At 45.6% G+C, this 71,375-nt stretch overlaps 3 protein-coding genes and 2 long non-coding RNA genes across 6 annotated transcripts; all 5 read right to left on the bottom strand.

The window, feature by feature from the left end:
- Window positions 1-27,036: 27,036 nt before the first annotated feature.
- LOC109787320 (zinc finger CCCH domain-containing protein 19) lies at window positions 27,037-30,749 on the bottom strand. The gene is made up of 3 exons (XM_020345886.4): window positions 30,414-30,749; window positions 29,381-29,491; window positions 27,037-29,118 (listed from the first exon to the last, which is right to left on the bottom strand). The coding sequence occupies exons 1-3, from the start codon at window positions 30,528-30,530 to the stop codon at window positions 27,379-27,381; spliced, it is 1,968 nt and encodes a 655-aa protein (XP_020201475.1). The 5' UTR covers window positions 30,531-30,749; the 3' UTR covers window positions 27,037-27,378.
- Window positions 30,750-31,943: 1,194 nt separating this feature from the next.
- LOC141026336 (uncharacterized) lies at window positions 31,944-33,013 on the bottom strand. Its single transcript, XR_012188299.1, has 2 exons — window positions 32,879-33,013; window positions 31,944-32,567 (listed from the first exon to the last, which is right to left on the bottom strand). It is a non-coding gene; the product is annotated as an uncharacterized lncRNA (long non-coding RNA).
- Window positions 33,014-36,870: 3,857 nt separating this feature from the next.
- LOC109787321 (uncharacterized) lies at window positions 36,871-37,782 on the bottom strand. Its single transcript, XR_002238506.3, has 2 exons — window positions 37,662-37,782; window positions 36,871-37,570 (listed from the first exon to the last, which is right to left on the bottom strand). It is a non-coding gene; the product is annotated as an uncharacterized lncRNA (long non-coding RNA).
- A 2,100-nt stretch (window positions 37,783-39,882) lies between these two features.
- On the bottom strand, window positions 39,883-54,746 carry LOC109787275 (uncharacterized). Of its 2 annotated transcripts, none has more exons than XM_045230233.2 (17): window positions 54,458-54,746; window positions 51,627-51,745; window positions 51,418-51,463; window positions 51,110-51,182; window positions 50,962-51,019; window positions 50,406-50,501; window positions 50,198-50,315; window positions 49,562-49,828; window positions 48,702-48,803; window positions 48,176-48,533; window positions 47,973-48,086; window positions 47,162-47,793; window positions 46,741-46,934; window positions 45,465-45,684; window positions 45,111-45,230; window positions 43,934-44,701; window positions 39,883-43,414 (listed from the first exon to the last, which is right to left on the bottom strand). In XM_045230233.2, the coding sequence occupies exons 1-17, from the start codon at window positions 54,650-54,652 to the stop codon at window positions 40,310-40,312; spliced, it is 6,585 nt and encodes a 2,194-aa protein (XP_045086168.1). In that variant the 5' UTR covers window positions 54,653-54,746; the 3' UTR covers window positions 39,883-40,309. The 2 variants fall into 2 exon arrangements, with proteins under 2 accessions (XP_045086168.1, XP_020201420.2); XM_020345831.4 differs by lacking the exon at window positions 54,458-54,746 and adding an exon at window positions 52,601-52,941.
- A 13,749-nt stretch (window positions 54,747-68,495) lies between these two features.
- Window positions 68,496-70,844, bottom strand: LOC109787318 (uncharacterized). Its single transcript, XM_020345885.4, has 2 exons — window positions 70,662-70,844; window positions 68,496-69,901 (listed from the first exon to the last, which is right to left on the bottom strand). Exon 2 carries the CDS (start codon window positions 69,877-69,879, stop codon window positions 68,725-68,727), a length of 1,155 nt encoding a protein of 384 aa, XP_020201474.1. The 5' UTR covers window positions 69,880-69,901; window positions 70,662-70,844; the 3' UTR covers window positions 68,496-68,724.
- Window positions 70,845-71,375: the final 531 nt, after the last annotated feature.

Raw genomic sequence — 71,375 nt, 5'->3', positions numbered from 1 at the left:
CGTATCCGGTCTGTGACTTCGAGTCATCCAGATCTGTGTCGAAGCTAGCGTCGACGTAACCCTTTACGACGAGCTCTTCGTCACCTCCATAAACGAGAAACATATCCTTAGTCCTCTTCAGGTACTTCAGGATATTCTTGACCGTTGTCCAGTGTTCCATGCCGGGATTACTTTGGTACCTTCCTACCAAACTTACGGCAAGGTTTACATCAGGTCTGGTACACAGCATGGCATACATAATAGACCCTATGGCTGAGGCATAGGGGATGACACTCATCTTTTCTATATCTTCTGCCGTGGTCGGACATTGAGCCGTGCTCAATTGCACACCTTGCAATACAGGCAAGAACCCCTTCTTGGACTGATCCATATTGAACTTCTTCAATATCTTGTCAAGGTATGTACTCTGTGAAAGACCAATGAGGCGTCTTGATCTATTTCTATAGATCTTGATGCCTAATATATAAGCAGCTTCTCCAAGGTCATTCATTGAAAAACACTTATTCAAATAGGCCTTTATACTTTCCAAGAATTCTATATCATTTCCCATCAATAATATGTCATCCACATATAATAAGAGAAATGCTACAGAGCTCCCACTCACTTTCTTGTAAACACAGGCTTCTCCATAAGTCTGTGTAAACCCAAACGCTTTGATCATCTCATCAAAGCGAATGTTCCAACTCCGAGATGCTTGCACCAGCCCATAGATTGAGCGCTGGAGCTTGCATACTTTGTTAGCATTCTTAGGATCGACAAAACCTTCCGGCTGCATCATATACAACTCTTCCTTAAGGAAGCCGTTAAGGAATGCCGTTTTGACATCCATCTGCCATATCTCATAATCATAGTATGCGGCAATTGCTAACATTATTCGGACGGACTTCAGCTTCGCTATGGGTGAGAAAGTCTCATCGTAGTCAACCCCTTGAACTTGTCGATAACCCTTAGCGACAAGTCGAGCTTTGTAGATGGTCACATTACCATCCGCGTCTGTCTTCTTCTTAAAGATCCATTTGTTTTCTATGGCTCGCCGATCATCGGGCAAGTCAGTCAAAGTCCATACTTCGTTTTCATACATGGATCCTATCTCGGATTTCATGGCTTCTAGCCATTTGTCGGAATCCGGGCCCGCCATCGCTTCTTCATAGTTCGAAGGTTCACCGTTGTCTAACAACATGATTTCCAGGATAGGGTTGCCGTACCACTCTGGTGCGGAACGTGTCCTTGTGGACCTACGAAGTTCAGTAACTTGATCCGAAGCTTCATGATCATCATCATTAACTTCCTCCCCAGTCGGTGTAGGCACCACAGGAACATTTTCCCGCGCTGCGCTACTTTCCGGTTCGGAAGGGGTGACTATCACCTCATCAAGTTCCACTTTCCTCCCACTCAATTCTTTCGAGAGAAACTCCTTCTCCAGAAAGGACCCGTTCTTGGCAACGAAGATCTTGCCTTCGGATCTGAGGTAGAAAGTATACCCAATAGTTTCCTTAGGGTATCCTATGAAGACGCATTTTTCCGACTTGGGTTCGAGCTTTTCAGGTTGAAGTTTCTTGACATAAGCATCGCATCCCCAAACTTTTAGAAACGACAGCTTAGGTTTCTTCCCAAACCATAATTCATACGGTGTCGTCTCAACGGATTTCGACGGAGCCCTATTTAAAGTGAATGCGGCAGTCTCTAAAGCATAGCCCCAAAATGAGAGCGGTAAATCGGTAAGAGACATCCTAGATCGCACCATATCCAATAGAGTGCGATTACGACGTTCGGACACACCATTTCTCTGAGGTGTTCCAGGCGGCGTGAGTTGTGAAACTATTCCACATTTCCTTAAGTGTGTACCAAATTCGTGACTTAAATATTCTCCACCACGATCTGATCGTAAGAATTTTATTTTCCTGTCACGTTGATTCTCAACTTCACTCTGAAATTCCTTGAACTTTTCAAAGGTTTCAGACTTGTGTTTCATTAGGTAGACATACCCATATCTACTTAAATCATCAGTGAGAGTGAGAACATAACGATATCCTCCGCGAGCCTCAACACTCATTGGACCACACACATCGGTATGTATGATTTCCAATAAGTTGGTTGCTCGCTCCATTGTTCCGGAGAACGGAGTCTTGGTCATCTTACCCATGAGGCATGGTTCGCACGTGTCAAATGATTCGTAATCAAGAGACTCCAAAAGTCCATCTGCATGGAGCTTCTTCATGCGCTTGACACCAATGTGACCAAGGCGGCAGTGCCACAAGAATGTGGGACTATCGTTATCAACTTTACATCGTTTGGTATTCACACTATGAACATGTGTAACATCACGTTCGAGATTCATCAAAAATAAACCATTGACCAGCGGGGCATGACCATAAAACATATCTCTCAAATAAATAGAACAACCATTATTCTCGGATTTAAATGAGTAGCCATCTCGAATTAAACGAGATCCAGATACAATGTTCATGCTCAAAGCTGGCACTAAATAACAATTATTGAGGTTTAAAACTAATCCCGTGGGTAGATGCAGAGGTAGCGTGCCGACGGCGATCACATCGACCTTGGAACCATTCCCGACGCGCATCGTCACCTCGTCCTTTGCCAGTCTCCGTTTATTCCGTAGTTCCTGTTTTGAGTTACAAATATGAGCAACCGCACCGGTATCAAATACCCAGGAGCTACTACGAGTACTGGTAAGGTACACATCAATTACATGTATATCACATATACCTTTGGTGTTGCCGGCCTTCTTCTTGTCCGCTAAGTATTTGGGGCAGTTCCGCTTCCAGTGACCATTTCCCTTGCAATAAAAGCACTCAGTTTCAGGCTTGGGTCCATTCTTCGACTTCTTCCCAGTAACTGGTTTACCGGGCGCGGCAACTCCCTTGCCGTCCTTCTTAAGTTCTTCTTACCCTTGCCCTTCTTGACTTAGTGGTTTTATTCACCATCAACACTTGATGTTCTTTTCTGATCTCTACCTCAGCTGATTTCAGCATTGAATATACCCCAGGAATGGTCTTTTCCATCCCCTGCATATTGAAGTTCATCACAAAGCTCTTGTAGCTTGGTGGAAGCGACTGGAGGATTCTGTCAATGACCGCGTCATCCGGGAGATTAACTCCCAGCTGAGACAAGCGGTTGTGCAACCCAGACATTCTGAGTATGTGCTCACTAACAGAACTATTCTCCTCCATTTTACAGCTGAAGAACTTGTCGGAGACATCATATCTCTCGACCCGGGCATGAGCTTGGAAAACCAATTTCAGCTCCTCGAACATCTCATATGCTCCATGTTTCTCAAAACGCTTTTGGAGACCCGGTTCTAGGCTGTAAAGCATGCCGCACTGAACGAGGGAGTAATCATCAGCATGCTGCTGCGAAGCGTTCATAACGTCTTGGTTTTGTGGGATTGGTGCTTCACCTAGCGGTGCTTCTAGGACATAATCTTTCTTGGCTACTATGAGGATGATCCTCAGGTTCCGGACCCAGTCCGTATAGTTGCTGCCATCATCTTTCAGCTTGGTTTTCTCTAGGAACGCGTTGAAATTGAGGACAACGTTGGCCATTTGATCTACAAGACATAGTGTAAAGATTTTAGACTAAGTTCATGATAATTAAGTTCATCTAATCAAATTATTTAATGAACTCCCACTCAGATAGACATCCCTCTAGTCATCTAAGTGAAACATGATCCGAGCTCAACTAGGCCGTGTCCGATCATCACGTGAGACGGACTAGTCAAGATCGGTGAACATCTCCATGTTGATCGCATCTTCTATACGACTCATGCTCGACCTTTCGGTCCTCCGTGTTCCGAGGTCATGTCTGTACATGCTAGGCTCGTCAAGTCAACCTAAGTGTATTGCGTGTGTTCCGAGGCCATGTCTGTACATGCTAGGCTCGTCAACACCCGTTGTATTCGAACGTTAGAATCTATCACACCCGATCATCACGTGGTGCTTCGAAACAACGAACCTTCGCAACGGTGCACAGTTAGGGTGAACACTTTCTTGAAATTATTATAAGGGATCATCTTACTTACTACCGTCGTTCTAAGCAAATAAGATGCAAAAACATGATAAACATCACATGCAATCAAATAGTGACATGATATGGCCAATATCATTATGCTCCTTTGATCTCCATCTTCGGGGCACCATGATCATCTTCGTCACCGGCATGACACCATGATCTCCATCATTGTGTCTTCATGAAGTCGTCACGCCAACGATTACTTCTACTTCTATGGCTAACGCGTTTAGCAACAAAGTAAAGTAATTTACATGGCGTTATTCAATGACACGCAGGTCATACAAAATAATAAAGACAACTCCTATGGCTCCTGCCGGTTGTCATACTCATCGACATGCAAGTCGTGATTCCTATTACAAGAATATGATCAATCTCATACATCACATATATCATTCATCACATCTTCTGGCCATATCACATCACATAGCACTTGCTGCAAAAACAAGTTAGACGTCCTCTAATTGTTGTTGCAAATTTTACATGGTTTGTAGGTTTCTAGCAAGAACGTTTTCTTACCTACGTATGACCACAACGCGATTTGCCAATTTCTATTTACCCTTCATACGGACCCTTTTCATCGAATCCGTTCCGACTAAAGTAGGAGAGACAGACACCCGCTAGCCACCTTATGCAACTAGTGCATGTCAATCGGTGGAACCTGTCTCACGTAAGCGTACGTGTAAGGTCGGTCCGGGCCGCTTCATCCTACAATGCCGCCGAAACAAGAAAAGACTAGTAGCGGCAAGAAGAATTGGCAAACTCAACGCCCACAACTGCTTTGTGTTCTACTCGTGCATAGTAACTACGCATAGGCCTAGCTCATGATGCCACTGTTGGGAATCGTAGCATAATTTTAAAATTTTCCTACGTTCACCAAGATGCATCTGTGGAGTATACCAGCAACGAGGGGAAAGGAGTGCATCTACATACCCTTGTAGATCGCGAGCGGAAGCGTTCCAATGAACGTGGATGACGGAGTCGTACTCGCCGTGATCCAAATCACCGATGACCGAGTGCCGAACGGACGGCACCTCCGCGTTCAACACACGTACGGTGCAGCGAAGTCTCCTCCTTCTTGATCCAGCAAGGGGAAAGGAGAGGTTGATGGAGATCCAGCAGCACGACGGCGTGGTGGTGGATGTAGCGGGTCTCGGCAGGGCTTCGCCGAGCTTCTGCGAGACGGAGAGGTGTAGCAGGGGAGGAGGGAGGCGCCCAAGGCTGTTGTACTTCTGCCCTCCCTCCCCCCCCCCTTTATATAGGCCCCCTGGGAGGGGGGCGCCGGCCAAGATCCCATCTAGGGTGGGGGCGGCGGCCAAGGGGGGTGACTTGCCCCCCAAGGCAAGCGGGAAGCCCCCCCACCCTAGGGTTCCCAACCCTAGGCGCATGGGGGGAGGCCCATGGGGGGCGCCCAGCCCACTAGGGGCTGGTTCCCTTCCCACTTCAGCCCACGGGGCCCTCCGGGATAGGTGGCCCCACCCGGTGGACCCCCGGGACCCTTCCGGTGGTCCCGGTACAATACCGGTAACCCCCGAAACTTTCCCGGTGGCCGAAACTTGACTTCCTATATATAATTCTTCACCTCCGGACCATTCCGGAACCTCTCGTGATGTCCGGGATCTCATCCGGGACTCCGAACAACTTTCGGGTTGCCGCATACACATATCTCTACAACCCTAGCGTCACCGAACCTTAAGTGTGTAGACCCTACGGGTTCGGGAGACATGCAGACATGACCGAGACGCCTCTCCGATCAATAACCAACAGCGGGATCTGGATACCCATGTTGGCTCCCACATGTTCCACGATGATCTCATCGGATGAACCACGGTGTCGAGGATTCAATCAATCCCGTATGCAATTCCCTTTGTCAATCGGTATGTTACTTGCCCGAGATTCGATCGTCGGTATCCCAATACCTTGTTCAATCTCGTTACCGGCAAGTCTCTTTACTCGTACCGCAATGCATGATCCCGTGACTAACGCCTTAGTCACATAGAGCTCATTATGATGATGCATTACCGAGTGGGCCCAGAGATACCTCTCCGTCACACGGAGTGACAAATCCCAGTCTCGATCCGTGCCAACCCAACAGACACTTTCGAAGATACCCGTAGTGCACCTTTATAGTCACCCAGTTACGTTGTGACGTTTGGCACACCCAAAGCACTCCTACGGTATCCGGGAGTTGCACGATCTCATGGTCTAAGGAAAAGATACTTGACATTGGAAAAGCTCTAGCAAACGAAACTACACGATCTTTTATGGTATGCTTACGATTGGGTCTTGTCCATCACATCATTCTCCTAATGATGTGATCCCGTTATCAATGACATCCAATGTCCATAGTCAGGAAACCATGACTATCTGTTGATCAACGAGCTAGTCAACTAGAGGCTTATTAGGGACACGTTGTGGTCTATGTATTCACACATGTATTACGATTTCCGGACAATACAATTATAGCATGAATAATAGACAATTACCATGAACAAAGAAATATAATAATAACCATTTATTATTGCCTCTAGGGCATATTTCCAAGAAAATCAATATCAAACGGAGTCCAAATGCAGCGAAACTTTTTGTGGATTTTTTTTAGACCAGAAGACATCCAGTGGGCCAAAGAAGTACCGAAGAGGGGGCCCGAGGTGAGCACAAGGCACCTGGGCGCGCCTGGAGGCCCAGGCGCGCCTTGGTGGGTTGTGCCCACCTTGGTGGCCTCCTGAACCGCCTCTTTGCTCTATAAATACCTCAACATTCCAGAAACCATAGGGCAGTCGACGAAAATCAATTCCAGCCGCCGCAAGTTCCAGAACCACTAGATCCAATCTAGACACCATCACGGAGGGGTTCATCATGTCCACTGGTGCCTCTCCAATGATGCGTGAGTAGTTCTTTGTAGACCTACGGGTCCGTAGTTAGTAGCTAGATGGCTTCCTCTCTCTCTCTCTTTTGATTCTCAATACAATGGTTTCTTGGAGATTCATATGATGTAACTCTTTTTGCGGTGTGTTTGTTGGGATCCGATGAACTTTGAGTTTATGACCAGATCTATCTTTTTATCCATGAAAGTTATTTGAGTCTTCTTTGATCTCTTATATGCATGATTGCTTATAGCCTCGTATTTCTTCTCCGATATTTGGGTTTTGTTTGGCCAACTTGATCTATTTATCTTGTAATGGGAAGAGGTGCTTTGTGATGGGTTCGATCTTACGGTGCTTGATCCCAGTGACAGAAGGGGAACCGACACGTATGTATCGTTGCCATTAAGGATAACAAGATGGGGTCTATTTCTACATAAATAGATTTTGTCTACATCATGTCATCGTTCTTATTGCATTACTCCGTTTCTCCATGAACTTAATACACTAGATGCATGCTGGATAGCGGTCGATGTGTGGAGTAATAGTAGTAGATGCAGGCAGGAGTCGGTCTACTAATGTTGGACGTGATGCCTATATAATGATCATTGCCTGGATATCGTCATGATTATTTGAAGTTCTATCAATTGCCCAACAGTAATTTGTTCACCCACCGTTTGCTATTTTTCTCGAGAGAAGCCACTAGTGAAATCTACGGCCCCCCGGTCTCTTCTTTATTATATATGCCTCTGCGATCTATTTTTATTTGCTTTTATTTTCAGATCTATTAAATGAAAAATACCTTGCTGCACATTATTTTATTTGGCGTTTGATCAATCAATTTATTACAACTTTCTCACGTCTGTTTGCCAATTTCTGGCGCCGTTACCCGAAATGGATTGACAACCCCTTTAATACGCCGAGTTGCAAGTATTTGTTATTTGTGTGCAGGTGTCGTTCACGTAGTGTTGTGTGGTTCTCCTACTGGTTCGATAACCTTGGTCTCATCACTGAGGGAAATACCTACTGTTGTTGTGCTGCATCATCCCTTCCTCTTTGGGGAAATACCAACGTAGTTCAAGCAAGCGTCACCCCTATATATTATAGACCAAGCAATACTTGCAAAAACATGATAATCAAGATAGCAGGCAAGAATAACATGTGAGCATATAGATAAGGGCATAACCCTGAGATACATCTCACAAGCAACGACAGATAATAACAAGAAGTACTTGACATAATAGATGGGGATAGGGTAGTTCATATGTCTCACACCATATGGTCTTGAACTCATAAGACAGACACAAACCAAAGCAAATGAAATAGTTCGAGCGAGGAAAGCAAAGGCAAATAAGAGGACACACACTCGACGCTTAGCACAGCAAATCCCTAAACTCTCTCACCCTTCGGCGTCGAGACACCAAAAGGGCAGAGAGCACACCTAAGAGCAAGACTAAGAACAAAGGTGACAACAGCATTCCATGACATTGGCACTCGTTCTCCTCCTCCTCCTCAGACTCCTCTATGGCAGGTGGTGGACCTCCAGTTCCCTCATCAGAATCAGTCCATGGGCAGTGCACCCTGACCCAAGACTCCTCCTCGGTAATTCTGTCCTCGAAGCCACTAGAAACATTGAGGCCAACCTGCCTCATAATGGCCTTGTCACGACTGCGGGCCTTCTTTGCAGCCACGTGAGCCTTGTACTGTCCCTTGGCCTGGAGGAAGAACAACTTTTTCATCTTCTGCTTGACCTTCTTAGCCCAAGAGGGCTCCTCTGACGGTGGCTTGTAGTTTGGCTCATCATCCTCATCATCAGACCTGACAGTGCCATGCTCTAGAGGAGCAGGAGCACACGTCTCCCACTTCTCCTTATGTCTCAGCTGAATAACATCATGACACACTAAGTCCCCAGTAACAAGTTCCTCATCCGGAAACGAGGAATCCCAAGTCTCCTCAATAAGCTGCATCAAATAGGGACCATAGATGATGCACTTACGCTCCAAGATTGCCGAGCAAAGTTTTGACCACATGACATGAGAAACATCCAACACCTCCTGAGAGCCCTGCTCCTTCTGGCAGAAGAGAAGAAGGTCCACCAGAAAGGAGTGCACCATATACTGGTTGCCGACGCGAGGGAACAGAGTGTTCCTAAAGATCCGATGCATGATTCCAGAATGGGCCAGAGCTCATAAGAGACGTGCCCAGTCTCAGACACCTTCCTGGTAGAGTAGGGCCAAAGCGCCTCCAGTAGCAGAAACCTCTCGATGAGGGCGAAACCCAATTGGGGTTTGGGCGCCCTTACCATCATAAGACTGACTCTCCATGAAGCTTTTCCAGCGAGCAAATAGACACCGACCATTGGTCATCCAAGTAAGAGTCCTTTCCTCATCATGTCCAAATGCACTGTGGCGTAGAACTGGGCCACAAGCTCTGCATCAAAGTCCTTGTTGAATGAGATGATCCTCTTGATATCAAATGTTTGTGGGGGGTGGGCGATGAGAGTAACCGAAACCATGGAATTTTGTACATAAAGGATAAACATGGTGCAACACTAGTTGAGGACTATTGCTGGGTAAATTTTGTGTTACCCCACCGGTTTTATGCACACACACACACACACGATACGTCTCCATCGTATCTATAATTTTTGATTGTTTCATGCCAATATTCCACAACTTTCATATACTTTTGGCAACTTTTTATATTATTTTTGGGACTAACATATTGATCCAGTGCCCAGTGTCAGTTCCTGTTTGTTGCATGTTTTTTGTTTCGCAGAAAATCCATATCAAACAAAGTCCAAACACGATAAAAACTTCCGAAGATATTTTTTGGGATATATGTGATTTTAGGGAAAAAAGAATCAACGTGAGATGATGCCTGTCGGTGTCAAAACCGGCGGATCTCGGGTAGGGGGTCCCGAACTGTGCGTCTAGGATCGATGGTACGTAACAGGAGACGGGGGCCACGATGTTTACCCAGGTTTTGGCCCTCTCTATGGAGGTAATACCCTACTTCCTGCTTGATTGATCTTGATGAATATGAGTATTACAAGAGTTCATCTACCACGAGATCGTAATGGCTAAACCCTAGAAGTCTAGCCTGTATGACTATGGTAATGTGTATATCTCCCTAGCCGGACTACTCTTTCTGGTTTATATAGACACCAGAGAGATCTAGGGTTACATGGAGTCGGTTACATCAGAGGGAATCTACATAGTCGGTTGCCAAGCTTGCCTTCCACGCCAAGTAGAGTCCAATCCGGACACGGGTACAATCTTCGGTCTTCATGTCTTCACTGCCCATCAGTCCGGCCCACGAATAACAGGCCGGACGCCCGAGGACCCCTTAGTCTAGGACTCCCTCAGTAGCCCCCGAACCAGGCTTCAACGATGAGGTGTTCGGCGCACAAATTGCCTTCGGTGTTGCAAGGCTGTTTCCTTTCCAAGTAATATATTCGGCCGATGATCCAATATCGCTCCCCTCGGCTTCTGTGCGCCAATAACTTCGCCCTCCACGTGTCGAGCGAATGCAGAGAGTCAGGGTATTTTTGTGAATAACACCCCGTCCACACAAGGCAGAGCGCCTATCTAAAGACACTGGATCTTAGATCCAGGCGACACTGCGCCGAGAAAATCCCCGGAGACTGCCAGGAGAAACCATTCCATCATGGCTAGCATTCCCAGCTCCTCCTCCCGCTCCAGCCCAAAGAGAAGCGAGTGGGAGAAGTGCTCCGTGACTCATAGTCAAGTAGCAAAGTTGCAAACGCAGGGATTCCTTCCTCCCGCGGATCTGGTCCCTGTCCGAGCAGGGTCGGCCTCCTTCAATGGCGTGACTCAGGCGGAGGACTTCCCTAATCCATCCGGGGGGAGCGAGTGTGCTTCGTCCCCTACCTGCTAAGAGGCGTCGGGTTTCCTGTCCATCCGTTCCTCCGGGGTCTTTTGGAATATTATGGCCTTCAGCTGCACAACTTCACTCCCGCCTCCATCCTGCATATCGCAGGTTACGTCGCTCTATGCGAGTTATTTCTGGGTGTTGATGCCCATTTCAAATTGTGGAGAAAATTGTTCTGTCTTGTCCCGCGCAACCACGAGGGGTCAATATTTGAAGTGGGCGGAGCCGAAGTGTGGCGCATCGCCGATACCGGATACCTGTTCGGCACACCAAGGAAGGCAGCCAAGGAATGGCCTTCCGAATGGTTTTACATTAAGGACGTTGCGCTTCCTGACCCAGTTCGAAAGGGTCTCCCTGAATTCGCAAGCGTCCCGCTAAAGAAACGCCATAGTTGGCGTCCCCGGAGCCTGGAAGAGGATGACAGTGCAGAGATTCATCGGCTCCTGGGCAAGATAAAGATGCTCGCCCAGTCCGGATTAACAATGGTTGAGGTAGTGGCGATCTCTCTAGTGCGAGGGGTTCAGCCGCTTCAATATAGAGGGCTCCCGATGTGGCACTACAACGGGGAGGACGACGCCTCCCGCTGTGGTCGGAAAGGTCCGGACACCCCTGCCGCTCTAGCCAAGATACTGGCCGAGCTGTTCAAAGGGGAGGAAGGGGAATTTCTCCGCATCAATCGCAGAGATGGATATTCTATGTATAATCCTCCTAGTTGGGTAAGCCCCAATCCTTCTGCTCTACTTGTCCTGCCTCCCGGGTTACCTTTAATAAATTTCTAATCCACTTATAACAGCATTGGCGAAAAATCACCGAGGGGTTTCATAGCCCCGCCCCACAGCCTGAGGAACACAACTGGGAGCTGGATCCTGGGTTCGAAGAAGATCCGGATATATCCGTGGTACTCGCGGAAGGGGTGTTTTACCAGGCGAGCTACGATGGCACGGAAGTGGCCATTATCGCTGATTACCCTGGCCTTCTTCCTGCTTCCCACGTAAGTCATCAAGAAATAATTTCATTCGCAAGAGCTTCCTCGCACTGCCTCACCCATCGCACTGTCTCGTGCTCCACAGGGGAGGCGTTCGGCGCGCCACGCTACTCCGGGGACGGCTCCAAAGAGAGCGGCTTTGGCGCCGAGCAAGGCTTCCAAAAGGAAGGTCGGTGAAGACACGACCGGTCCCTGGTTAAAGAGGTAAGGATTTGAAGGTATACTTTAGTAGTCACATCCAACTGTAACTTATACGTCTATTCGGTACCAGGAAAAAGGTTTGCCGGACTAAGCCCGAGGGTCCAGCCGGCCGTACTCCCAGCGCCCGGGATTTAGACCCCGTTGGAGAGGCGGAGGCCGATATAGGAACGGTGTCGGACTGTCCTTCGGCCGAGGGTTCGGAGAATATGTCCGTAACCAACTCGGAAGTGGAGAGCGCCATGAATCATCGGCGATGTAGGGCTATTTTACGAGACCCGGAGTTCTCGGAAGAGGCATTCAATGCCTTCAGCTCGGCTGATGCGTACATCCGAGCTGCTCGAAACGGGCTTAGTAGAGCCACAAAGCAGCATTTAACAGATGTGCGGGTAAGTTTTCTTTGTCCGAATAGGATAGCCATATGCTAGTAGCCCCGGGACTGAAAGCGGTTGGTACAACTGATTTAAGGACCGTTGTGTCACCAGGTTCTTACAGAGAAGAACAACCTGCTAACCCAAGAGCTGGAACAGTGTCGGGCGCAGCTAAATGCTGCTACCGCCAAACTGGAAGACTTCAAGAAGCTGTCCACTGGTAACGTTCCCCTCCATCGAGGAATCAATAATTGTATAACAACTGTGCTAATACTGCCATTGATCGCATAATAGGGTCGCCCGGTCAACTTGAGAAGAAGTTGAAAGTCGCCCAAGAGGGAGAAAAGGAGGCAAAGAGGCAACATGCCGCAAGCGAACGTGTGCTGACGCGCGTCAGGGACGAGAAAAACAAGCTACAGGATTCCAACACTACGTTGGGTGAAGAGTTGAAAGATGTCCGGGCCTAGCTAGCCGACTCCGTGAAGGAGAACAAGAAACTGCGGGGCGGCATATTCAGTATGTTTCTGAACTTTTCTTTTTTAGGTAGTTCGGAGATAAATGGAACTGATATAGCTATGTTTGCAGGTATATTGATGGGCCGTCCTGAAGAGGAGGCATCCGGATCATCAAGTGATATGCTGCAAAGACTGTCGCAAGTGCACGAGCATGCTCGGCTGGCCATACGGAGTGTTGCCAAGGCCTTATGGCCATCTGCCTCCCCTCCGGGAAGTATGGAGGAGCTTGTAGAGCTGTTCAAGGGAGCGCGGCGGCGTATCCGATTGTGGAAGATATCGGCCTGCCGAGAGGGTGCCCGAGAGGCTTGGGCCATGGTGAAAACACGATATACCAAGTTGAATCCTAATCACATGGCCCGGGTTGGACCGCTAGGGCCAAATGGGGAAGAAATTCCCGTTAGTTTAGTATATGACCAAGTAGAGGTGGCCGCCAAATATTCCCAACAGGATTGTAAGTTAGCCTGCCTGTTGGATGGTATAGAGGAGGAAGTGTTTGAGTCCAAGTGACTATGTACTTTCCTCACCATGTTGAATTCTAGCTGAATTGTATATCAATTGTCATGGCGGACCTTTTGGCTTCAGCCTCCGGACCCGAGGGTGCGGAGTGTTTCCAAATACCGTCGCGGCCGAATAGGCCGGGGTATGCGTCGAAAACTAAGCATAGGGGTCATAGTTGCTTGAACAGACAAGTTGTATCCGGCTAGTTATGTTATATTACATTGAGATCGTAAGAAACATCTTCCAGGGAGAATAGTTCCATTAAGGGTTCCTTTCCCTGGGTGTGCATGCATTAGTAGACATGTCCGAATTGTGATGTTAAAATCACAGTGTGTATAGCTTCTGGGGCTTCACAATATAGTGAGTGCAAACAACATTTTTCATCCACCGACCGAATATTCCCTTAAGAACTCTAGCTTTCGGCTTCACCCAGTCTGAGGTACACATCCGGATGACCCGGCAGTAACAATCGCAGAGGTGCTCCCTTTACCACCTAGCCGAACAATCGGGAACGTAGGGGTAAGCACAGGAGCCAGGCAACCCAGCTTGGCCAAAACTTAAGTCATATCGATGCATATAATGGTGAATAAAAGACATACGGGAAAAACGCATATGTATGATGAGCTTGACGCTCGAAAAATAATATTAGCAAGCTTCTGTTCAAGAAGCCCCCGGGTATACTGGACGTACATATGTAGGGATGTGTACGTCAGCGTTGTTCGGTCGAGCTGTATGAGAGTTTTAAAGCAAAGAAAATAAAGGTTAAGAAGAGAGAAAAGGTAATGGAAACTATAGGGGGGGAGGGGACGAACAAAGAGTTCGGCGCTAGGCATAAAACCTTCGGAGTCTGGCCGCGTTCCAGGGGTTTGGCTCTAGGCGATTGTCTGATGCATCCCGAAGACGGTACGCTCTGCCGGTAAGAACTTCGTCGATTATGAAGGGACCCTCCCATTTGGGCTTGAGTTTGTCCTTTTTCTTCTCCGGCAAGCGTAGAACAAGTTCGCCAACGTTGTAAGTCTTGGCCCGTACTTCTCTGCTTTGATATCTTCGAGCCTGCTGTTGATAAAATGTTGAACGGGCTTTGGCGATGTCGCACTCCTCCTCCAGGGCGTCTAGGCTGTCCTGCCGATCCAACTCGGCCTCTTTCTCTTCGTACATGCGCACTCGAGGTGAGTCATGTATAATATCGCAAGGCAATACAGCCTCTGCACCGTACACCATGAAGAAAGGTGTGTATCCGATAGTGCGGTTGGGCGTGGTCCGTGGTCCGCAGCCCCCAGAGTACGGAGTCGAGCTCCTCGACCCAGTGCTTGTCTGATTCTTTCAAAGACCGCACTAGCCTGGGTTTGATGCCGCTCATAATAAGACCATTGGCTCGCTCGACTTGACCGTTTGTTTGTGGGTGGTAGACAGAGGCGTAATCGAGCTTAATGCCCAGATTAGCACACCAGGTTTTCACCTCAGCGTCTGTGAAATTGGAACCGTTATCCGTGATGATGCTGTGCGGGACACCATAACGGTGCACCACGTCGGATATAAATGCAATCACTGGTCCGGACTCGGTCGTATTAACTGGTCTAGCCTCTATCCACTTGGTGAATTTGTCCACCATGACCAGCAGATATTTTTTCTTATGGCTTCCCCCTTTAAGGGGTCCAACCATGTCCAGGCCCCAGACCGCAAAGGGCCATGTAATGGGGATTGTTTGTAGGGCGGTTGGGGGCATATGGCTTTGGTTGGTGAAGAGTTGGCATCCAACGCAGCACTGGACGAGGTCATGTGCGTCTGCTTGAGCCGTGGGCCAATAAAATCCTGTCCGGAAGGCCTTGCTGACAAGTGCCCGGGCTGCGGCGTGGTGCCCACCGAGACCGACGTGAATTTCCGCCAAGAGTTGCCGCCCCTCCTCCTCGGAGATACACCTTTGAAGGACTCCGGTAGTGCTTTTCTTGTAGAGCTCTCCTTCGTGAACTTTATAGGCCTTCGAACGCCGGACAATGCGGCGAGCCTCATTCTGATCTTCTGGGAGCTCCTTCCTATTAAAGTAGGCAAAGAATGGTTCGGTCCACGGGGCAATTACTGCCATGATGAGGTGGGCCGATGGTGTTATTTCGGTGGCTGAGCCTCCGATGATATCGGCGTGTTCGCTATCTATATTTGTGTTCGGAGCGGGACTGTTGTTGCTGTCTCCCCCTTGCCACACCACGGATGGCTTAAAGAGCCTTTCGAGGAAGATGTTAGGTGGGACGGGGTCGCGCTTAGCACCGATGCGAGCAAGGACGTCCGCCGCCTGGTTACTTTCGCGGGCGACGTGATGAAATTCGAGCCCCTCGAACCGAGCCGACATCTTTAAGACGGCATTGCGATAAGCTGCCATCTTTGGGTCTTTGGCATCAAAGTCTCCATTAATTTGGGATATTGCGAGGTTTGAGTCCCCGCCCACCTCCAGGCGTTGTATGTCCATTGATACGGCCATCCGAAGGCCATGTAGCAAGGCCTCGTATTCGGCTGCGTTGTTGGAGTCTGTGTATAATATTTGGAGTACGAACTGGACAATATCTCCGGTGGGGGACGTTAATACGACGCCCGCCCCTAGCCCTGCCAACATTTTGGAGCCGTCGAAGTGCATAACCCAGTTGGAGTACGTGTCGTACTCTTTAGGGAGTTCGGCCTCCATCCATTCGGCGACGAAGTCAGCCAGTGCCTGGGATTTGATGGCTCGACATGGTTTGCACGTGATGTCGAATGGCAGGAGCTCAATGGCCCATTTGGCAATCCGGCCCGCTGCATCCCAGTTGTTGATTATATCATTTAGGGGCACTTCGGAAGCAACCGTGATCGAGCACTCCTGAAAGTAGTGTCGCAATTTTCGAGATGCCATGAAGACTGCATATGCTATCTTTTGATAGTGAGGGTACCAGGATTTGCATGGTGTGAGGACGGTGGATACGTAGTATACCGGCTTTTGTAGCGGAAATTTGTGTCCGTCCTGTTCTCGCTCAACGACGAGTATAGCGCTCACCACCTGGTGTGTTGCCGATATATATAGGAGCATTGGTTCGCCGGCGTTTGGCGCGGCCAGGATTGGGTTGCTTGCCAAAAGGGCTTTTATTTCTTCCAGTCCGGTTGTCGCTGCGTCTGTCCACTCGAAGTTATCGGTGCGCCGTAGAAGGCGATAAAGGGGCAGCGCCTTTTCCCCCAACCTGGAGATGAAGCGGCTTAAAGCTGCCACGCACCCGGCGAGTTTCTGGACCTGTTTGAGTTCGGTTGGAGTGGCCAACTGTGACAGAGCTCGAATTTTGGCTGGATTTGCTTCGATGCCTCTATTGGAAACGATGAAGCCCAGTAGTTTACCGGCAGGGACGCCGAAGACGCACTTTTCCGGGTTAAGCTTGATGTCGTATGTGCGGAGGTTGTCGAATGTGAGACGCAAGTCGTCTATTAGTGTTTCGACGTGTCTAGTTTTGATGACGACGTCGTCTACGTAGGCCTCCACTGTCTTGCCGATCTGTTTCTCGAGGCATGTTTGGATCATGCGCTGGTAGGTGGCCCCGGCGTTCTTGAGCCCGAAAGGCATGGTGTTGAAGCAGAACGGCCCGTATGGTGTAATGAATGTTGTTGCGGCTTGATCGGACTCCTTCATTTTGATTTGATGGTATCCGGAATATGCATCAAGGAAGCATAGCGAGTCGTGTCCTGCGGTAGCGTCAATGATTTGATCAATGCGCGGAAGGGGGAAGGGATCCTTAGGGCAGGCTTTGTTAAGGTCTTTGAAGTCGACGCATAGGCGCCAGGATTTATCCTTCTTTGGTACCATTACCAAGTTTGCCAGCCAGTCCAGATGTTTAATGTCTTTGATGAATCCGGCCTCGATGAGTTTGGCTAGCTCCTCCCCCATAGCTTCTCGTTTGGGTTCGGAAAAGCGCCGTAGTGTTTGTTTGACCGGCTTATATCCCTTTAGTAGGTTAAGGCTGTGTTCGGCCAACTCGCGCGGGATTCCTGGCATATCTGAGGGGTGCCAGGCGAATATATCCCAGTTTTCGCGCAAGAAGTCTCGCAGTGCTGCGTCGACTGTGGGGCTGAGTTGCGCTCCGATAGAGGTTGTCTTCTTCGGGTCTGTTGGATGGACCTGAAATTTGACCGTTTCTTCTGCTGGCTTGAAGGAAGTAGATTTGGGTCGTTTGTCTAGGATAACATCGTCTCTATCCACAGTGGAGCGTAGTGCGGTTAGTTCTTCAGCCGCAAGGGCCTCAGATAATGCCTCGAGGGCCAAGGATGCGGTTTTGTTCTCGGCGCGGAGTGCTATATCCGGATCGCTGACGAGGGTGATTATTCCATTAGGCACGGGCATTTTTAGCTTCATATACCCATAATGAGGTATGGCTTGAAAGCGCATGAAGGCTTCCCGCCCTAACAGGGCGTGGTATCCACTGTTGAAAGGGGTCACCTGGAAAGTTATTTCTTCAGACCGATAATTTTCCGGCGTACCGAATACCACGTCAAGTGTAATTTTTCCCGCACACCGCGCTTCCCGACTGGGAATGATACCTCGAAGGGTCGTGCTGCTTTTCTCGATGCGGCTCCTGTCTATTTCCATCTTGTGGAGCGTGTCCTCATAAATGAGGTTTAGTCCGCTACCGCCGTCCATGAGGACTTTTGCAAGTCGAAAACCGTCCATGATGGGACTGAGGACTAATGCAGCTGGTGCTCGGACTGTTCTGTATTTGGGTTCGTCACTGGCATTGAAGGTTATGGCCGTGTCATTCCAGGGGTCAATTGCGGCGACCTGGCAAACTTCGGCGAGATCGCGCAGTGCCCTTTTGCGCTTATTGTTTGAAGTGAATGTCTCGAAGACTGTCAATACTCTAGTGTCGTCGTTTGCTGAAGGGTGCTGTTCTGGGGTGTCCTTGATAAGGATGTCCTCACCGCTCTTGGCTACCTGCCGAAGTATCCAACATGCTCTAAGGCTGTGCGTTGCCACGGTATCCGGCGTCGTGTGTATTTTGCATGGGCCATTGAGTCATCCCTCCAGAATGGTACCGTGCAGCGTGATGGGTTTGTGTTTTTTGACTGTTCGGCTGGGCGTGCCATGGGGGTGCATCCTCTTCGCCTGTGGGATAAGTTGGGTTGGGACTGACAGTTCCCAGAGAGCTGCCTGAGTTTTCCAGGCGCTTTCCATCGCGCTGTACTTTTGTGCGATAGTTGCTAAGTCAGCGAACTTTAGTATGCGGCGGTGATTGATGCCGTTGAGGATACCTTCGTCCGCGTAGTTGTTGCAGAATGCTGCTATTGCGTCTTCGTCGCGGCAATCTTTTACCTTATCCTTGACAAGGAGGAATCTGGCCCAGAAGTGGTGGACCGTTTCCTGAGGCAGTTGTTTGATGCTCATGAGAGTGTCTATGTCTGGGTGGGTGGGTGGAAGGAAATCCGAACCCTGGCCCGATTTTGGATCCGGAGTTTGAAGATCTACCGGACTTGGCAGTTTGGGCTCCAGTTTTAATTTCTCTCTGGTCGGGTTTAAGCCCAACCCGATCGTAGTCTGTAGCGACCCCCAAGGCGGCCATGCGATCCAGGAGTTCGTTCAGTGACGATAACTCCGCTGGATCCATCCGGGCGGAGTATCCGGGATAGACGCGGAGGCAATTTTCGATGACTTGAGAGGTCATCGTCGGCTTAAGGGCCGACCCGGCGGTCATGACGAAGCCGCCCAACCGGAGGGTTTGGCCTGGGGCCAGGGTTCCCCCGGAGATGATATTATCCTTGAGAACAAGGCGAGCCATCAACCCTCTTGGCGACGGCACAGCGGAACTCTCAATGAAAGCACCAATGTCGGTGTCAAAACCGGCGGATCTCGGGTAGGGGGTCCCGAACTGTGCGTCTAGGATCGATGGTAACAGGAGACGGGGGACACGATGTTTACCCAGGTTCGGGCCCTCTCTATGGAGGTAATACCCTACTTCTTGCATGATTGATCTTGATGACTATGAGTATTACAAGAGTTGATCTACCACGAGATCGTAATGGCTAAACCCTAGAAGTCTAGCCTGTATGACTATGGTAATGTGTATATCTCCCTAGCCGGACTACTCTTTCTGGTTTATATAGACACCAGAGAGATCTAGGGTTACATGGAGTCGGTTACATCAGAGGGAATCTACATAGTCGGTTGCCAAGCTTGCCTTCCACGCCAAGTAAAGTCCAATCCGGACACGGGTACAATCTTCGGTCTTCATGTCTTCACAGCCCATCAGTCCGGCCCACGGATAACAGGCCGGACGCCCGAGGACCCCTTAGTCCAGGACTCCCTCAATGCCCGATGGGCCCACAAGCCACAGGGGCGCGCCCCAAGGGGTAGGGCGCGGCCTGGACCCTTGTGGCCACCCCGTAAGGCGGTTGGTGCCCTTCTTCAGCCACAAGAAACCTAATATCCAGATAAAAATCATGTTAAAATTTCAGCCCGAGAGAGATCCAATCTCGGAGGGGCTCCCGCCCCTCTGCCGCCATGGAGGCCATGGACCAGAGGGGAAATCCTCCTCCCATCTAGGGGGGAGGTCAAGGAAGAAGAAGGAGGAGGGGGGCTCTCTCCCCCTCTCTTCCGGTGGCGCCGGAACGCCGCCGGGGCAATCATTGTGTGACGGTGATCTACACCAACACCTCCATCATCTTCCCCAACATCTTCATCACCTTCCCCCATCTATATTCAGCGGTCCACTCTCCCGCTACCCGCTATACCCTCTACTTGAACATGATGCTTTATGCTTCATATTATTATCCAATGATGTGTTGCCATCCTATGATGTCTGAGTAGATTTTTGTTGTCCTACCGGGTAATTGGTGAATTGCCATGATTGGTTTAATTTGCTTGTGGTTATGTTGCTGTCCTTTGGTGCCCATCATATGAGCGCGCGCGTGGATCATACCATAGGGTTAGTTGTATGTTGATAGGACTATGTATTGGAGGGCAAGGGTGATAGCAGCTTCAGCCTAGCATAGAAATTGATGCATACGGGATTGAAGGGGGACCAATATATCTTAATGCTATGGTTGGGTTTTACCTTAATGAACGTTAGTAGTTGCAGATGCTTGCTAATAGTTCCAATCATAAGTGCATAGAATTCCAAGTAAGGGATGACATGCTAGCAGTGGCCTCTCCCACATAAAACTTGCTATCGGTCTAGTAACGTAGTCAATTGCTTAGGGACAATTCCGCAACTCCTAGCACCACTTTTTCACACTCATTAAACTAACTTAATTGTTTCTTTATCTAAACAGCCCCTAGTTTTTATTTACATGCTCTTTATTATCTTGCAAACCTATCCTACAACACCTACAAAGTACTTCTAATTTCATACTTGTTCTAGGTAAAGCGAACGTTAAGCATGCGTAGAGTTGTATCGGTGGTCGATAGAACCTGGGGGAATATTTGTTCTACCTTTAGCTCCTCGTTGGGTTCGACACTCTTACTTATCGAAAGAGGCTACAACTGATCCCCTATACTTGTGGGTTATCAACACACACAAAAAGGAAACAGTCACGCATGCCACATGGGCAAGAGCAGTAGGGGTCCAGGCTGATTTGGACAAGTTTGAACTAGATGATAAGTTGATGCATGATACCCTTTAATTTCCCAAGTTGGTGATTAAAAACAACCCATATGACAAGTTGATGGACTACCAGTGCAATTGCTTTGAAAAGATATATGAGGAATTGTTTCGAGGTACAGAAGCGACGTTGGCATGAGTCTCGAAGATGTAACGACCAACCGTTTGCCTTAGGTTATGTAGCCGCCATGTGTCACTTGCGGACGAGCCTCTTGCATGTTGTCATGATGTATATCTGGCCTACATCGAAGATACAAAGCTACATGTGGGGACATGTAGTCACCAAAAAAATTAACACAAGCATGAGGCTAAACACTAGAACATGGTAGCCTCATGGACATGGAAATAAACAAGATATTGTTCAGTTAGCTTATATTAAAGTTTAGATATCATTTTACAAGAAGCTTGATGATATTAGAGTTTAGATATTATTTGGTTATGTGTCAACTTATCTTATATATGTATTGGTTAGATTGTATACATGACAACTAAACTATCAGCATTCAACTTAATTGTCTTTGGAGAAGTCTGAGTACAATAGAGAATTACATAAGAAATGACACAAGATTATTAAATATTCTACATGGTCTCTATTTTTCTTAATAAAAAATGTGACATGAATAAATACTCCTAGTCTACTATTTTTTTATTTTTCTAGTCGACTAGTATGATTCATGGATACCGAGACTCGGGATGAGGTCGTCGTACAAAACTGCTCAGTGTACATCATGTCTATATTCATATGGAAGAAATTCAAATTGAGATTGATGTTAGATTATATGGACACTCGAACCTCATCTCCTAGTATGTGTAGAATGCCTTGGCTTATGGATAGGTAGTGGATATATCAACGGGTTCCAATTTGTTTATATTGTCTAGAAAAAACATTATAGCAACTGCTCTCCTCCTGCTTTGGCATCGCGGTTGGAACTTTACCGGTAAAATTGCATCTGGTGGGCAACGAATCAAAGATTAACTTGAACAAAATAATATGAGTGAAACTGAAAACAAATGCATCATTTTTTTGGCTCTCGATTACTTGGTATGGAGCTCTACTATGGAAGAATTTCAAAAATCAATATAAAACGAGTTGAATGAACCAAGCAATAATAAAAATATCATCAAGATGTATTACCGCCACTGCTTAGACCATGAAACCCGGAATATAAATAAAAATGGCAGGCCAACAACTTGTAAAACATAACTCACTTACAAAATGTTGCTGAAAAGGCACAAAGATCTAGTGTTAAAAAAGGCACAAAGATCTAGTTCATATGCCATGCCTGAAATAATTTTTTCATCACTACTCAGTCATACATGCATACAGTTAATAATTTGAATGAACTAAACGAAAATTAGACCAAGCAAGCATGATTTAGATTTTTCGAGATGCCTGAAGATTACAGCAAACTAGCCTACCTAAGTAGCTACTGAATTGTTGGGACCAGAAGGAATTTAAGAAACTGAGTTACCTTCATCATTGGACATAAGACATCATCAAAGCTTGGAAATTGGACCGATAGGCACCATACCACACATTCCAATGTATTGTTGTTGGCGGTTGCTGTTACTTCAGTCTTCTTCTGTTTTTCTCAAGACATCAAAATGCTACGCACTACTTATCTCAGACAGAAATACAAAAAAAAAATCATGTCCTTATCAAGTTTCTCTGATTTTTTCCCTCTCCATGACGGCTACTGAAACTTCAGCTATTGCTGCACCATTGGCTGCAAATGCAATCATTCCATCAGTTGTTATGATCTTGAAAGAAGACCAAGCAGCGTCTATGTGTCAGTGCCATTAAAGAACATGTTAATTAATTACAGAATTTAATTAGTCACGACCCAAAGACAACCAACTTCTTTTTCTTTCCTCACCCAACCTTTTTGTTTCAGAAACTTTTCCTCACCCAACCAAACCGGACGACGGACTCCTGATGAATGCGGCGCGCGGGGGGGGGGGGGGGGGGGGGGGGGGGGGGGGTCCTATTTGGCGCGCGGGTCGCTACTTAGCGACCCCCCCCCCCCCCTCCAGCTGCGTATGTTTGGCCCGGCCCAACTGCCACATTTCTGGTTTTGGGAAGGTTCCTTCCCAAACTGATTTTCTTTTTTTCTATCGGTTTTTTCTACTTTTATTATTATTTTAGTTTTTCATTATTTTTTGTTTTTTGTTGATTTTTCAATTTTTTTGTGAACAATTTTCAAATTCGTGATTTTTTAAATTATGAATGTTTTGTAAACCATGACATTTTCAAATTCGTTAATTGTTTTTGAAATCGTGAACATTTTTCAAATTCCTAAACATTTTTTTACAAATTCACGACCATTTTCTTAATTTTTGAATTTCTAAAAAATATGATGAACATTTTTTTAATTTGGGAATAATTTTTATAAATTCGTGAAAGTTTTTTTCTTTTGTGACACATTAAAAAAAACATGATTTTTTTTGAACTCGTGAATAATTTTTCCAAATTCATGACATTTATTGAAACATGAACTTTTTTTTCGAATTTGTTTTATGTAACCATGAACATTTTTTGACAGATCGCCATAAACACACGAAAATATACATTCATATTTGTTCGTTTCACAAATTATCAGAGGCCAAAGGCACACCCTGTCAACTATCCAGTGTCCTCCTTCACTTACAGATTGTCCGCATTTCCGGTTGTTTGCCTTTTCAACTGTATAAAGCGGATCAACTATCAAACCGTTTTCAACGCTTTCTGAAAATTTCAAATTAGTCATCAGAACCATGTGTAGCTCACGCATGGGTTCAGTAGCAGTTTCAGATGATTTACTGAACATGTGATGACATGTGGTTTGGGAAGGTTCCTTCCCAAACTGATTTTCTTTTTTTCTATCGGTTTTTTCTACTTTTTTTATTATTTTATTTTTCAATATTTTTTTGTTGATTTTTTAATTTTTTTTGTGAACAATTTTCAAATTCGTGATTTTTTAAATTGTGAATGTTTTGTAAACCATGACATTTTCAAATTCGTTAATTGTTTTTGAAATCGTGAACATTTTTCAAATTCCTAAACTTTTTTGACAAATTCATGACCATTTTCTTAATTTTTGAACTTCTAAAAAATACGATGAACATTTTTTTGAAATTTGGGAATAATTTTTATAAATTCGTGAACGTTTTTTTTTCTTTTGTGACACATTAAAAAAACATGATTTTTTTTAACTCATGAACAATTTTTCCAAATTCATGACATTTATTGAAACATGAACTTTTTTTTTGAATTTGTTTTATGTAACCATGAACATTTTTTGACAGATCGCCATAAACACACGAAAATATACATTCATATTTGTTCGTTTCACAAATTATCAGAGGCCAAAGGCACACCCTGTCAACTGTCCAGTGTCCTCCTTCACTTACAGATTGTCCGCACTTCCGGTTGTTTGCCTTTTCAACTATATAAAGCGGATCAACTATCAAACCATTTTCAACGCTTTCTGAAAATTTCAAATTAGTCATCAGAACCATGTGTAGCTCACGCATGGGTTCAGTAGCAGTTTCAGATGATTTACTGAACATGTGATGACCTGAATGAAGGGGGGGGGGGGGGGGATGGCTGTTTGATCTATAAGATTGCACATGTTTTTTCACTGGAACTAATAGATTGGGTTGTTTCTTATAAAATGACATCATGAAAAGAAATGATATCTCATGGAAATTGCAATCAAACCTAACAACCATGGGTCGATAGCAAGGAATTTGAATGTAGCTGGAGGTGCTTGATCTACATTTTCTAATTTCTTGTTTATGTTTACTGTGCTAGCTATGATATGACATCAAGTTTGTTGAATGCAATGTGATTATTCTATTCCAGCTTTATGGGTCGAAGCAATTTTAAAACTGGACCATCTTGTCTTCTGGGGCAGTCTTCCAGGTCTCCTATTTTTGAGATGTTTGAAGGACACTTGCATACCTGAAGATGCTATGTTAAAGGATTCAGGAGGCTCTATGCACCTGGTCGGATGTATTACATTGTGAAAGGATAGGTTTTAGGCACCCTTTTTTCTGAAGTGTTGATCTAGAAAGTAAAAGAGCCACTTGAGGGACCTGAAATATGACATTGTTGTTGTGCAACACTCTTTATATGTACCATTGTACTCGTAGGGCTTAAAATGGTTAATGAGTACTGGCAGAGAGTTCTCACAAATTTCATAAGTAGATAGAATATTATGCCAGTGGTGTCAAAAAGATTCATCTATATTCCCTAGTATCCTTCCTATGAGAACCTTCATGTTGTCAGTATGCAGTTCACCTATTCAAACACCATTGATGACACGGCACATACTAGTGGTTTACAATGCCTAAAACTATTTGACACACTGATACTTTCTTCAGAATTTTGTCTCACTCATATCACTAGTTTTTTTTTAATTGGAAACTTTCAATATTGTCATAAACCAAGCTCCTTGGTGCAATCCACACAGGTGCGTAAGATATCCACCGGTGTTAAAGACAACTGTGCTGTGAAGGTCAGAAAGCTTTGGTTTAAGTCACATGCTTGTACACAAAACAGATTTATATCATGTCAGTGTCATATAAAGGAACATAAAGTTAAAATTTTGTTCTACCAAATCGTAGTTTAAAATATGCAATCTAGCACTTGGTGCTTCAAGTAGAGTCGAACGGCTCATGTCGTGAAGCAGGGTACTAGATCCGAATTATGCACAAATGTAGAGTACATAGTTGTTGTGTGTAGATATGTCAAAATATATATATAAGATTGTTGGATCCTCTAAGAAGCTGTAGAAACTCTGTTCAAAATTCAGATTCAGGTAGCACCCATCATGACCTGCAGCAATTTCCAGAATGAAATAGTGAATAATAAACAGATAGCCAGGAGTAGGGTGGTTCTTTGCTTTGCTATTGCAATGTACCGTGATTTGTGAGCTCATAATTAACTCAAGTTAATGATACAGAAGACAAACCAAACTAGTATCTATATTACATGGCTGTCAGTTAACAACAAGCGGCGATTGAGAATCCATTGAGCACTGTTCTTTTCACTGACGAAGCTTGGGTATTCTTGTGCAATGCCATGGCTGATCTTTGCTCTCTGAGGACTGAAGCCATGGCTGATATTTGCTCTGTGAGGACTGAAGAAACTTGGGTATTCTTGTGCAATGGCATGGCTGAAACTTGGGTGCACCTCAGGTACTGAAACTGCATGCTCTGTTTCTTCAGTGCAGTTCAGTCCAAGTCATGTGAGCAAGCACAGTAGAGAAAGATCAGAGCACTCGCCCGCTGCCGGCAAAGGGAGGGGGAACATGTGATGTGGTGTGGTGTTATTATGACAGTGATGTTTGTATAAGCTGTGGAGAGTCACACACAATGTATCATTTTGATCCTTGGGGGACAGACATACTCATCAACAAGACTAAGTGGCCTTTATAGGTGAAAAGGGGAGTAAAAGAAAAGGCACCGCTTGTGCCATGTTTCCTAGAAAAATATGGTATCTGGTTCAGATTGAAATGTTCTTTTAATTTCATACAGCCTCAACTTAGGATGACCAGATATAAAAAAACAAATATTTTTCAAGAAAACGTATTGAAATACAAATACTGTAGCCAAACGGAGGCAATGGAAATGTATGTTCTACCATAACAAAAATATAGAATTGAATTGACCTGTGATCATCATCTTATGCACTGAAGAAATACAAAATAGTGGTACAATGTGTGATCTGTTTGTTCATAGCAAAATATTTAACAATTTGCCATTTCTGATTTTTGTTCCTCTGCCCAGGACCCTACATGTCAGCTTCATGAAATGCTACAAGCAAATGAGGACCAGGAAAATGTTCAGTTCTCTACAACACAAAGTAAAAACTCCTCCACTGAGACTATTGTCATCTGTTCCACTTCTGTTGGAAGGACAAAGTACCCTTGGTAGAAGCAGGGGTAAGGAGGAGTTGCAGATTATTACACTTGAGCAAAAGTTTTAGTAGTGTTTGTCTTGACAAACATTTTTTGAGAAAACATATCAACATACAAATATCGCAGCCAGGTGGAGGCAATGGAAATGTATGTTCTACCATAACAAAAATATAGAATTGAATTGACCTGTAACCATCTTATGCACTGAAGAAATACAAAATAGTGGTACAATGTGTGATCTGTTTGTTCATCATCAGTTAATAATAATGTTACAACAACACAAGTAGGAGACTGAACACACACATACACTAGAATACAACAACAGGCAGAAACAGAGGCCCTGCCCCAACTCCCCATGAGCTAACTTTATCCCCAATTTCATCTTTCTCCAGACTTTATTAGCCCAGCGAACTAAAAAGTATCTAGCGCGAAAAAATACGGATCAAGATTTTCGGAGGAGCGACCAGTAGCTCCTCCTCTTTGCTTCAATCTATGAGGGTGTGCACACCCTGCTTAAAGCACACTAAGAGATCAGCACGCCAACCTTGCGAGCGAAATCGTCGTCGTCCTCCAGATCATCATCGTCTTCGTACTCCTGGTAGTCGTTTTCTCCCTCGGCATTTGTGTCGTCAGCCGCCTCGTAGTCGTATTCTTCTTCTGCTGCTGTCTCCAGGTCTTCCTGCTGCCCCTCCTCTAGCTCTTCTTTGCCTACATCGGCTGCAGCTTCTGCAGTGTTGTCATCAGCAGGAGAAAGGCCATCGTCGTCGTACATCACATCATCTTCTGGGTGGAACTCTTCTTCTTCTACTTCATTTTCCTCGGTGCTTGCCTCGACTCTATCATTCTCGACGATTCTGGAATTGTTCAGGGACTGTTCCTCCTCACCTGCAACCTGTTCTTCCTGCATGCTGCCAGAGTCAGCAGAAGCTGCCTCTCTTTTCCTCTTCAAGATGACACTCAATGGCTTCGGGCCGTCGAAGGGAACAGGGTCTGGTGAGTCCCTCTTGGCAACTATCTCCGACGTCATACGGGCTGGTCGCGCAACACGGTCAGCATTCTTGACAGTGTTTTCTCCTGACCTGTAAGCAGCCTTCTTTGCTCTCAACTCTGCAAGGCTCTTTGGACCAGAAAAGTTCACCACCCCAGCATCCTCACCACTGCTTGCTTTTACCACTGAACTCTTCAGATTACCAGGGACCTCCTCATTCGATCTAGCCTTTAGCCTATCATGAAGCTTTGCTCGAAGGTCTGTTTGCTTTGGTGGAGACAACCTGTCTCTATGCCCTCTCTCTTTCTCTAGGTGTGGGTGTGGGCCAAGTCTGTCCAGTGATGCCTCCCCTGGAAGTTTTATCCGACCTTGCAACCGAGAGCGTGAGAGGCCGTCATGGGCAGCTCGCTCTTCCCCTCGACGATGATGATGGCTGCCGCGCTCATCCTCAGGATACCTTCTATCCTGCCTATCGGGGACCTGCGTCGATCTCGAATCATTCAGCCTTCTTTGCTTCAGTAGCCTGTGGCGCAAGTCTGAACTTTCTGCAGTCACAGGCATCGACTCTCTCTGCATAAGCCTTCTCTCTGACACCAACCTGTCGGATGAGCTTCTGTGTGATGACCTTTCTAGTTCATAGCCACCATGTGCTTGCCTTCGTATCCCACTGTTCTGCTCCCCACTGGCACGCCGGTAACTACTAGCGTGGCCTTCCTTGAACGACCGTTCAGCGTCGTCCTCGGCACTGCCGGCGACCACACTGGAACCAGCAGAAGGTTCCCTGACAAACTCACCCGTCTCCATAACATTCTCGGCAGACTCAGCTTGAACCGAGCGCTGAGGCTGGTAACTCTTTGCCGCGCCAGAAAGCACATAAGGGTTATTATTCTGATTCTGGTAAATTCCTGGCGAGTGATAAGCCCTGCTTGTCGGATTTTGCTTCTGAGCTGGTCTGCCATTCTGAGCACCGACTTTAAGCTCGCCATGTACAGCGGGAGTGGTACTCTGTTGGGGCGAATTGCTTGGTTTCGTCCACGAGTTGGAGTTCTTCAGCTGAAGATGAGGCTGCAAAGCAGGGTTTCCAGCAAACTGCGGCCCATGAGAGAATGTGCACAGGTTTCCTTTCGCACACATGCCTTTCTGGTAATAGTAACACGGGACAACTGGCTTTGCCGTGACATTGGATGGAAGGGCTTGAGCTGTCACAGGAACCTGCGGCGCAGATTGTTGAGGTGCCCGCGGAGTCGCCGATGCTCCGAGCAAGTCGTCCAGCGGCTGAAAAGAAAGTACACTCAATTATTAATTACTGTAGTCGTAGCTGCCCAGGTATTCGAGTAAATGGGTGGTATGGTTTTGTGTAGAGCAACTGTTGCGAGACACAAGAACAAGTCAATTAGACAAACTTTAATAGCTTACTATGTTGCTCTGTTTAACTGAAGAACTAAACCTGACTAGAACTGCAGTAGCTTGGAGTGAAAAAGAGAACAGAGGAGGTCATATTATTTTTTGATGAAATAAAAAACAGAGTAGGTCGTACCGGGTGCCTAAATGCACATTTAGCATTCGCGCAGTTGCCGTTGAACCAATACCAGCAGTCCCTGGGATTCACCCTGGCAGCGTCGCTGTGACGGTACTCGCACTCGCTTCCCTGTATTGAGGAAAAACAACATGTCAGCAGCGCAAATCATACAGCAGAAACGCGCACCAATAGCAATCAGGGCGACACCAACTCGAGATTATTTACACTCCTCAAAGTTAAAAAAAAAAAACAGCAAGGCATTTCAGTTCACGGCGTTGCTACTCAATGCTTGACATACTAATGTAACCAAAAGATGAAAGCAATGGTAACCCTGTTGTGCCGCTTGCTTGCGCCGTTTTGCAGTAATTAACTGACACATCGGAAAATTTGAGCAGGATGCGAGCTATAAACGGAAGCGGGTTTGAGATGGAGAGGTGCGAAAAGTAAAGTGGAGAAGCGACTAGTCTGTTGGTGATAATATAGCTGCAGTGATGTGATGCTCATAATAGAGCCCTAATTTTTGGTATCCATTTGGGAAGACCACACGCGCGTGCGTTAACCTAGCTTATCTAGTTTGGTGGAGCAGGGGCATGGTAGGTCTGTATCTCTGAAGTCTGATGCATCAATCAACTATTGGCGGCAGCAGCAGCAAATTCAAGGGGCTGACAGAATCAGCTCGTGTTAAACCAACAGATCTCGGCTGAAACCGCCGGGTTTTCCTGCACCGAGCTGAGCTGAGCGGAGCGGAGCTCGCCCGCCCGCCCGCTCGCCGGAAGCCAAAACCAAATCGCATGGGCGGGCAGAGCTGGAATCTTGGAGGGGGCGGGCGAGGAGAGGAGAGGATAAGGAGAGCCCCGGCCCAGATCGAAACCTAATGAGCAGCTGCCGCCGGCCTCTTGGCGGCGCGAGAGCTCCGGGAGAGAGGCCGAATCCACTCGGCGTCCCGGCGGCGCGGCGAATTATCCGCCCATCTATCCTATGGAGGGAGCGGACCGGAGCGGCCGGAACGAACGAGTGGACGGGAGAGGCGGGAGGGGAGGGGGGCCGGTACCTTGTTGCAGGTCAACGGGGAGGCGAGGTAGTAGATGCAGTCGGTGCCCCGGCGGCGCCGCAGCTCCTCCTCGTCGGCCGGCGCGTGCGTCGGCTGGGCGGCGGCGGCGGAATCCATTGCCGCGGGCGAGGTGGAGCTGCCGGGTCGAGGGCAGAAGCAAAGGGATGGACCTGGACCTGGACCTGGACCTGGATTTATTATTACCACCCCAACCAAGGTGAGAGCTCACTGGCTCTGGCTGTCTGTGCGCGCGTGAGTGAGTGAGACTGACTGATACGGAGCCTTGGATTGGGTCGAACCGAATGAAGGGAGGATCTGACTGACTGACTCACTCACTCACCCCTCTCTTTCCGCGCCGCAGCTGGTAGCAAAGGCACTGCCATTTTCGGGCATCACCATTTCTTTTGCATGTCACGTCACCCCTACAAATGCTAAAAATGCAAGCTTCGTTTCCCTCCGTCCCGAAATGCTTGTCGAAGAAATGGACACCGACCAGCATTCCCGGGCGGAGAGAGTACAACGGAAAGCGCCAAAGGGTCGGAGCCTCGGGACAAGCAATGCCGTCACACGCTTCAGGCCCCAGGCTTGATCCCTCTCCTATAGTCGCCCGGCGACAAAAAAGGTACAAGCGCCCTCCCTCCCTCCAGCCATCGCGCCGATCCGCATCGCGCCAGCCCTAGACATGATCCACACATAAAACTCATGAAAATATAAGGATCTACAAATCTATACATATGATTTGACTCACTCGCTCTTTCCTTATTGTAGCAGGCAGCAGAGGCAACTGGTAGCCACTTTTGGGCACTACCAATAGAGAAACTCCTACCAATACCATGATGTGGCCGTTTCTTTTGTACGTGACTTCACTCCTAAAAATGGTTCTTTTTCCTTTTGTAGAAGCACCGAGCACCGCGGAGAGCACGGAAGGGTCGGAGTCGTGGAGCTTCGGGACAAACAAAGTCGTCAGGCCCGAGGTTTGATCCCCTATGGTCGCCCGACAAAAAGGGTACAAGTGCCCTCCTAGCCGTCGCACCGATTGGTCTGCGCCATGTCGTGTATGAAATTTGTCCTTCTACGAAAAGACTTGGGCAAATTTAATCCCTGTTTAAATAGTCATGGTGTTGCAATTCCGTGTTTTAAGAGTCGTGTAAATTAAACTTTTGAGCGTGTGGTGAGAAGTTGACCAATATTTGTAGAAATGGATTAAGTGACCAATATTTGCTACCTTTTTTTTTTGCTTCCTCTAGCTTTGTTGGGGACCACGTGAAGGCCACTGTTGAACCCATTTATTTATTTATTTATAAAAATATCACATGGACTCTAGCATCCAGCTCATTCTACACCACACATGTATATATGTATAATCATGTGCGGTAGCTTGTTAATCATCATGACTCTATTTCTATTTCTACATGCACCATTCCGACATCGCAGCAATCATGCAAAAAAAGGAGATTATATTATGTATGTTCTGAATATCGCGAACTTGTTATCGCTCTTCCGAACCACCACAAAATATGTATTTCTATATTTATTTATTCTTGTAAAAGTAGATCTTTATTGTAAAGGTTCACATGAAGTACAAAGCACCCCAAACATAATAAACATTACATGAAGGTAGCTGGCCCACGAACGACCACTGTCCACACCGGAGCGGGCCCGATCTTGTCGATGACAACTGAGAAGTCTTTATGCACACGCCCCTAATGACATGTGCCCGCTCTGAAGCCGCAGTCATCGCCGTTGAAGCCCATGAACCCGACACCAAATCTCGCCGTCGCACACGCACGACAAGAATACCCTAACCTCACCGCCCCGAGGAGCTGGCAAGAATCTACGCCGGACAACCACGAAGTTGAGGAGCCCGGGAGACCGTAACCGCAACCACAAGGACCACACATACACGGTGGTTCATAACAGAAATAGAAAGTGAAAGTACGTAGTATTTATTGTAATACGTAGTATTCTCTTTGCTGCTGCTATACGGTAGGCTCAGTGAGCATGACTTGCAGCAAAGTGTGGCGCATGGCCATGGGCATCATGCCCCATGTTTCCTCCCGCACACGTGCCTTTCTTGAAGTAGAGGCATGGAGCACCTGCCTTGGCCTTGCCATCGGCCGCCGATTGCTGAGGAGATTGCTCATCCACGGCCTGCTGAAAAGAAAAGAAAAGTAGGCTCACTTGTTAATCATACTGCTCCTTCGATTCATAATAAGTGTCGTTGTTTTGAACTGAGGTTAAACTATCTTTGTTAAAAACTGCGACGTGCATAGTAATTCCTCTATAAGGAAATATAAGAGTGTTTAGATCACTACACACTCCTCTACTTTTTTTGGTAGGGAGTACTAATCATAGGGAGCTAGCTTTTAACAGAGAGAGCTGGTTTGATTAAATCAGCTTTTGTCGGTTTATCAAACAAACCATCTGGATTGAGTTATGGATCAACGGGAGGCGAGGCGAGGTACCTTGTTGAGGTCGGTGCTCCGGCGGTCATCACCGGCCGGCGCCTGGAAATCCATCGCCTATTAGCTCTGCTCAGCTCAGCTCCTCCTCCTCCTCCTCGAGCTCTCCAACAATTTATAGCTGGAAAGCTCTTCTCCGATGCGTGCCGCGTGCCGCGTGTCCGTGTAGGCCCGCTCCACCCTTATCTCTTCTTATTCCTTCCACACGCGTCTTTTTCATTTTTTTTGTCTTTGTTTCGTCTTTCGTTTTCCTCTTTCCACGCACATCTATAATTGGAAAACAACTGCAAACATTTTTTTATAAACATATATCACATGATAGCCACTGTTGAACACATATATTTTCTTGAAAAACATATATCACATGAAAGCTAGCGTCAAGCTCATTCTGCACCGCATGCATGTACTCTCTGTGCATCAAAATATAAGACGTTTTTTAGGCTACTTTTGCCTTTAAAACATCTTATATTTTGGTACAGAGGTAGTGTATATATGTATAATCATGTGCATGTAGTAGGTTGTTACTCATCATGAGATGCCAATATACGCATACCATACACTCGATTCAATTTCTACATACACCATGCCGCCGACATCACAGCAATGATGCACAAAACAAACAAGTTAATCCAACACATAAAACAAATGAGAAACAATTAAGTAGGAAAAGGTAGATAAAGGGTCCAACACATGTAGTTCCTCTGCATTTGGGATTATCATCATAATATCACAAGGCAAAGATAACCAACAAGATTTACACATTCAGCTCCATCCAAAATAAGGTAAACAAAAAATCTTGCCAACGGTACTATACACTGAGCTCAGCTAGAGTCTACAGCTAACAACCATATATCATCAACTCTGTAGCATAAATACAGGTATTCAAAACTGAGTTTTGCCCCGTTCAGGGCTCATCTCATCTCATCGACGGCAGTTTTAACAGCTATGGTGATCCTCCTCGTGCATTGCTGATTCGGTGCGGTCCGGCCCGGACATGCAGTCGTTCTCCCAGTCGCATTGCTCATGCATAGACAGGAATGCACCTCATCAGCCCTCTCAGGTGAACTAACCATCGTCTTTAGATCCTATACATGTACAAGCCACATTGAGTTGACAAACAACAACAGCATGATCCTGGGCTGCAATGCCCGTGCACCAGCCAGCGCGTCTACTACCCGATGTTGGCCACGAACGACACCAGGCGCTTGTGGCCCCGCTTGCAGCCGAGGGCGCAGGTATCAAGGACGAGCCCGAGCGGCAGCCGGGTGTTCTGCAGCGCCACGTCCCATGTGACCAGCCCTCTGTCCACGGGGGCGGCGTTCCCAAAGCATATTAAAATGTTGACATTGGCTACTAAAGGCAATGAGGCAAGTCAATCAAGTGTCAAATCTTGAGATAAGAAGCTGAGAGTGCACAAGGTAAAACAAGAATTGCCATTGCTTCAAACAAAATCACAGCCGAGGTGCCCACTTGGCTTATCGTATTGGCAAAGAAGAAGTTGCAAAAGTTTAGTGCAGAAGAACTTGAAAAGAGGAACATGGCATGGGTTCCCAAAGAAAGTACTCTAAACAAGAATAATGTGCAAGCCTCCATTGCAAAAAGTGCGGCAAAAGTGAAGAAGGAAAATAGTGAAACTGTGAACAAACAAGCCAAAGGTTTGCAGATGAAAATCTTTGGTCGAAACATTATCCATATTCTTCAGTTATGCCACTGATGCCGATGCCATGGAATTCAAGCCCAGGTATGATTGGTTACCCTCCGTGGGTTTATTTCGAACCATGGATGCAGTATAATTTCCTGCATCATGCAAGGGTATTACCACATCATCATACGTTCGATTAGCTGCACTTTTGTTGCTAATGGGTGATACACAATTATCATCCTAAGAGTATAGATGGCCAATATATACTTATCGACCTAAGCACACGCAAAATGGTCAATGGAGTGTTGGCATCGTGCTTAGAACAAACTCCGTGCAAGTTATTTTTCGGCACACAAGTTTTGCAGAAAAACAGGGGGCATGTGTTGACACTTTGAAGTGGCACACTCGTAAAGAGGAGCTTGAAGTTATATCAAGATGAAGTCAACATTATGGTTGTAAGTCACCATTGGCCTGGATTGGATTGGGTCGAACCGAATGAACTGAGGATCTGACTGACTAACTCCTCTCTTTCCACGTCGCAGCAGGTAGCAAAGGCACTGCCATTTCTGGACATCACCATTTCTTTGGCATGTGACGTCACCCCTACAAAAATGTATGCAACCTTCTTTTCTAGAAACACTCCGTCCGTCCGGAAACACTTGTCAGGGAAATAGGAGTACAACGGAAGGCACCCAAGTGCCGGAGCCTCGGGACAAGCAATGCCATCACACGCGTCAGGCCCGAGGCTTGATCCCTCTCCTATAGCCGCCCGGCGACAAAAAAGGGTACAACCGCCCTCCCTCCCTCCCAGCCATCGTGCCGGTCATCACCGGTTCCCGCGTCGAATGGATTTCTCTTCCCGCCGGCCGTTCCTCCACGCCACGTTGCGTTTGAAAAAAATGTTTCCTTTTTTAGAGACACCGACCACGACGCAAAGCAGCGCGGGGGGGGGGGGGGGGGGGGGGGGGGGTCGGAGTCGTGCAGCATCGGGCCAGACAAACAGGGTCCACGCGTCAAACCCGAGGTTTGGTCCCTCCCCCCACCCCCACCCTATGGCCGGCCAACAAAAAGGGTAGTACAAGCACCCTCCTGCCGTCGCACCAATCGTCGGTTTTGACGCCACTCGCTTCGAACAGACGTAAGAGAGATTCACCGATACATGGTGAAATGGAACAAGTGTGCATCTTTTTCTTGGCATTTCTAGCCTGCAACACTGAAAGCACATCGATCGTGCTATGTAAACAAAATAAGTGTTTTTTTTTTGCATATTTGCACGGTGATATGATACACGTATAAAACTCAAGAAAAATATAAGGATTTACAAATCTATACATATGGTTTCCAATTTTATATTAATCTAAATGATTGAAATGATACCCATGGTGAAAACCTAAAGTTTGACTCACTCGCTCTTTCCTTATTGTAGCAGGCAGCAAAGGCAACTGGTAGCCACTATTGGGCACTACCAATAGAGAAACTCTTGCCACTATCATCTCCGTGCTTTAAGAATTGTGTAAATTAAACTTTTGAGCGTGTGGTGAGAAGTTGACCAATATTTATAGAAAAATGGAATAAGTGACTGGATCATTTTCTTAGCAATTTTAACCTCCGACGATAAAAGCACATTGAGTCTTCTCTCTTCCTTCCTTTTTTATCATACTTCCTCCATGTCAAAAATTGGTGGCATTTCGCACATTGGCACGACTGTTCAAGATTGTTGCAACTTGAGCACTGATTTCTGTTGCTATTGTACATACGGTTTCCAAATTTTTAATCTAAAGTGAAGGCATGCAGAGAATGTCATTATTATTTTGTGATATGGACAGAGTAGGATAATGTATATTAGAAAAATGCAAACATGGTGCGCTACTTTTTTTTTTGCTTCATGTAGCTTTGTTGGGGACCACATGAAGGCCACTGTTGAACACATTCATTTATTTATAAAAATATCACATGGACGCTAGCATCAAGCTCATTCTACACCACACATGTACGTATATATGTATAATCATGTGCGGTAGCTTGTTAATCATCATGGGATGCCATCACACAATACACTCGATTCTTCTATTTCTATTTCTACTTGCGCCATGCCGACAACGCAGCAATCATGCACAAAAAAGGGACTATACGTGTATGTTCTGAATATTGTGAACTTATTGTCGCTCTTCCAGACCGCCACAAAATATGTATTTATATTTTTAATCTTGTAGAAAATAGATCTGATCAATTTCTTAGGTGGGTCTCAACTCGGATTGAGACCTTCGTATTTGCCGGTGAATAGAGTACTGCCTTTGAGGGGTAGGGGTTGTAGGGAAAGAACCAACCTTTTGTACGTAGCAAAACATATCACTTAGTAACTAAATTATCTTTATTATAAAGGCTCGCCAGAAGTACAAAGCACCCCAAACATAATAAAATATTACATCAAGGTCCATGGACCACCGAACGACCACTGTTCATACCGGAGCACAGTTGGCCCGATCTTGTTGATGACTGGCAGGAAGTCTTCGTGCATATGAGATGCAGTCGTCGCCATCGAAGCCCTTGAACCAGACACCAAATAATCTCGCCAACGTATACACACACGACAAGAAACCCCTAACCTCGCCGCTCCAAGAAGGAGCCGGCAGGAATCTACGCAGCACGAGCGACGAGCTCGAGGAGCCCGCAAGACCGACCGTGACCGCAATCACAAGGACCACACACAGAGTGGGTCATTATTTATTACAATCTTTTTACTGTATATACGGCCATATGGGGCGGCCTTAGATAGATACTAGCAGCAAGCAGCGGAAGAGAAGAAGACATGACGGAGCAGAAATACGTAGAAAGTACGTAGTACTGGTATTGCGGCAATACATAGTATTGTCTCTGCTGCTGGCTGCTGCTATACGGTACGCTCAGTGAGCATGGCTTGCGGCAAGGTGGGGCGCGTGGCCATGGGCGTCATGCCGCATGCTTCCCTCCGCGCACGTGCCTTTCTTGAGGTAGACGCACGGAGCACCTGCCTGCTTGCTGGCCGCCGATTGTCGAGATTGCTCGTCCACAGCCTGCTCAAAAGAAAAGAAAAAAAAAAGAGGAAATGAGGGCATGGTTAGCACAAGAATTGAGTTTTAGAAGATCAACGGGGAGGCGAGGTACCTTGTTGAGGTCGGTGCTCCGGCGGTTGTCGCCGGCCGGCGCCTGGGAATCCATCGCCTATTAGCTCAGCTGCTCCTCCTCCTCGAGCTCTTCGGGGTAGGGTGTGTAGAAGCGTAGTGAGGGAGCAACCTCAATTTATAGCTGGAAAGCTCTTCTCCGACGCGTGCCACGCGTCCGTGTGGGCCCGCTCCTCCCTCATCTCTTCCTTCCTTCCTTCCGCACGTGTCTCTTTCTTTTTCCTTCTTCCACACACGTCTATTTCAAACAATTGAGACGTCGCATTTTTTAAAGGAAATTTGTTACTCCCTCTGTAAATTAATATAGGAGCGTTTAGATCATTATTTTAGTTTACAGAGGGAGTACTATCTACCGACTAATCCCGTAAACCCCCTCTCTCGCATGCCACATGCCCGCTGTGGCCCCACACATCGCTACCACGAGGAGGAGGATGTGAGGCGCTACAATGCCGGAAGGATCAATCGGTTGGTGATGGAGAGATCAGACGGTGGGCGAGCCGGCTGATTTCTACGCCAAATCAGTCACTTGACGCCTTAGCGTCCGTCATTCTGGAATTGTGTGAATCAAGCATGTGCGTCTGATGAGAAATAGAAAAAAAAAGTTTGTTTAAGTGCCTGGATCTCTTTCTTGGCATTTCTAGCATCCGACGGTAAATAGCAAATTGAGCATCTTCTCTCTTTTTTTTTGTCAGACTCCTTCCATGTGAAAAATAAGTAGGGTCTTGCACATTCACATGGTGTTCAAGATTGTAACTTGACGTATTATGGTATACGCGTCCGTGTGGGCCCGCTCCTCCCTTTCCCCTCTTTCCGCACGCGTCTCTTTCTTTTTCCTTCTTCCACACACGTCTACTTCAAACAATTGTTTTTTTGAATATCAGTACAGACACAAGCGCTCATATACACGCGCATACACTCACCCCTATGAACGCACACACGCACACCCTACCCCTATGAGCGCCTCCGAAAGACTGAGCCAGCATATCATCTTGAAATTTACGAAGTCACCGTAAGCGCCTCATCGTCGACGGGAACGTCTCCTCCCACTGAATGCGCATCGCCGGAAATCCTGAAATAAATCCAGGAATAAATGCGAGCACCAGGATTTGAACCCTGATGAGTTGGGGATATCACAGTCCCTCTAACCATCCAACCACAGGTTGGTTCGCGTCTACCTCAAACAATTAAGATATCGCATCTTTGGAAGGAAAATGGTTACTATCTACCGACTGATTTTGGCTTCCCGTAAGCCCCCTCTCTCGCATGCCATGTGCCCGCCATGGCCCAACGCATCGCTACCAGGAGGAGGACGTGAGGCGCTACAGTGATCAAACAGTTGGCGATGGGGAGATCAGAGGGGGAGACTTGTATGAGATCTCATATTAGGTGAGGTCGTTAGACCAACCTCAAAATTTTATATTTAGACATTTCAAAAATATCTGAAATTATTTGACAAAATTTATGTGAGGTATGTCTACAACTTCAAAATAAAATCATCTCAAAATCGATGTACATTTAGATATTCAAAAAAGACAAATTCGAATGTGAATAGTGACAGTTTTGGGTGAATAGTACTTTAACACTATTTACATCTGATTTTTTTCTTTTTTGTTTCTATTAATGTAAGTCAAATTAGGAGTTGAAACTTTTTGAGGTTGTACATCAGACATTGATATGTGTCTACAAAAAATTTGAGAATATTTGAACATGTATTTTTTGTCAGAAAAATCGAACTCATTGATCTCACCTAATATGAGGTCTCACACAAGTCTCGCCCAAGATCAGACGGTGGGCGAGCCGACTCATTTGTGCGCCAAATCAGTCGGTTGACGCCTTAGCGTCCGCCTTTTTGGAATCATGTAAATCAAACTTGTGCGTCTGGTGAGAAAATGAAAAACAAAAGGTCTGGTGAGATGTTTATATTTTCGATGGACTTTTATAATAAATCTGATCTTTTATAATAAATCTGATCTTTTTGCAAAAAGAAAAGAAAGAGGATATAATAGGATGACGGATAGAAGAAAACTGCAAATACAGTGTGCTCTTTTTTTTCCTCCTCTGGCTTTGTTGGGAGGCCACGTGAAGGCCACTGTTGAACACATTTAAATTCCTATACAAACATATCACATGCTAAAGCTCTGAATACTGTGAGCTTGTCACCCTTCAGAGATAATCACATAAAAAAATAACAGGGCAGGAAAAGATCAAGGGACCAACACATGCAGTTCCACTGCATTTGGCATTATCATCATCATTTCACAAAGCAAAGATAACAAAAAGGGAAGATTTACACATGCATGCATACTGCTCCAGCCAAAACAAGGAAGAACAAAAAAGCTTTGTACACTGAGCTCAACTAGAGTCTACAGCTAACATCCATCCATATATCATCAACTCCGCAGCTAGGCCTTACGCGTCCGGCCGCGGGACATATAAATACAAGTTTCAATCAAAATTCAAAATTTTAGTTTGCCCAGTTCAAAGCTCATCCAATTGTCGCCTGGGATGCGCCTCATCAGCCCTCTCTCAGGTTGAACCGGCCATCTTTAGCTCCTATAGATAGATGTACAAGCCACATTGAGTTGACAAACAACAACAGCATGATCCTGCGCTGCAATGCCGGCGCGCCTCCTACCCGATGTTGGCCACGAACGGCACCAGGCGCTTGTGGTCCCGCTTGCGGCCGAGGGCGCAGGTGTCGAGGACGCGCCCGAGCAGCAGCCGGGTGTTCTGCAGCGCCACGTCACGCGTGACCAGGCCAGTGTCCACGGGGGCGGCGACGCCCTGGGCCGCCATCATGGACCCGAACCCCGACCCGGCGGCGTACTGGAGCGGCCCGCTCCGGGCCTTGAACGACGACTGCGGGAGCAGCATCCTCTCGAGCACCTTCTCACCCGTCATCACCCCCCCATGGCCGCCACCGTTCTCGCCCGACAGCCCCAGGCTGTCGTCGCTGCCGGCCACGCCGCCGCCACCACAGCTCCGCAGCAGCGCCTCCAGCACGTTGAGCGCCTCCGCGCACAGCGCGCTCTCAACGAGCTGCGAGACCACGTTGTACACCTGGGGGATCTGGGACGGGTCCACGGGGGTCTGCTGCAGCAGCGACTTGAGCATCAGGAGCACCACCCGCTGGTAGTCCAGAGGGCCCCTCTCCAGGAGCCTGAGGAGGTGCCCGAAGGCCAGGGACGAGTGCTTTGGGAACCACTCGGTGCAGATCGGCGGCGAGGCGCGCGCGAAGAGGTCTTCCAGTGAGATGATTTCCCCGTAAGAGTATGCTCTGAAGACCTCGGCTAGGACATGAAGAGATTTCACACGGCACCATCCTGAGATATTGGATGCCACGTAGTAGGCCTTCTGGTTCTGTTCTTGTAGAGGCGAAGCTGACCCGAGGGAAGATACGTCCTTGGTGAGCTGCAACCCGAGCCATGGGAGCAGACCTGTGATGTGCATCAGCAGCCTTGTCTCGGGATTCCCAAATATAGAATCACATGTGGGTATCGTGATCCTGGATAGCACCTCGATTGCAGACCCATGGCTGGCGCTAGACATGAGCCCTTTCAGTACCAGCGGCTGCACGCCTTCAAAATCAGGGACCTTTCCAGTCTCAGTGACAGACAGCAGCCTCTCTGAGGTAGTCCTCGACTCCAGCCTGTGGAGGTCGCTTATATACCCATTGACGTCGAATTCATCACGGGGCATGCTGGAGAGCAACACATTTTCAGTTGTCCGGTCACGGAAGGTCAAGCGATCAATCACCCTACAGAACAATTCAAGCACTTGGCAGTAGATGTGGACAAAGTCGGTATGCATCAGCGCAACACAGCCCCAGAAGAGCTGCGGGTAAAGTATCACCTTCTCAGGCTCCATGTTCTCGACCATGACTTGCAGTGTCAGCAAGTTCTCCATTGCAAACCCCAGAACAGACGGGACAGGGTTACCCAAACATCTGTGGACACACCTCAGAAGCAGCACACAGCTATCACTCTTGACACTAGGACGTAAAGCACGATATATCTGGTGCGATCGGCAGGCCAGGTGACGGGATGTGCACTCCATGGCCCACTTAAGTGCTTCAGCACCCCAAGTCTCACGAAGATCCCCCTGGAAGAAAATTGCACTGACCATGCTTTGTACGAGTGCTGACAAGAGTGAAGTGCTAGGAAGCTCAGTACGGACAAGGGTAGGATCCTCGTTCTCCCACATCAGGCTGCCTCTTTTAGACTGGATGTATTTTATCAAGCTCACCACATGCTGCTTATTCTCCCTTTCACTGCTCTCAACCTCATACAGTTCAAGATGCCGGCCAGCAAGCGAGTAGAGGAGATTCACGAGCAAATCCTGGCAATGCTCAAGCACAATGTCTTCCGAGCTATCCATTGAAACACACGTGACATGGAATAACAGAGGCAAATTTTCACGGAAGTCCTCATCATTTTCATAAGCAATTTCAGCAAGGAGAATCAAAGCTATGTCGGCACGTGAAAGCAAGTGCTGGTGCCCCTGTAATGCAGATTGGAGCTCGTTAGCATTAATCCCATGAATTCCACTGCCCCCTTGATGCAGAAATTCATCATTTGAATTTGGGGTGTCAAAATAGTAGTCTCCACTATCCCTGGAAACATGACGGCTCCTCAGATGACCAGCCGAGCTGCGGACACCCATCAACGGCCCTGACATGTTCATTAACGCTGGAAGGAGCTGGCCTGACCGGCCTGTAGTGGGGTTTGGGATGTTGGTCACCTCCGGGGCCAATGGGCTCAATGGGCCAGACACACTTCGTCCAGTGACTGTCGATGTCCGCCAGCTCAAGTTTCCGCTGACATTCCTGATTGCGCCATCAAGGGAACCACGGACAAGCAGAGGAGACATGTGAGGCTGGCTATCAATTACTGATGATACCTGAGAGGTAGTAGGTCCTTGGGAGAACTCCAACACAACATTTGCAGAAGCATCAAACTTCCCAGGCCTGATTGGTTCCTCATTCTCTTCAAGCATTCTCTGAGATAACTCACAGACCAAGTGATCAATGGTCTGCTGTGGGCAAATTCGAGCTAGGTATAGACTGACACGCTTGGCAACTGAGAAGTAGGTAGCAAATGCACCAGTGATCTCTGCTGATGGATTGGCATCACAGTCCTCTATCCCTCTGGTAATCAAGAAGTTAAGCACAGGGATAATATTGCGAGTATTGCTTGCAACGGTGCTCCATAGTTTCTCAATCTCATCAGGGAACTGATCACCATGCTTCCATGTCACGTAATAAAGACTTTTCAGCAGTCTCTCACTCCACCCAGACTCCTTTAATCTCACAAAGTTGAGATTTTCTATCCAAGGAGCCATGCATGTGAGGACCTGATGCTGTGCTATAATGTCCACTGCGTCAAGCTGGCGCTGCATAATTTCCTCGCATAGATGCTCACTGAGTTCAGGATGGTCCTTGGCGAGCTTTGAGGACAGCTTGTACTGGAATTGTTGGTAGGAGTCTGGAAGGTTGCCGACAACAGATGCCCGATAATGTCCAATGCCATCAGCATCATCTTCAGCCCATTCACGGAGAGAGAGTGTCTCCAGCATCTGGAGGGCACTGTCACGGATCAGTTTTGTTTGATCGACCACCTTGTAGAGGATCAAGCTCAAAAGACTCTGGATCTCACATTTTGGAATTTCTTGACGCATGTAAACTTCAGCCAGAACACTGAAATACCCATCCGCTATTGCAGCGTCTGGAGAGTAGCACTGCAAAGATCGACAGATGATTGAAACCATCAATTTAACAGTGATGGCAAGCAATGCTGTAAAAACTATAAGCGTAACATCCTAGAAGGAAATAACCAAGAATGACTAAAGAAAAAAAGAAAAATGAAACAGCTCAAGTTTAGGGTATCCCCTGAATTATCTGAGTTCCTAGACACTTTTATATCTTCCATAGTAGCTTAAATCCTATTGTGTTTTATTCTGCCCCCCCCCCCCCCCCCCCCCCCCCAAAGGGGCAAAATGTCCCTGCTCTTTCTCCTGCTGTTTTCTCTTCAGAAAAAATATATGAGTAGCACCATCCTAAGCTGAACATGATTAATCAACATGATAATGGTCACCAAAGAATTAATAGACCAGTTTGAGAAGAGAACATCAACATGAATATACAAATGCAACTAAATGGCTAATTTAAAGCACACACAATGTGTACCCAGTGCAATTAGTTCACTTGTTGCCACACAGTCAGAAAGTATAAGGCATAAAAACAGAAGCAGAACTTACCTGGTCTATGCAAGCAGGGAACAAATCCAAATTTGTCTGCAAAATATTCTTCAACGCAGTTTTTGCTAAGAGAACTCGAAACTGACTAGCCTTTTGTTTGTCCTTTCCACCAAAGCGTCCTCCATCGGTATGCTTTGAATATGATGGTGTTCGAGGGTCTACTGGTGAATGCCCAAAAGGTGCTCTCAGAGCTGGTTCCCCGAACAAACTATTGATCCACAATATTACACGACCTGACATCTTTCTAGCATTATCATCAAAACAAGGACCATAAAGCAAAGAAGCAATAGCATGCATGGAAGCCCAATTGATGGCTTCCAACTGCTCAGCCATTTCCCTGTCAAATGCAAGCTTGTCGAGTGATTCCCTTGACCTATTATGTTGAGTGGCTTTATATCGCTCAAGTTCACGGCGATAATCAGTGCCGCCTTCCTGCCCCCATGAGCTGCCAGATTCATCACTCCAGTTAAGGAGAAGATCGAAAAGTTTCTTACGTATTCTGTTGTCAAACCTCTCGGACCTTGCATCAACAAACTCAGGAGCTAGATATCTTATGACAGATGCTAATGCATATCGGAGAGGCTGCACATCCTGAAAGCCATCAGATGATGACATGTTGATTTGGCGGTATGTTTCTTCAATAAACTTTAGAAAATGTAAACGGAGAACAGGCTTCCGAATAAGCATCCCAGGCCAAATCTTTTCAGCTATCATTCGATGTATGTTTGCAACATGAGTGCGCAGATCCTCACGGCGGGACCTAGGATTCTGCAGACGCAAACACATAAGAAAATAACTACAGTGAGAGAGCATACATTATTATGCCTATTTTAAATGTTGATGTGCTTGTTCTTGCATACAGACTAATGCAAAAAATAGAAATACAAATGATATGTGCATTTTACTATATTTTAACTAATAAGTTAGAATATTGGGTATGGAATATGGCCAAAGAGAAATGAAAGAGCTTATTAAGCTACATAGCTATGTAAAGTCAACTGAATCAAATAAGATATGTCATCAGAGAAGCAAAGGTCAAGTTTCACTGAAACAGCAAGGTCTACCAAATATTTGACCTCTTGAGTGAAGATGTTTAAGGAATAAAGAGGCAGTGACTTCAATGAATCCAACAATTCAACCACTATACTGATATTGGAAGAAGGTAAAGCCGATGTACCTTCCATTTTGATTTTCCTTCAGTTTCTGATGAAACATCCTCAAGAAAAAATGCAAGTTCACCAAACATGATTTCACATACTTCTAGATGTGAGTGCCCAAGTGCAGCCGTAGCAGCAAGCTGCAGAAACAAAAATAAACCAAAAGGATAAGTTAATTCATGTACTGATGCCATAATCAACTAATCATGTACTATGTTGAAATGCTTGACGGAGATTCAATATACAGCAAAATGGCATTAATACTTTAATCCATAGTCTGTTAGCTCATGATTGTCCCGCAAAAGTCATTATAGTGCAAAACTAGAGCAATATGCAAGGTGGAGTTTGAACGCTTGGAAAAATAATCATCTTACTGCATATCCTTCTGAACCATGGCGCAACGAAGGGAAAATTGTATGGAAGATGTCTCTCGCTGCTTTGGGAACGAATTCTTTGTTATCAGGTGGGCAAGAGCATGCAAATGTTGCATATATCAACCACTGGTCAAGCTTGGCCTCAGAATCTTGTAATTGCTGAGACTTTCCACCTAGCTCGGAGGGAGTGATTTGATCAAGTCTCCTAACAACTTCTAATCTGTTGAGTCATGAAAGAAAGTCAATAAGATGCCCAGCCAAATTGTCAAATCAATGCAGAAATCTGAGTTGTTTAAGCTCTAGAATGAAGAGAAAAAGGAAAGAAAGAAGCAAGGTCACATTGATCATTGCTCTTGGTAGTGACAGAAACTGGCATTGATCCTTGACCTTGATAGAGGCAGAAAACAATGGTCTACGAAGTAAGAGAAAACCCTGACATCTCATCAATTCTTCACATGCCCACACCATAATAACATAACATACTTCAACACTCAACCATCTTAGTGGAAACTTAAATAAAAGCTAATCGATATTTCAAACGACTCAAGCTCTAAGCATTACACGATCACATAAGAACACTAGTTCTGATATTACCAAACTGTACAATGCATCTTTGGTATTGGTTTCTCACTTGACCATCAAATTCAATAAAACGACATATTAAATTTTTACACTATATAGTATATTTGTTTTTATAAGCTATTTAAAGAAATATAAAGTCCTCTGCAGCAACACATTCCTATGCTAGTTTGAATAAACAAATTCAGTAAATAAACCAAAGTCAAGGGCATTTGTCTCTATTGGGTGTCTCAAGAATAAACAACTTCAGTAAATAAACCAAAGTCAAGGGCATGTGTCTCTATTGGGTGTCTCAAACTCTCCATCTAAGGAGGTTTTAACACAACTGGTCAAACTCCCCATCTAAGGAGGTGAGCTTCTACTCCAAATTTCTTGCTAACAGAATTCAGAAAGAAAAGAAGCCCTACTGTAGTGTTTCCATAGTGCAGAGAAGCCTCTGCATAATCGAACACACAACAGAAAACCGCCATGGGAAAAAAATCAACTAGCATATTAACAAACTAAACCATATATACAACAACTCTAAGGCGCAAGCGCACAAGATTATGAGAGACTGCAACCATGTGGTATGGAATAGGGTACCGACTTGTAATTATTCTGTCTGCATGAACGATATAATGGATAACATGATCACACTTTTCTTAAAAAAATTAAAAAATATATCCAAAAAAATCCAGAAGAAGACCGGAGTTCTTGCCTTGCAACATGCACAGAGGCAGGACAAAGTTCAGCCGCATATTTCACAATTTCACTCAGGTAGCGGGCCCATCTACTTTTATCAGCGCTCTCCAAGATGGATTGAAGTGTCACATCAGAAGGGATGGGATCCATCTCACGTCTCAGATCATAAGGTCGCCCTGGATCCCAATAACAGCTCTGAACAATGTCTTCCTGCAAAATTATCAATATTTACTTATGTGGTCAAGCGTGAAAAGGTTCAATGACAAATTTCAAGGCTCTGTTCGGAATGTACGGGTATAGGAAACCGCGAGAATATTAGAGGAAAGAAACATTGTAACTAAATATTTTACTTTCAATTAAAAATGTTGCATCTCAGACGAGTCTTCTGATAGCTCAAAAAAACTTAAATCCAACAAGAATTGATATAAGGAACTCACCCCATTTTCCTCTATGATGTCAATGATAAATATTGGTTCTGGTTCAAGTCTCAGTTTATTGTCGCCTTCATTTGCTGAGTAATCTCTGAGATCATTCTTTAGAGATCGAACACATCGCAATAACTCCAGAGCTGTAAGCCGTATTTGAACATCAGCAGAGCTGAGAAAGACAAGACCAACCGCATCCATTTCCGAGGCACGGAATTCAGATATATCTTTGGACCTATGAAAAGGAGATGATCTCTGTAGTGTATCGCCTCCTAGACTAGAACGTTTAAAACTTTGCATATCTTTTGCCAGAAGTTCCTCAGAGAGGCAAGCTCTCCACAACCGCATAAGCTCTACTAGGCGTCCCAGTGAATTGAGAATCAAAATAGGGAACTCATCTGGGAGTTTCAGGATAAAAGTAGCCATTCCTTTCAGCACAGCAAACCGACGATCAGGTAGAAATCGTACAATCCTGTTCAAAACTAGCACGGCTTCTTCACGGACAACAGGGTCAATACTTGTTACATGTTGAGGTATAATCTCAGTCATTCTATCATTACGCCCCACCTCTTCTATCAAGTATGGTATACATTTAAGCACAGATCTGAAGAGTGATCCCTGAGATTTATCCTTTGTTACGTTATCTGAAAATATGATATTAGAAATCAGGGGTAAATATAGCAAATGGATTAAAGTATTTGCTGCTCTCTTTAACAATTTTCATTATCAGTATGGTCCAAAATAAATACATAGAAACAATAGCACTTGGCGGTATTTTGAACATTTGCTACATATGATGAATTGATGATAAGTAGCAACATACCAATTGTAGCCTTCGATGATGTAAGAAGGGCTAGGCTATAAGCCTTGCTACAAGACCTTAATATTGACTCGATGGCTGACTTGACTTTTGGAACATAGTGGCCAATACCATACACTGAAAATACAGAGTAAATATACTGCTTACCATATTGTCACAAAATAGTTAAGTTCTAAAAACTGATACAGCTGCCAAAACCATGTTACCTTGGAAAACATCCAGGCCAATTTGTTGATTCGATGGAGAAACAACAATCTCAAGCAAAGCCCTAAGACCAACAACCTTTGCTTCACTAAGACTGTCTGGTTTCAACAGTTCAAGTATCATATGATTCATTGCAAAATCCAGGTTGCTCTCAGCCAAGGTCACACAAAACTCAACAAGTTTATCATGCTGCACATCTTGAGTCAGTAATCCTTTCTTCAACACGGTCAGCAATTGAGAGGTCACACTGTCTAAATAGTCCCAAACTTGATTTCTGGGCTGATAATCTGCATAAACGTTTACATAAAATTTTACCAGACGGTGTAGACAATCTAGTGCCATTGATCGATGATTCTTATCCTGTGCAATAAACAGCCAATCAGACGTATGCTTCATGCAGCACAAAGGAAGAATGCAAGTTCATAAATCAGAATCTCTAATATTAAGAAAAAGAACAATACAAAATATTGATCAGTAAGACAGTATGAGATGATAATCTTGTTCTCATAATGTGTAGACATAAATTACCTTAAGATACTTATACAGGATCTCCAAATGCTGAGAGAAGTTAATGTTGAACGTCTGGGAATCACCAAGGCAAAGAAAAAGAGTGACCAGTGGAAATCCAACCTGCAAAGAAGATTCAGCATCAGATATAAATAGGAAAATATGTGGTGCAACAACAAGTCAGAAACCAGCATGGCACGAAAATAATGAGTGAGAGGAGTTTATTGCCGTAATTTAGGGATGCAAATTTGGAACCTACAGGGTACCCTTTGGCCCTTCTTAGTTCAACCAAATGAACTAACTTTCAAAAGTGAGGTGAATTCTGAAAGTTTAGTTGAACTAAGGAGGGTCCGAGGGTACCCTGGAGGTTCCAAATTTGCATCCCTACCGTAATTCATCCACAACAGTTAAAACAACTTAATCCACACATAACCAAAAAAACACAATTCGTTAAATTTACAGAACATTTTTTAAAGATCTCAGTCCTGTGTCATTAAATCCTCATGCCAGCAAGCAAATAAACATGTAAAAAACATTTGAATAAACTGAGTGATTTGATGATTAAGGAGTAAAATAAAGAGTTTAGGACCATTTATGGAATATAATATTTCTTCCAACTGAGAAGGCGGTGATCGCTATCTAAGATAAAAACAGGAAAAAAAACTTGTGGAAACTGGAAAGTAAGAAGTGTGAAGACAATGTTCATAATATACACTTTCTGGGCATAAAATAAGAAACTGAAGGTAGGTCAAATTTGCGAGGTACCAAAGTGATCAACAGCAAGAAGATTAAGAAATGAAATCAACACATACAATTTTTTGTACAAATATGGAAGTTCAACTGTTCAAGTATAAAAATAAAATAAAATGCCATCAACTTACAGCAATATGCTTGCTCTGCTTATCCATCCAATACATGAGCTGCCCTCTTATTCGAGTAACAGCATCATACCAAAGTGACAATGCAGGTTCCACACCTAGTGGAGGCCAATGATTTTTGCCTCCCTCGGCAAGTGGGGCCAGTATACTTGAGAGCATGTTGCACAAAGCATGTTGCAGTTCACTCTTTCTCTTGTTTGGAGGTCGATTTAGAGGATTTGCTTTTGCGATGAAGGATACTGAAGCATTCAGCCCACCCTCCGTCTTCACCTGGACGAATAAATTAAGGGAGCATACATAAGCCATCATAAATTTTATGATATAGATGCACCATACATGCCAGAAACAAAATGGAGGCATTCCATGCAGCCTTGTTATCCAACAAAAAAGTTCAGAGGATGAACGAATGGAGTATAGATTGCTCATGTTACGGTTTGGTTAGTGGAATTGGAGCACAGTAGCATACTAGGGAATTGAATTCTTAGGAAGTTCCTATATTTTTTTCCAATAAATGAAATGGGTACAACAGGTTTCTATATGTGATGCCAGAATATATCACATTGGCCATGTCATACACTTTGAATCCTTATGAACTGGAACAAATATTAAAATAACGAAGTAGTCTTTGTATAATCGTACCCCCAGCTTGAGGTAGCGCATCCCATTAATAATGTTGAGTGTCTCACTTCTAGCAACAGGAGTATCAACACGGCGATTATTAAGCTCAATAAAAAACCTCTCGGTCACAGAACTAAACCTGCATGAATAATCAGATTTCTAAGTAACTTAAGACAGAGAGATAGATGTTCCCCTGATCCATGGCAGTAGGACACATTAAGAAACGTACCTGATACGTGATAAAGCTCCTAAAAGTTGAGCAACATGATCTAAAAGAAGACCTCGCAGATCAACCAACGAAGGATAGTCTACTTGGCTAACAACCCTGGAGAAGGCAAATAAGGTAGGGAGGGGCTCAGCATCCACAAGTACATAAGTTTCCTTCTCTCTTCTCTTAGGGTAATAAGTTTCCCTTTTATGGCACATGTAAAATAAATTGAGGAACTTGGCACATGTTTTTCTTTTTTGAGGAACTTGGCACATGTAAACAAAATAAGACAGCATATAGGCGTTGCATACATATAAGTACTATTTATGTGCTGTTCCAATGCTCAAACAATCAGCTGAGTAGCCTATTAACTGGCTGACTAACAGCTGATTGGATGGTCACCAAGTCGAATTCAGCATATTCAACGCATTTTGTTAATTTTTTCAAAGGAAGTTTTTGCTCATTTGCTAAGAATTAGATGTTCAATGTACAGCATTCTGCTTTAAGATTGCACAAGCTGGTATTGCCATGATCTTACCATACAAGAAACTGCATTTAAGAGGCAGTAAATTCTCACCTGTCTGCATTAATTAGCCAATCGAATACGAAACTTTCCAAGCCATTCCAAAGTTTCTCTGGGTAAAATAACGCATAAGTTAGCCAACTATGTTAAAAATAATTAACTACGCAAAGACCTCACACAAACAACAGCAAAAAGAGATAACCTGTGATTCCCTCCTGCGGGCAATACTCAGCAAATCGAATGCAGGCTGAGCTGAATATGCACTCAACAGCAAGCTGGGTAAAGGAAAGGGAACTCCATGAATATTTTAGACAGGGGAATGCATTTTAAAATGCTTGGGGAAAGACCAAGTTTGACAGATCAAGGATGAAAAAGTTTTGTAGGTGACAATCTCTAACTATAAGATAATCTACAGAATGCATATCTGGTGATGTTCATTGAGCATACAACCTACAGTGGAAGAGAATATGGTTCTTTGTAAGGAAAACAGATGGTCGGTTGATAACAGACCTTCTTTTGGTATGTTGAGGCATCATGGGCACCTTTTGGTGATTCACTGCAGAATAATGGTGTACAAAACTTCAGTAAAAAGTACAAGACTGCAGAGTTTCTAGAGTAGGAGTAAGCAACAAAGCTGAAAGCTTGGCGTAAAATAAATCGAAATCTTAAAGACTACCAGGTTGGAATTTTTTGAAGAGTTACAATGTCAATCAGCGTACCTTTCTCTCCACCGAAGAAGAGCTTCGAGAAGAGGTAGAGGTGTGTGCCTTGCAACCATGGCAAGTGAATCAAGTACTTGCTCGTAGCTTGGGTCAGATGGCCGTAGGTATTGTCCATCCTGCTTATTTAGAAAGAAAGAAAAAATAGTGCTGCATTATAGCATTTTCTCTGCAAACATAACACGTGGCATCATGCTGATCTGGATGGTAAAGAAAGAAATGCCTAACGTTTCAACAGCGGAATGCACAAATATAGTAACTCTTCTATGCTTTCCAAAAGAGCAAAAGGCAGAAATCCTAAAGCACGGCTGTAAATTGGGCGGTGCGGTGAAATGCACATTGCAACAGACCCCAGTAATGATAACTACACGGTTACAAGAAACCGGCACCCCGAAAGAAACAGCGGCACGCCCACGACAAACCGAATAATCAATGCTCTCCGATACCAGCATACACGGAACACGGTGCATTGCCACCGTGTGGGCAGGAAGCGCACATAGGTTAGGGCATGAGCTAAATCCAAACTCAACCGCGGCACGACGAACCGAGTACTCAATGCTCTCCATATCAGCACACGCGAACAGCGCTGCAAGGGCGTGGTATCGGTAACAGCCAACGGGTTACGCGGCGAGCAGGAGCGACTAAAGCCCCAGCATTTCTAGGCACGCATGCCGCGGCGGCGCATCGGGGCCTAGAGGCGACGCTTCGGAGCATTGGTCAGACCTCCGCAAACCTGATGGCATTTCCGCCGTGTGTGCAGGGGGCGCATACACATACAGGTTAGGTCAGGAGCTAAATCTAAATAAATAAATTCAACGGCGTCGCCCTCCTGCCGTGGCGACGCCGGCAGGCCAGGCGACCCACAGCCCAATCGAACTAATCGAGCGAACCCTACGCGGCGGCGGAGGTGGTGCGGCTCTCGTTGACCACGCACGCGAATGGGGACGGGCGGAATCGGGGAAGGGGGGCGTCACCTGGGCCTGGGCGGTCTCGATGCGGCGGCGGGCGAGCGGGAGGAAACGGGCGAGGAGGGAGTCGACGATCTGCCGGGCGGCGCCGCCCGCGCCGGCGTCGTGCGGGGAGGAGGTGGAGGAGAAGGCCCCCGCGGCGTGCGGCGTGGGGGGCAGCGGCGGCGGGTAGGAGACCCCCGCCGCCGCGAGCGCCGCGGCGGCGGCGAGGTGGTGGGAGGTGCGCGGGGTCGCCAGCTCGCCGCCGAGATCGCGTCGGAGGCGCCGCGTCCGTCCGTCCCCTTCCCCTCTCCTCTCCTCTCCGTGCTCCACTGCCCGTCTGTCAGAGGGAGCCGAGTGTGTGACCCAACCCTCCTAGCTGCCTAATGTTAAGGGTAACACTCCACTCACTTAAACCACATAATACTCCTATGTGTTGTAATTGTTGTTGTTGATGTTCTCCTACATGAATAAATCATCTTGCCATTTATTTTACATTAAGCAAGTGTTAATCATCATGTATCGATTGATTAATTTCCTTTCTTGAAATAAAGAAACACGCATTTCCGTCCGTATCCGTAGACTACTATGGGATTCAGCCAATCACTCCAATGTTTGCAAAAAAAAAAGATTGAAAATCCTCTACCTCTCAAGTCTCAATGGCCTAAGACCACGAACTAATGACCTTCCAACACGGTTGGCTCGTTTCCTCTCTATATCCTTGTAAGCATACATCATTGGCCATGATGTCTCCCGCTTCATATGTACATCTCCCTATCGTTTTACCTTCCCGAATCTTTAGTGAAGCAAGAAAGCAATGGATGACTGAGCGCCAATGGCGAAGTGTGCAAGGTGCATATATTGGGGCGAGATGCAAGAGCACCACTGCCTTTTCATCTCATCCAATTCAGGTATGATTTCTCATCTTTTTTTTATTCTAAGTACAAATTTACTTCTGCAAAGTTTGAATAAGTTTAACCGAGAGTTTAAACTTTAAATTTTAAACTGAGAATCGATAAATTAAACTGGTTGGTTATTAGAGATTCGTTTCAAGCGACAAATAATAAATTATTTATTTTATTGTATAATTATTGCAAAATAAAGAGAACCAAGGCATTGCGTCACTTTTTCTCAAATATGCCTCCTTTGGTTTACAAAAAAATTGTAGCAATTCGAAAGGATAATCTTGTAGGAACAATTCCTTTGAAACCCTTTGGTTTGCTGGAATAGCATCTTATTCATGAATACGAATGTTTTTTTCTGAATAGGATAGGATCCAAAAGAAAAGTTAGCCTAGATCCAATGGGAAAAAGTTTACCCTATATGAACCAAATGACATGTCTTTTTCTGTAGGATTTATGATACATGTCATCTCACTTTCTTGTAGTTCTTTATAACGCATGTTTTTTGTAGCTTTGTGTTCCTTTGAGTTTGGTCAAGGTTGTGGGCACTTGTACTGATATTTTGATTGTTGGATCCATGAATTTGTGCATTTCCTACCGCGTTGGCCTATCGCGGCAACACTAGTAGGTCAGGTGACCCCCATCAAATCAGACTAATCAAGCGACCCAGGCACGATGAGGTTGTCGTTGATCTCGCACACAAATGCGAGCGACCAGATCTGGAAAGCGAGAGGCAAAGGGAGCGGCCAGATCTGGAAAGCGAGGGACAAAGGGAGCGGCCAGATCTGAAAAGCGCGACCAGACCTGGAAAGCAAGAGACAAAGGGAGCGACCAGATCTGGAAAGCGCGGCCAGACCTGAAAAGCGAGAGACAAAGAGAGTGGCCAGACCTGAAAAGCGAGAGACAAAGGGAGCGGCTAGATCCGGAAAGCGCGACCAAATCTGGAAAAGCGAGAGACAAAGGGAGGGGCACTAGGGGGTACCTGGGCCTGGGCGATTTCGATGCGGCGGCGGGTGAGCGAGAGGAAGCGGACGAGGAAGGAGTCGACGATCTGCCTGGCGGCGCCGTCGTGCGGGGAGGAGGAGTCTGGCATGTCTAGAGTGAAGGGGAACTGGGGCCAGTAGGGGACCCCCGTCGTCGCATCAGCGAGGTGGTCGGAGGAGCGCGGGGTCGCCATCTCGCTCGCCCGCCGAGATCACGGCAGAGGCGCCGCGCCGCGTCGACCCCTCCCGTCCCCTCTCCTCTTCGTGCTCCACCGTCTGTCAGATCCAAGTTTGTGAGACTATGTGCCTCTGCCTGGTTAGGTCAATCTTAAAACACTGCACTCACTAAAACCACACAGTCCACCCCCCCCCCCCTTTATGACTCGATCCCTCCCACATTGTATTTTTGCACCCACCCCCTTGGGTTCACCTTTTTGTTTCTTAACTCAATGGGTCTCAAAAATCAAACTTACCAATATCTGAATAGATCAATATTTTCTTCCCTTTCCACCCCTGATGCATCCCCTACCTTCCCCATCATATGGCCATCAGGCTATGAGCACGCGTGGCATCGACCAAAGTAATCTAGATCGCCGTTGGGAGAGACTCGTCCACTGCCAGGAGCGGCGTGCTGGAGCCGACGTCGTCCTCTCAGCTTGCATGAGTGCGGGATGCATATAAGGTGTGCGGTCGTCTGAGGTGCACCTACACTGTCGCGGGGACGACGCATCGACAACGCCTTCAGAGGGATCGCCGGTGGAATGCAAGCCGCGTCAGTCGCCACGGCCACCGAAGTAATTTCCTCTTCTCTCCTTGAACAATCTCTATCCACGATCATGGGCTCGTGGATCCTAGATCTTTGCCACAAGTGTAGCCTCTGCATCGCGCTTGCAGGAATCAATCATCCGCCTCCTCTAATCATTGTTCGCTTCCACTCGCCGGATACCTATGAGTTGTGCAAGAACTTTTTGTCGTTGCCACCACGTGCGTACTGCAACAAGATCTACCAGGTATCTCCACCCTCCCCATTTTCACCACTACCACCGTCCATCACACCATGAGGACACCTTCTTATTTCAGTAACTAGTCACTTCAATACCATAACCAAAATTTAGGTTCGCTTTTGCATTCAAGAGAACGGCCCAACGAACTGATCTTCACCTTTAGAGGACATGGTTTGGCTCTTTGTGACGAGTCATGTGACCCTTTATGTTTGTAACATTTTTCTTTTCATAAGCCGCAATTGCTGACAATCGGATACATGAAGAAACGAATGGCCCTGTATGAGATAGTTTTCTACATTGTTGGTGAGACTCACTGGTAGAAAAAAGCCCTTTAGTCCCGGTTCGCAACAGCCTTTAGTCTCAGCTATGCAACCGGGACTAAATATGCGCGACTAAAGACCCCCCCCCCCTTAGTCGCGCCTCTTACGAACCGCGACTAAAGGCTTTAGTCCCGGTTCTCGTGACTGACCGGGACTAAAGGCCCGTCCACGTGGGCGCCAGTGGTCCGTCGGGGCGGAGGACCTTTAGTCCCGGTTCTCGTGGCTAACCGGGACTAAAGGCCTCCTCCGCAGGTTTAGGGTTTTAGCCCCCCTAAACCTGGTTTCTTTTTAATTTGTAGTGTTTTATTTCTTTTATATTTTATTTTATGTTTTATTTTAATTTTGATGAAGTTTCAGTACACATATTCTACGCTACTATATACATGCATATGAAATTTCAAACAAGAAGAATTCAAGAGGAATATATAATATATATTCAATCTCGGGTGACCATATACAACTTCGAACAAGTTTCAATCTCGGGTATGCATATAAATTTCTTCGTCCTCGGTATAGTGTTCTCCTTTAGGATTGATGACTTCCCTCATGAAAAATCCTGCTAATTCTTCTTGAATTGGTCGGAAGCGAGCTTCTGGACTAAGCCTCCTCCGCAAGTTATCCGTCGCGTTCCGCACGCTATCCGATGCCTTCCACTCAGAGGTGTGTCTCCGGATGTTCTCACAAACATAGTATCCACATAGATTGGTCCCCGGTGGCTGCTTATCCACATTAACTAACCTTCTGAAATCTAGCTCATGTTTGAATTCACCGACAATTTCTTCTGAGAACCGTCTCCAAACTCTACAGGGCAAAGAAAATTAAATGAACAAGGGAGTTATTAGTTACTTGATATTAGGAAATGAACGAAAGAGACCGATCAATATAGAGCTCAAATGATTGAAAATAATTACTTTTGCAGCATTTTTCTCATGTCGGCCCAACGCTTTGGATCCGAATCCATAGAGTCCATGATTAGAACTCTAGAGGTGTGAAGTTCAATATTTAGCAGAATCCAGTGGAACCTGCGGACACGTTACATGCACAGTCATGCATAACTCATCGATTAGACATACCATGCATGGAGTAAACAAAAGAGAATGGGCACAAGAGAGAAACACTCACCCAAAATGGTAAGGAAATAGAATATGACTTTTGAGTTGATGCTTTCTAAGAAACTTGTACAAGTCTTTCTCCACGTCTTCGGGGTGATGTTGTAACACATGTCCATTAACGATATGTGGGTCAATGAACCCAACATCATGGATGTTTCTTATTTTGCATTCCCAAATCTTCAATCTGCATAATAGCGTACGCAACAATATAGTTAGGACAATATATATATATATATATATATATATATATATAGTGCAGGCAATGAAGAACGAGATGAGGTAGAAATAAATCACTTACAGAACGTAGCAACTCAGCATAGATTTGTCGAGGTCGCGCAGATTGAACAGCTGGAACAATTCACTCATATGAACTTGTACAGAGTACCGTTTGGTGTGATGCTCATCTGTAACATCCGCATAAACATATTCTTTGTCGGCTCATGTTATGAATTGCTTGTACCAACGTAGCAGATTTCGCATTTGTGGTGGTAGACTCTTTTCCCGCGCAGGCTCGACGAGAGGCCCATTCCGCACATATTGTAATGCTATCTCACATACTGGCGCATCCTCAAGGCCTAAGAAGGCACGAAGAGTCAAACCCATCTCGGACGCTTGTTTCATGGCACTCGCTACAGTCAATCCAAGTGCTGCCGCAGCTGCTATGATCTCGGGGTCCTCTTCCGGACCGGCTTTCACTATGAGCGGGGGGATCGATTGTTTCTTCTGCATCCCGAGCTGGTCAACTTGTTTCCCGCTTTTTTTACTTTCTTCTTTCTCCTCCTTCAATATTTTTGCTTGCCTACGAAGTTCATGTCCATAGTCGTCAGGCATATTCAGCTCGGCTTGGGACGGTGTCGTCAAAAAATTCTTAGCCCACTTCTTTTGCTTCTCAGTGAATACTTGCTTGGGCTCAGGCTCTTTTATCGCCTTCATATCCGCCTTCCATTTCTCATAATCAGCAGACGCGGCCAATTTGGTTTCAGCTTCACTAAGTTCCCCAGGCCTTGGGAGGAGAGGCTTCAGTGATGGCTCCGGTACCCTTGTGGTCTTAGGTACATAAGGGTCCGGGTTAATAGTCCAGGAGCGGGTTTCCTTGCTGTCCGCCTGCTTCTGCTTCTTCGCCGGAGGTGGATTGGGGGGCGTCGTACCCGCCGGAGGAGGATTGGGGGGCGTCGTACCCGCCGGAGGTTGTGGATCGGGGGACGGCGTCGAATGGCGTGAAGGAGGTGTAGGTGAACCACCACGACCACCACCACCGCCACCACCGCCACCACCACCACCATCGGAGGGGGGTGGACTTGCTAGCCTTGGCGCCTCGCCTGGAAACACTATGTACTTCTTTTTCCATAGAATGATCTGGCGCTTGACATCTCCAAGTCTTCTCTCCCCTTCGGGTGTAGGTTTGTCAATCTCCAGGTCCTCAAACCCTTGGACTATGTCTTCCACCGTGACACGAGCATAGCCATATGCAATGGGGTTGTTGTGGTGGAGTGCTCCAGGTGTACAGGGTAAAGCACTGCCGCTAGCTACCTTCGTGGAAACGTTCCCCACGGGATAATGCAGATCACATTCTTTCATCTCCTTTACATCATCCACGGGGTAGTGAGGCTCCGGTGCACGAATCTCGATCATCGGTGCACTAGCACCAGGCGGGGCATCCGTGGAAGCCACGCTGCTTCTCCGCTGCTGGCTTCCGCGATCCGCTTCATGATCTTCATGCGGCCCTGCAGCCGATTTTTCTTTTACTAGTTCATGCATGGTCTGCTTCAACTCATGGAGTTCCGATGCAAACTTCGTCATAAGATCTGCATCCCGGTCCGTCTTTCTCTTACGGCTTCTGTAACAGTACGGGTCATTGTCCTGGGAAAACCCTACTTTCCACGGAATTTTGCCTTTGCCTCGTACACGTCCTCCGTGTTCATCATTCCCGAGGGCTGTTGTCAGTGCGTCTTTCTCTCTGTTGAACTTGATCAAGCCCTCTTGAGCTTGGGTCATTGCGTCAATAAGGGCTTGGGTGGGAGCAAACTTTTTCTGCCGGTGAACACACACCCCTGTCTCCGGGTCTAGCGATCCCCCATGCCCGTACCACCAGCTTTTGGCCCTTGGGTCCCATCCCTCTGTACCTAGAGGGATTCCTCGCACCCTCAGGTCCTCCTCCATCTTCTGCCACCTAGAGGGATTCCTTTTTTTTTCTTCTTTCTTTTGGTTTTCATTTGGTTTTCTTTCTTCTTTCTTTTTGGTTCTCATTTGGTTTCTTTTGTTTTGTTTTCTTTTTTTTCTTCTTCCTTTTTCTTTCTTCTTTCTTTCTTCTTTCTTTTCTTCTTTTTTCATTTGGTTTCTTTCTTCTTTCTTTCTTCTTCTTCCTTTTTCTTTCTTCTTCTTCCTTTCTTCTTCCTTTCTTCTTCTTTTTTTCTTCTTCCTTTTTCTTTCTTCTTTCTTTTGGTTTTCATATGGTTTTCATTTGGTTTTCATTTTTTTCTTCTTCCTTTTTCTTTCTTCTTTTTTTTCTTCTTCCTTTTTCTTTCTTCTTTCTTTCTTCTTTCTTTTTTTCTTCTTCCTTTTTTTCTTCTTCCTTTTTTCTTCTTCCTTTTTTTTCTTCTTCCTTTTTTCTTCTTCTTTCTTTTGGTTTTGTTTTGTTTTCATTTTTTTCTTCTTCCTTTTTCTTTCTTCTTTTTTTCTTCTTCCTTTTTCTTTCTTCTTTCTTTTTTCTTCTTCCTTTTTTTCTTCTTCCTTTTTTTTCTTCTTCCTTTTTTTTTCTTCTTTCTTTTGGTTTTGTTTTGTTTTCTTTTTTTTCTTCTTCCTTTTTCTTTCTTCTTCCTTTTTTCTTCTTCCTTTTTCTTTCTTCTTCCTTTTTTCTTCTTCCTTTTTTCTTTCTTCTTTCTTTCTTCTTTCTTTTTGGTTTCTTTGGCAGGGGCAGCGGGCGGCGGGCGGCGGGCAGGGGCGGGCAGCGGGCGGCGCGCGGGCGGCGGGCAGGGCCAGGGCCAGGGGCGGCGGGCGGCGGGCAGGGGGGCGGCGGACGGCGGGCAAGGGCAGGGCAGGGCAGGGGCGGCGGCGCGCTAGGGCAGGGCACGGGCGGCGGCGGCGCTCACTGGGGGCGGGGGCGGCGGCGTGCAGGGCAGGCGAAGTGGGGGCCGGCGGAGCTCACTGGGGGCAGGGCGTCGGCGTCGGGGCAGGGCGTCGGCGTCGGCGTCGATCGGCGTCGGGGCAGGGCTTCGGCGTCGATCGGCGTCGGGGCAGGGCTTCGGCGTCGAGAGAAGAATGGGAAGTGGCGGAAACTGCTAAGTGCAGTATATATAGACAGACCTTTAGTCCTGGTTGGGGAGGCGGACCGCGACTGAAGGTACCCTTTAGTCGCGGTTGGCCATTTTGGAGCCGCTTTCGTTCCCGCGCAGAAAGAGCCTTTAGTCGCGATTGGGGACAACAACCGCGACTAAAGGGTACCTTTAGTCGCGGTCCGCCGCGACTAAAGATCCTTTTTCATATAAAATAAAACTAATTCATTTTAAAATCTTAAAAATACAATTATATATCAAAAAAATCAGAAAAATAAAACTAATTCATTTTAAAATCTTAAAAATACAATTATATATCAAAAAAATCAGAAAAATAAAACTAATTCATTTTAAAATCTTAAAAATACAATTATATATCAAAAAAATCAGAAAAATAAAACTAATTCATTTTAAAATCTTAAAAATACAATTATATATATCAAAAAAATCAGAAAAATAAAACTAATTCATTTTAAAATCTTAAAAATACAATTATATATCAAAAAAATCAGAAAAATAAAAAACTAATTCATTTTAAAATCTTAAAAATACAATTATATATAAAAAAATCAGAAAAATAAAACTAATTCATTTTAAAATCTTAAAAATACAATTATATATCAAAAAAATCAGAAAAATAAAACTAATTCATTTTAAAATCTTAAAAATACAAATTATATATCAAAAAAATCAGAAAAATAAAACTAATTCATTTTAAAATCTTGAAAATACAAATAATATATCAAAAAAATTAGAAAAATAAAACTAATTCATTTTAAAATCTTAAAAATACAAATAATATATCAAAAAAATCAGTTCATCGATCCCTTGAAGGTTTGACAAAAGGTTTGATACATCATTCAGTTCATCGACCAAATACAAATCATCCGGATTCGCCATCGTACGTTTTAATTCACATGATCCATTCAACAAAGTTTGGTACAATAAATTATTACACATCAATTCTTCCCTTGTGTCCCTGCTTGCTTACGATTGTGCCGTATCCATGGAGCATCCTCATCATTTAACTTAATGCTTGGGTCACTGTTCACTTTGAAGGGCGGAATTTCACCAAACATATTATAATCTTCTGACATGTCTGTCTTGTCCTCCACTCCCACGATGTTTCTTTTCCCTGAAAGAACAATGTGGCGCTTTGGATCATCGCATGATGTACTGATCGTTTTCTTATCTTTCCGTTTCCTCGGTTTGCTACTCATGTCCTTCAAATAAAAAACCTGAGCGACATCTTTGGCAAGGACGAATGGTTCGTCAAGGTAACCAAGATTGTTGAAATCCACCTTTACCCCACCTCCTGTTAGCTTGAACCATTTGCACCGGAACAAAGGGACCTTAAAGGAGGATCCATAGTCAAGTTCCCATATCTCCTCTATGTAACCATAATATGTGACCTTTCGCCCATTCTCGGTTGCTGCATCAAAGCGGACACCACTGTTTTGGTTGGTGCTCTTTTTATCTTGGGCAATGGTGTAAAATGTATTCTCATTTATCTCGTACCCTTGGAAAGTCGTTATAGTCGAAGATGGTGTCTTGGCCAACATGTACAGCTGATCTCCAACATCATTGTCATTCATTAAATGTTTTCGCAACCAACTGCCGAAAGTCTCCATGTGGGCCTTTCTAATCCAGGATTCAGGCTTCCCCGGGTGGTCCGAGCGTAAAATATTCTTGTGTTGCTCGAAGTACGGAGCCACCAAGCTGGAATTTTGCAGAACTGTGTGGTGTGCTTCAGTCATAGAATGACCGTCCGTACATATCGTTGATTTCCTTCCGATCGTGCCTTTTCCACTTAGTCTCCCCTCATGCCGCGATTGAGGAATACCAATCGGCTTAAGGTCAGGAACATAGTCAATACAGAACTCAATTACCTCCTCATTTCCATAGCCCTTGACGATGCTTCCTTCTGGCCTAGCACGGTTACGAACATATTTCTTTAATACTCCCATGAACCTCTCAAAGGGGAACATATTGTGTAGAAATACAGGACCGAGAATGGAAATCTCTTCGACTAGGTGGAGCAGGAGGTGCGTCATAATATCGAAGAAGGATGGTGGGAACACCAACTCGAAACTGACAAGGCATTGAACCACATCGTTCTGTAACCGTGGTAGATCTTCTGGATTGATTACCTTCTGAGAGATTGCATTGAGGAATGCACATAGCTTCACAATGGCTACTCGAACATTTTCCGGTAGGAGCCCCCTCAAAGCAATCGGAAGCAATTGCGTCATAATCACGTGGCAGTCGTGAGACTTCAGGTTTTGGAACTTTTTCTCCGCCATGTTTATTATTCCCTTTATATTCGACGAGAAGCCAGACGGGACCTTCATACTGCTCAGGCATTCAAAAAAAATGACCTTCTCTTCTTTGGTAAGAGCGTAGCTGGCATGACCTTGAAACCATTCCGGATGCCGGTCATCTGGGTCTTTCAAAAGTTGCTGGTCCTGCCGTGCTTCCTTTGTATCATTTGTCTTCCCATACACGCCCAAGAAGCTTAGCAGGTTCACGCAAATATTCTTCGTAACATGCATCACGTCGATTGCAGAGCGGACATCTAGGACTTTCCAATATTCTAGCTCCCAAAATATAGATTTCTTCTTCCACATGGGTGCGTGCCCGTCAACTCCCCGCGGAACTGATTGTCCGCCAGGACCCTTTCCAAAGATGACTTTCAAATCCTTGACCATATCAAATATCTCAGCACCAGTACGTTCCGCAGGCTTCGGCCGGTGATCTGCCTTGCCGTTGAAATGCTTGCCTTTCTTTCTTACGTTATGATTTCGGGGAAGAAATCGACGATGACCCAGGTACACGTTCTTCTTACAATTAACCAAACGTACACTTTCAGTCTCATGTAAGCAGTGCGTGCATGCATTGTATCCCTTATTTGTCTGTCCCGAAAGGTTACTGAGAGCAGGCCAATCGTTGATGGTTACAAAAAGCAACGCTCGTAGGTCAAATTCCTCTCCTTTGTGCTCATCCCAGACACGTACACCAGGTCTGGCCCACAACTGTAAAAGTTCATCAACTAATGGCCTTAGGTACACATCGATGTCGTTCCCGGGTTGCTTTGGACCTTGGATGAGCACTGGCATCATAATGAACTTCCGCTTCATGCACAACCAAGGAGGAAGGTTGTAGATGCATAGAGTCACGGGCCAGGTGCTATGGCTGGAGCTCTGCTCGCCAAAAGGATTCATGCCATCAGTACTTAGACCAAATCTTATGTTCCTTGCGTCAGCTGCAAAATCTTTGAACACTCTGTCGATCTTTCTCCATTGCGTTCCATCAGCGGTGTGTCTCAACTCCCCGTCGGACTTACGGTCCTCTTTGTGCCATCGCAACGACTTGGCATGCTTTTTGTTCATGAACAGACGTTTCAACCGTGGTATTATAGGAGCATACCACATCACCTTGGCGGGAACCCTCTTCCTGGGTTTCTCGCCCTCAACATCGTCACCAGGGTCATCGCCTCTGATCTTATAACGCAATGCAGTGCATACAGGGCATTCATTAAAATTCTCGTATTCACCGCGGTAGAGGATGCAGTCGTTAATGCATGCATGTATCTTCAGAACCTCTAAACCTAGAGGGCAGACAACCTTCTTTGCTTCGTACGTACTGGCGGGCAACTCGTTATTCTTCGGAAACATATTCTTCAACATTTTCAGCAAATTTTCAAATGATGAGTCACCTACACCTTCCTGTGCCTTCCATTTTAGCAAATCCAGTGTGCAGCCCAGCTTTTTTAGACTATTATCGCATCCTGGATACAACGACTTTTTGTGATCCTCTAACATGCGATCCAAATTCTCCCTATCCTTGTCAGTTTCGCAGCGTCTCCGTGCATCAGCAATGGTCCGACCAAGATCATCAGCGGGCTCATCATGTGCCTCTTCTTCACCTTCACCTAACCCTTCCCCACCTTCAGCATTATCCTCCATGAAAGTATCACCGAAATGATCATGATAGTTGTCATCGATATCATCCCCTTCTTCATCTTCTTCCATTCTAAGCCCTCTTTCTCCATGCTTGGTCCAACAATTATAGCTTCGCATGAAACCGTGCCGAAGCAGGTGCATGTGAACGTCTCTTGAGGAGGAGTAACCCTTCTGATTCTTACAGACATCACATGGACAGATAATAAAACCTTGCTGCTTGTTCGCATTTGCCACTACGAGGAAATCTTTCAAACCCGTAGTGAACTCGCCGGAGAGTCGGGGACCGTACATCCATTGCCGATTCATCTGCATTATTATTATATAAAGTATATAATTAACCATCATGCATTTGTTAAACTAACTAGCTAGAAATAATACAAATTAAACAATGAACTACACACATGCATATTTTATCAATGACACATGAAAGGTTCAAGTTGCTAACCACGATCGCGGAGGAAAAATAAATGAGAAAGCTCAAGTGTGGCTCGGACACTTCATATCATGTTTGTTTCAGGCTCTCGGGCATTTCATCGAACACCTTGTGTGCATAGGAGGAACCAAAAGCAAACCCACCACCCCCTTCTGAAAATTGTGAAGTGAGCTGAGTCCTATATATAGGGATGGGCCTTTAGTCCCGGTTGGCCTGGCCAACCGCGACTAAAGGCCTTCGGGGACCTTTAGTCCCGGTTGGCCAGGCCAACCGGGACTAAAGCCCCTCCCGTCCGCCAGCTGTCGACCGAGCGCGCTGGGCCCAGATAGTTGGTCGCGGGTCTCCTCCCGAACCGCGACTAAAGACCCCTTTTGTCGCGGTTCGATTGTTTTGGGGACTAATGGGGGCATATGGAAGCCTCTTTTTCTACCAGTGACCGTTGGCTTCATAAATGAAATCATGTGGCATCATGGAGTAGATGAATGCCATAATGCTCCAGTAGCATCTTTGAGTGCAAGTATCGTCGAGCCACAACATGATTCATGGTTAGGTGATTATTGATTAGTGTAAGTCCCTTGTTATCCATGGAGCAATTAGTTTGGTGGCTTTGGAGCAAGTAGCAGCTCATCGCCACTGGCTCATGTCTTGTGTTTCCTTTCAAAATTTGTAAAAAAAAGCTATGTGAGAAATTTTAATGAGCGTGTTCAAAAGAAGCGCTATAAGAACCTAACATTTTTATCCTTATCCTTCAGTTTCAGTATGATAACCCGAGATGTGTTTTTTGAGTACATATTCCCAGTGGTATAATGGGGAGTGATTCAAAGCAATGATAACGAAGCTAGTTATATGTGCTCCCTTATTTTGAATGTCAATTCTGTTATAATATCTTAATTTGCTTGCACGTTGTGTCATTATGTTACAACTTCTTGCCAACCATGGTCAACTTTATGCTTAGTTATATGTCTAGTCAATTTATACTATAACCTGAGCGCTACAAGTGTTTTGCAGGGTGCTGTTCAGGTTGCAACAATTTCAAAATTACTATATGCAATTAGATTTGATTTGGAGTACAAGAAAAGCCCCTTCTCCTCCCGTCGGCGTTGCCGCCGGTCCGCTCCATCTCTGATGGCCTCTGGGACATGGAGGTGCGGAGGATCTCGCGCGCGACGCCTAGCGGGCCGGCCCAGCAACCTGATAAAAAAAATGACGCTAACAAAAATACTTTCAGCATTAATATGGGAAACGTGGGATTCAAACCCGCATGTCTATGCCGTCAGCCTAAGACTTGGCCCAATAACCACTGGAACAAGATCACATAGTTGTCTACAATCCGAAAACGGTGCTATTTAACAATTCTTTTAGTACAACATTAACATATATTCTGTACCCATATAAATCATTTGAAAAAAGAAAACATAAATTTGAAAGGGGAAAAAATCATATATTTGCTATAAAAAAGTTCACTAGCAAGGGGAAAAACGTTTAAAATTTTGAAAAAACGTTTATAGATTTTTCGAAAAAGTTCATCAATTCTGAAAAAAAGTTCAAATTTTTGAAAAAAAATCACCAATTTTGAAACAATGTTTGTATGATCAATTTTTTAAAAATAATCATCAATTTAAAAAATTGTTCATCATTTTTGGGAAAAAAGTTCATCAATTTTGGAAACAAGAATTTTTCACAAAAAAATCATCAATGTTGAAAAATTGTTCATTGCTTTTGAAAAAAAGTCCACAAATTTGAAAAAAATCATCAATTTTGGAAACAAAGTTCACAAATTTGAAAAAAGTTATGTGATTTCGATTTTTTAGCAAATTTGAAAAAATCACGGATTTTCAACAAAAAAGTTCACAATTTTGAAAATATTCATGAATATGAAGAAAGTTTCGAATTTGCAAAAAAGAATCACGTGTTTTAAGAAAAGCAAAAAAAGAACAAAGAGAAAAAGGAACAAGAAAAAAAAAAGAAAAAACTCGCCTAGAAAACCAACGAGCGAACCGCGAACAAAAGGAGGGAGAAAAGTGAAAAAGAAAAGAAAATGGGCACACCTGTTGGGGTGTTTTGGTTGGTTTGTGCTATTCATACAGAACTAGGAGGTCTTTAGTTCAACACACTGCACTTGCATATTTTTTCCCATTTTTAGGCCCTGTTTGGTTCATAAGTCCTAGGACTTTTCTTGGTCCCAACTTATAAGTCTCAAGTCCCTAAAAAGTCCCTACCTGTTTGGTTCCTGGGACTTATAAGTCCCTATAAGACCATATTACAACTATAAGTCCCTCCTTGAGAGTCTTATTTCATAAGTCCCAAATGCCCACTTTAAGTCCCTATAAGTCCCTCCTGTTTGGTTTAGATGGGACTTATAGGGACTTTTTTAAGTCCCTAAGCCAATAAGTCCCTGGAAACAAACACCCTCTTAAACAGAAAAGTAAAAAAAAATATCAATGGGCCGACCCAGCACCGGGGGCGCTAAATAGGAAACGCCCCCTAGAGGATGCTCAAGGAAATTTTGCAGTCTGTAGTGTGATTTCACATGTTAATGTAGTTCAAGGCTTCATTGTAGAGTATGTATAAACACATGATGCTCACTTAACTGACTACTTTTACGTTAAATTTAGAATTATGTGCCACCATCTTAATTACTCGGTTCTGAAGTGAACAATCCGTTGATCTCCTTCGTGTTGAAATGCAAAGGCATCCACATACCGACACCAGAAAGGAACATATTATCCACTCGAAATAGCGGCATTGTGTTGAGGATGCTCAAGGAAACTGGCACAAGGCGTTGGCGAGTCAGCTTGCAACAGATACGAGGTGTCGCATGCTTTCAACACAAGAGAATAGAGAGGAGATGAAAAGACAACAACAGGTCACCAGATCCTTGTCTTCCATCAAGTGAGCTGTAAGAGCAGCTCCAACATGAAACACATCATCCTCTGTTATATGCTGCAGTTGTACCAAAAGTCCAAAGCGTGTCATTCTCTTTATGTCATCTGATGCAGGGCTCTCTATTTAGCCTATCAAAACCGTCTTATAATTTGGGACAGAGGAAGTTCTTCTCAAGGTGCAATGAAACTCAACACAACGCATTCGGTTCAGCACCTATAAAAGGACATACACACATACAACACCTGAAAAAACAACATATTTGTTCGAACTAGCAGCGGCAAGAACCTTCGACACAAAGCTAGGTCACAAGACAGCGGCATACATTTTCCTCTAAACATTAGCAGAGGTAAATATACTACTATGGATAAAGTGTGACCTGACTAACTTCCCTTGCTGCACAATTCAAAACAGCCGTTTTCCGGTACAGCTTGCAGTTACAGGATTTAAACGATACCACAGCCTAGACCTAACCAAACCCATAAACCATACGCGCGAGAAAGAAACAAACCTGCTACCAAGTACATACACCGCAGGAATGAGAAACCAGAAAAACTCTGGACAAAAAGGAAAGCGAGACATTGAGGCAACAAACAATAGCAGTTTACGTATTTTCCTTTTGGCATGGCAGATAGCTATCTAGATGCAATGAAAACTGAGACAGATTCCGACACATTCAGTTGTTAGCATATATACACTACTTGTCAGATTTTCGCTGCATCAGATCATTCTAGCCAGTTGCATAATTCACTAGGATGAGGGACATAACTAAACTGCAGTGGCCAGTCCTGTAGCAAACCTGAAAATTTATATCATAACTGAACTGCAGAATTTCACTGCATCAGGGAATTTATATCTTCACTGAGATGAGGCACAGAACTATACTAGCAAACAATGACAAGCTTATCCATACAAAGCTCAAGTACAAGCAGAAACATTAGCTTCTCCTCGTTGAAACAGGGGAGACACTGAACATATGCTACTTTCGTTATAGAAAAAAAAGCATAAGTGGTCAAGTACACCTAATAAAATATTAAACAGGGAGCACAGGTTGGTAAAAGTCGGATAACCGAGTTATTCTTCTAGTAAAGCCAGTGCCAACACCACAAAAGTTAAAACTTATCAAGTTCAACAAACAAAATACAGGAGCGGAGGGAGCAGGAGTGAATACCACGAGTAGCATATTCTACCCATGCATGCAGCAAAAACCAATGTCTACTCCCTGGATCTCAAAGGGAAATCTCAGATGAAGCTGGTGCTGGCTGGCAGGCACGGATCATTTATTGGCCATCCGAGTAGAACATGCTTGGGTACAGCCAGAGCGGCCGAACTGATGACTGCACTGGGGTGCTTCCAAAGCCTGCGGGTTCAACGCGTGTTGGTCGTGTTGGTCTATCCTGCAAGCGATCTGGCCTGCCACACAGCCTATAGAGATACCAAGGTCGAGCTGTACGAGCAAAGTACACGATGTCGCTCCTTCCTCCCCATAGCTCCGGGCTCATGCAAGAAAGTGCCGTGCTCTTCGCTTCCGCCCCTACAAACAGTGCCCGCTCGCCCAGCTTCTCCACTGCCACCCGTGTCGCGGGCTCGGTTGACATGTCGAGGCGGTGGAACTCGCCAAAACTGAGAATGAGAAGCATATCACCACAAACCACAAGCCTTCCTACCACCGGCCTTCCTCCCACAGGCTTGGTTTTTATCTCCTGCAGGCCATGCTGAGGGGCCAGCTGCAGAGCGTAGGATCTCCCATAGCTATTCGAGACAATGAGCTGACCATCCAACTCCACAAAATGGTCTATTACAAACTGACAAGGAAGCTGGAGTTCGGACCAAGAGTCGTTTCCAACATGCAGATCAAGCAGGAAGGACTCGGTACTGACAAGGAGATGTGAGTTGGGTGATGCAAGTGGGGCTGTTAGAATGCCAGCCAAGTGAAGTTTTGAACATCCAGCATGGGATGGGAGACGTGGAGTTGCGACCTCGTCGCCGGTGAACACATCGATGATGCGACAGTATCCGTTGCAGTAGTAGATGAGCTTACCATAGGAGGATCCAATAAATGTCATCTTCTCCAGGGTATCTTGAGGGATCCAGCAGCGAAGGGCGGCGTTTCGGTTGGCTGGATCAACAACCTTACATGGGTATAGCTCACGACAACCACTGGTACAAGGAAGAAGCGGACCTTGTGCACGAATATGGGGCTGGATGAGGAGAGGTGGTAATTTTGTGAGGAACGTGGATTTTGATGGGTACGAGGAGAAGGCAGAACGCCACGAGGGGCATGTCGCGGCGAAGCCAAGAAGGTCTCGGAAGGAGCCCAGCCGATCAACGATGGAGTGAAGCAAGCAATCTGGGAGGTCAGGCCAGCCTTGGGGTACGAAAAAGGTAGGGCGTCCGGGGAGAGAGACGGCAGGCAGTTTGCTGGGCCTCTGCATGATGTGCTGTTGATGGCAAACTCTGCAAGCAATAAAAGAAATTGTAAGCTACTACTAAGCAGATTAAGAAATACAAGGCGGATAGCATGTTAATCGGAACCATGGGTAAGCAGATGATATTCTGCAGGTGAAACATCTATATATGCCTGTGTATCAAAGAAACTTGCTATGTACTACCAGGAATAAGAAGCATGGATAAATAAACACGTGATACTTGTTCAGATGAAATGTATGCCCATCAACCAAGGGAACTTGCTATAGACTAAAAACAAGAGTCTAATCCGGTTACATTTCGGTGGGTGGTGTTCAGGTTCAGAATAAGCTAATAGCAAGAAACTTGGTTATGGAAATATGTGTCCTTGGTTTTCTTTTCTTTTATTTGTGAAGCACATCTGAAGATTCAGAACATTTCGATGCTAGTGTCTTTCTTTCTGCTAGCAGCATACATCTGTACGTTCAGCATCTGCACATCGACAAGTGCTGCTCTAGCCCTCTAACTGATGATACGGCTGCATTAAAATGTTGTTGAGAAGTTTCTCAATCTTTCATTCCCTTCCATCGAATTCGCTCAAAACGGGGGACAAACCAAAACTGAATCCAGGTCAGAGTATCCCAAATCGCAGCGCTAGCTGAGCCGAAACCTCGATTAGTCCACTCAATCTACTCTAAATCTACTCTAAATCTTACGCCAGAATCCACTAAAACATCCAACAAGAAGCGATTCATCCAACCAAGAACCAGCTAGGGTTTCTGCGCAGGGGGGGAGGGAGAGCGAGCCTCACGGGTGGGGTGGGGTGGGGAAGAAGACGGCGATGCCGATGCGGTCGCTGGCTGTCGCCGGCTGTCTTCCTCTCCAACGGTTGTCGCCGGGAACGGGAAGGATCTGCTCTGCTCTCTCGCCGGCCTTTGCTCCTCTTCTTGGGAGGGTGGGGGAGATGTGAGCACTACTGAAGCTGAAGCAGAAGCACGGTGACGTGACGGAGCAGAGTGCACTCTGTTCTGCAAAACGACACTTCGGGAATGGATTGGGATTCAGATAACCAACGGCTCCGATTCGATTCGTCCCAGCACCTACTTGATAGATCAACGGTGGACAAGCATCTAAATGCTTACCGTCTTAACTTTATTACTACCTTGATTGATTGATTGATTACCCCCATAACAGTTAACTAGCCCAGCCACAGCCACATGGAATGTGTGATAAGAGCAACTCCAACCGGGCGACCCGTTTTGTCCGCCCACGTCCGTCTGGGTCGTCGCGGACAAAAATGATGGTCCAACGTGCCGACCCATTTCCAAAACCTGTCCGCTTCGCGTCCGCGCGGACCCATTTCAGGCCCAAATTTGGGTCTGAAATGCGTCGGCACGGACGCGGCGCACGTCCCCTCGGTGTCCACCGCGGCTCCACATGTTGACCGGCCAACAACCTCAAGCGGTCATAATTAACGCGGCCATCTACCAAGGGCTTGGCTGGCAGTGTGTGGAAGGACCGCGTG

The sequence above is a fragment of the Aegilops tauschii genome, chromosome 6 (assembly GCF_002575655.3).
Source record: "Aegilops tauschii subsp. strangulata cultivar AL8/78 chromosome 6, Aet v6.0, whole genome shotgun sequence".
NCBI lineage: Eukaryota > Viridiplantae > Streptophyta > Magnoliopsida > Poales > Poaceae > Aegilops > Aegilops tauschii.
This window is presented reverse-complemented; position numbering and strand designations above follow the sequence as displayed.

Excerpts from the sequence above, each read along its gene's own strand:
- LOC109787320 (XM_020345886.4), bottom strand. The coding sequence starts at position 30,530 with ATGGATTCCGCCGCCGCCGCCCAGCCGACGCACGCGCCGGCCGACGAG. Across the intron at positions 29,492-30,413 it reads CCCCGTTGACCTGCAACAAG|GGAAGCGAGTGCGAGTACCG; the intron begins GTACCGGCCCCC and ends TCCTCAATACAG. Across the intron at positions 29,119-29,380 it reads AATGTGCATTTAGGCACCCG|CCGCTGGACGACTTGCTCGG; the intron begins GTACGACCTACT and ends CTTTCTTTTCAG.
- LOC109787275 (XM_045230233.2), bottom strand. The coding sequence starts at position 54,652 with ATGGCGACCCCGCGCTCCTCCGACCACCTCGCTGATGCGACGACGGGG. Across the intron at positions 50,502-50,961 it reads TGGCTAATTAATGCAGACAG|GGTTGTTAGCCAAGTAGACT; the intron begins GTGAGAATTTAC and ends TGCCTTCTCCAG. Across the intron at positions 46,935-47,161 it reads ACATCATAGAGGAAAATGGG|GAAGACATTGTTCAGAGCTG; the intron begins GTGAGTTCCTTA and ends ATAATTTTGCAG.
- LOC109787318 (XM_020345885.4), bottom strand. The coding sequence starts at position 69,879 with ATGCAGAGGCCCAGCAAACTGCCTGCCGTCTCTCTCCCCGGACGCCCT.